The following is a 64,691-nucleotide window of genomic DNA, read 5'->3' on the forward strand; positions in this document are numbered from 1 at the left end:
TTACAAACTAGGAGTAATTAGTACATTAACACATTGTGCCTTTATTGACACTTTTCATCTCCATTTAAAAAATGTTTATGGAATATCCATTCTACCCAGAGCAATCTATAGATTCAATGCAATCCCTGTCAAAATCCCAACGGCACTTTTTCAGAATTAGAACCATCCTAAAATTAATAAGGAATCTCAAGAAACCCTGAATAGCCAAAACAATCCTGAAAAAGAAGGATGAACTTGGAGGCCTCACACTTCCTGATTTCAAAACCTACTACAAAGTGACAGTAATTAAGACAGTGTGGTACTGGCATAAAGACAGATACATAGACCAATAGAATAGAACAGAGAGCCCAGAAATAAACCCCTGCATATATAGCAAATGATTTTCAACAAGGGTGCCAAGACTACACAATGGGAAAAAGACAGCTCGTTCAACAAATTGTGCTGAGAAAACTGGATATCCCCATGCAAATGAATGAAGTTGGACCCTTACCTTATACCATATACAAAAATTAATTCCAAATGAATTACATATTTAAATGTAAGACCTAAAACTATAAAACAGGAAGAAAACATTGGAGGGGGAGCTTTGGGACATTGGATTTGGTGATGGTTTCTTGGATATGACACCAAAAGCACAGGCAACAAAAGCTAAAAGAGACAAATAGTATTACATCAAACCTGGAAACTACTGCACATCAAAGGAAACAATCAACAGAGTGAAAAGGCAGCCTAAGGAACGGAAGAAAATATTTGCAAATCATATACCTGATGGAGTTAATATGCAGAGGCTATAAGGAATTTCTACAACTCAACAACAAGAAAATAAATAACCCAATTTAATGGTCAAAGGATTTGAGTAGACAATTCTCCAAAGAAGATATATGAATAACCATATAAAACTGTTCAACATCACTAACCGCAAGAGAAATACAAATCAAAACCACAACGAGATATCACCTCACACCCATTAGGATGGTCACTATCAAAAGAACAGAAAATAACGAGCGTTGGCAAAGATGTGAAAAACTTGGAAATCTTGTTGGTGAGAATATAAAATGGTTCAACCATTATGGAAAACAGTATGAGGTCTCTCAAAAAATTAAAAATAAAATTACCACATGATCTAGCAATCCCACTTTTGGGGATTGCTAGATCATGTGGTAATTTTATTTTTTAAAGAATTTTTTAAAGAATTTAAAGAATTCAGAGCAGGATCTTGAAGAGACATCTACACACCCAAGTTCTTCTCAGTATCTACATTCACAATAGCCAAGAGGTGGAAGCGACCCAAATGTTGATCAACAGATGAATGGATAAAGAAAGTGTGGTATATACATACAATGGAATGTTACGCAGCCTTAAAAAAGAAGAAAAATCCTGTCACATGCATTAACGTGAATGAACTTCAAGGCCATTATGCCAAGCAAAATAAACCAGTCACAAAAGGACAAATCCTGTACAATTGCTTGCATATGAAGCATCTAAAGTCATCAAAGTCATAGAAGCAGAAAAGGCTGGGGTCGGGGGGTAACAAATTAGGGTTTAGTGGGTTTAGGCTTTCAGTGTTTCAAGACGAAAAGGTTGTACATATCTGTTGCACTACAATGTGAATACACTTAACAGAACTGAATATCCATTTAAAAATGGTTAAAACGGTAAATTGTGTTGTGTTTTTTATCACATACATACACAAAAACGTTTGCATACCATTAAAGCTCCTTATCAAGGGCTTTGGCATTTCAAATGGATTTTCTTTAAGAGTTCATGGTTAGAAACATTAAAAGAAGAGAAGCAAACATGCTACTTTGCTTCCTGGTCCAACAAATATGATTTTAATGTGTTAAGAGCCTCAAATGAAATTTTAATTAACTACAAACTATCTACTACGTAATGACAAAAGATGATGTTTAGTTTGTCCCTCTTGGACAAGTTTCTTTTTTTTTTCATTTTTAATTATGATAAAAACATAACACAAAATTTACCATCTTAACAATTTTTGAGTGTACAGTTCAGTAGTGTTAAGTATATTCACACTGATGCGTTGACAGATCTCCAGTAATTTTTTCATCTCTCAAAAGTAAAATCCTATATCTATTAAAGAAGTCCTCATTTCTCCTTTTCCCCAGGGCCTGGTAACCACCATTCTACTTCCTATTTCCGTGAATTTCACTACTCTAGGGACCTCCTATAAGTGGAATCACACAGCATTTCCATACATGGAAAAATACAATTTATAAAATATATGAAACGTTGTTTTGCATCAACTTTTAAGGAACTCACAAGTTTAGCATTCTGAGGGATACCAAACCAAAAAACCATTCAGAAACCAGAAAATAACCAAGATTATCATATCCCGGAAATTCTCTAGTGACTCTAGTGCCATCTCTCTGTGCCTCCTCTCCTCACCTATAAAACAGAGATAATATTAGTATCTTCCTTAGAGACTTGTGATGAGAATTAAATGTATTAATACATGTAAAGCATTTGGAACAGTGACTGGCACAGAGTAGTGCGGCGAGCCGCCTCCGACCAGCAGAATGACGAGTCGCCACACGCAAGATTCTTCTCGTATCACACTTTATTGGAGCACAGCTTGGTTGAAGAAAAGATGGAAGGAAGACCCCGCAATCCTATAGCAGTCTGCTTATATAGGGATTAAGAACCTGTGTCGCTCTGTGATTGGCTTTTGCCGATGGTGCGACTTGTGAGCCAGCATCGGATAGGTCGCTACTTTAAAACCTCATTAGTATACTTAGCGCAAGCGCAGTGGCCACAGGAAGGATGACTCAGCTTATTTCAGCTTCCTGCCGCGTAGCAGTTAGCTGACCGCGCCCTACATCTCCCCCTTTTTTATTTACTAGAATCACCAAGCAGAATGTAGCCCGTACAAGTGTTCACCTCATGATGTGCTCACTGTTCGAGGGCAGCCTTCCGTTGGCATGTCTGAGACACCTTCCTGCGTGCAATGCCAACAAGGGCTGCAGGGTGCAAAGGCTGCCTCAGAATAAGTTTTGATTCCCTATAGAGGTGCAATGGCAACAGGGCCTCTCCGTGCAAGGGCAATCCATTCGAATTGTTTAGGACGGAGATCCAGGCTGCGGGAGAATCACCTTCACTAACAGCCAAAAGCGCTTGAGTGAGTAGGACCTTATCTCGATGTGCCCTGACGCGCACACGACAGACCAACCAGAGACACAGCATAATCCCAAATACACAGCAGACTCCAAAGATTCCTACCCCCACCCACTCCCCAAAGAAGGAAAAGCAGAAGAGAGCCAAGAGGCAAAATCTCCAAAGGCAACGGGCTCCAGCCCGGCAGCACTCAGTTGACAAAGACTTCGATTAAGAATTCCCTCGGGAGCAAGAAACAATCCCCCATTCCCTAAATATTTAATCAAAACGCCTAAGGCCTGTTCAAGCAACTCCATACAAGGGGCTTTATCTCGACTATTCAAAGGAATAGAAAAGAAACAATCTTTACGCCATTTCCCTAATTTTTTCTTAATTATTCCAGGGTGACTGGGAGGGTTCTAAATGCCCTAATTGTAACTGCTCATCCACTGGTTTGGATGCCGCCTCCAGCTTTTCCTTTGACAAAGGCCACTGAGGTACCCACACAGGTGTTGTGGTCCTCCATGTAATCATAAACTCAGTGACCCTTGAGAAAAACCCAAGCCTCGGCGGTTTAAATTTCCGCGGGCTTCTATAGGGGCGGTCATGCCTTGTAAAATATGGTGGGCTAGCGAGTGGCGGCATGTACCAATGCCCATACCGCTCTTGTTCATATGCCGCGGCCGCTCCTTCTAAATCTTCCTCCTCTCTAGGATTTAATTCATCTTGAAACAAATATAATTCCTTAAACTCATCTAGGATTGGATATAATCCCGGCACCGTTTCTTGCTTTTCTTTTTGTTTTCTTTTCTCTCTTTTCATAATTTCAGGCCTATCTACCGTAGTCCCTGTTTGTTCATTCTCTGATGCGCTATCTTGAAAACATACCTGACTGGACTACTCACCGACGGTTTACTCCGTGTGTCGAGTTCTGAATCGGTCCTCCATGCAGGGCGCGAAGTTCCCGGGTTTCGGCACCACTTGCGGCGAGCCGCCTCCGACCAGCAGAATGACGAGTCGCCACACGCAAGATTCTTCTCGTATCACACTTTATTGGAGCACAGCTTGGTTGAAGAAAAGATGGAAGGAAGACCCCGCAATCCTATAGCAGTCTGCTTATATAGGGATTAAGAACCTGTGTCGCTCTGTGATTGGCTTTTGCCGATGGTGCGACTTGTGAGCCAGCATCGGATAGGTCGCTACTTTAAAACCTCATTAGTATACTTAGCGCAAGCGCAGTGGCCACAGGAAGGATGACTCAGCTTATTTCAGCTTCCTGCCGCGTAGCAGTTAGCTGACCGCGCCCTACAGAGTAGGCCCTCAATAAATATTAAATATCATTATTTTTACATGTATTCTATCAGTATTTATAATTAATACACCACAGGGACTTCCCAGGTGGTCCAGTGGTTAAGACTCCGCAATTCCACTGCAGGGGGGCACAGGTTCGATCCCTGGTCGGGGAACTAAGATCCTGCATGCCACATCGTGGTGCAGCCCAAAAAGAAAAAGAAAAAAAAAGTGTTGATAATACACCATAATTAAGACACAATGGCTACTCTCGAGGAGCTCATAATCTAAGAATTTAAATGTTCTGAACAAAACTCAGCAAATGGTAGAAATTTGCCAGTTATTATTGTTAAAGAAGGCATTCTTCAAAATATGAACAGAATCAAGAAAATAAAATACGTAAAAGAATAACTTCTCCAGCTGAAAACTAATAGTCTGGCTTTAGCAACACAATGATTATTTTCAGACTGTAACCTCACCAAGATGTATATAATAATAATATTATTTTGTAAATATAATTAAAAGCAGATCTATTTTCACTGAGGGCAAGAATTTAACAAAATCTTATCTCTGATTTTGAAATAGCCACCCAGGAGCTTGTAACACAGCTACCTTATTTGCCTGCTCTAAGGACATATTGAAAATGTTAAATGATTGTAAAGCAATAAGTGTGGTCTTTCTCTTCCTAATGAAATTCTAAGATGCTACAGTCTCTTGTAATGCAAACAAGCATTTCTGCCTTGTCGGATTCATCAAAGTCAGCCAACCATGGCTGAGCAGGGATTGTGTCCCACAATGCTGCCACCTGCTGTATGGAAGTGAAATCGCTTTCCTCGGATGGAAAGAATGAAAAGATCATTGATGCCATGGCAAATGTGTGCTCCTTGTCTTAGGTAAATATTCTGTTATCCCAGTAGCTCAGCACATTATTGAAGTAGGTTACCCTTCCACTTACCTACACTCATCTGGCTGTTTTGATAACTTACCCTTTTACCTACATCGTTTTACAAACTTCGCCCCTTATGCAGCAACTAGGCTTTCTGTTTTCTTTCATTTCGTTTACTCAAGATGGATTACTTAATGTTGAAACACTGTTTGTAGTGTCAGAATTTATGAACCCCGTCATTATAAGACGATTATGAGACCATCTCTCCTCGTGTCTCAGAAATAGCCTGTGTACCACTACTATATATAAAATAGATAAACAACAAGGACCTACTACACAGCGCAGGGAACTCTACTCAGTATTTCGTAATAACCTATAAGGGAAAAGAATCTGAAAAAGAATAGATACACAATCACCTATGTATAACTGAGTCGTTTTGCTGTACCGCTGAAACGAACACAACATTGTAAATCAACTATCCTCCAATTTAAAAAAAAAATAGCCTGAGTATAAGGGAGACAGATAATAAGTGCACACCCATCACATTTCTCCTCTTAAGTTTTATATATGTATATACCCAGGTATACTGAGTAGGAAACTTTGTTTAATATGTAGGCATTAAAAGAATATTTAGTTAAAGGTAGAATGTTCAGACCCTCTATTGTACCTGAAATGTACACACTGACCTCAGTACAATTAAGCAAAACAGAGATGGAGCCAGATTTCAGAAAACTTATGACATAAGCCAAGTTAATGATCAGCATTCTACTCACCTTTTGGAGATGTATTTTCCCGTTTCTCTTGCTTTCCAGGCCCACAACTTTTGGTGAGCTTTAGTTGTCCAATATCTTTCTGAGATACTCAATGAAGCGTATTGTAAAATCCAGGACCTCCCAGACTCGGACCTTTCCTGATTCGCCCTCAAGCACCACTGACCACACACACACACCCCATGGAAACTTACTACCCCAGTTTCCACTCCTGAATGATCTGGTTAATTGTTTCTGGCAAATCACATAAACTGAAAGCCAAGTTACTGTAAGGCCAACTGGCCCGAGGCAGGGGAACACAATCAGATTCACAGGTTGCATCAGACCGAAATTCTCCGGACCACCCAGTTCCAGAAACTGCCCGGGAGACTTTCCGGACCACCCAGTTCCAGGAACTGACCTGGGGACTTTGCACCTGGCCCTGCCTTCCCGCCTTTCGAGGGACGGGACTAACGGTCCCCCAGGATACCCAAAAAGACCACCAAATAAGGAATACCCTGCGCCCTCCCAGATTCACCACACCCCTTTCCCTTCTTCCCCTATAAAATCTTGCCCAACCCTCGCCCGGTGCGACTTCTCTGGCCCCTTTCTCGCGGACCAGTGAACCTCGCCCGGGAGCGCTCCCTAATAAAGCTCACTTGAAGATTTCCTGTGTTTTCGCGGTGCCGTTTGTTAAGATCCGACCTTGCAGGTACTATGCCTAATTACTTAATATATTAACTACCCTCAAATATTTGTATGTTGGGACTTCCTGGGGGTCCAGTGGTTAAGACTCCGTGCTTCCACTGCAGGGGGCGCGGGTTTGATCCCTGGTCAGGGAACTAAGATCCCACATGCTGTGCGGTGTGGCAAAAAAAAAACCCAAATAAACAAAAAAGAGAAATCTAAACTTTAATAGGAAAACTACGTAGAAGGACCCTTTGCCAGATGAATTTTCCTTACAGCTCTAGCAAAGGCTAAATTAAATGGCATCTTTTTTTTTTAACATCTTTATTGGAGTATAATTGCTTTACAATGGTGTGTTAGTTTCTGCTTTATAACAAAGTGAATCAGCTATACATTTACATATATCCCCATATCTCCTCCCTCTTGAGTCTCCCTCCCACCCTCCCTATCCCATCCCTCTAGGTGGTCACAAAGCACCGAGCTGATCTCCCTGTGCTATGTGGCTGCTTCCCACTAGCTATCTATTTTACATTTGGTAGAGTATATATGTCCCTGCCACTCTCTCACTTCGTCCCAGCTTACCTTTCCCCCTCCCCATGTCTTCAAGTCCATTCTCTATGTCTGCAACTTTATTCCTGTCCTGCCCCTAGGTTCTTCAGAACCTTTTCTTTTAGATTCCATATATATGTGTTAGCATACGGTATTTGCTTTTCTCTTTCTGACTTACTTCACTCTGTATGACACACTCTAGGTCCATCCACCTCACTACAAATAACTCAATCTCGTTTCTTTCTGTGGCTGAGCAATATTCCATTTATATATGTGCCACATCTTCTTTATCCATTCATCTGTTGATGGACGCTTAGGTTGCTTCCATGTCCTGGCTATTGTAAATAGAGCTTCAGTAAACATTTTGGTACATGACTCTTTCTGAATTACGGTTTTCTCAGGGTATATGCCCAGTAGTGGGATTGCTGGGTCGTATGTTAGTTCTATTTTTAATTTTTTAAGGAACCTCCATACTGTTCTCCATAGTGGCTGTATCAATTTACATTCCCACCAACAGTGCAAGAGGGTTCCCTTTTCTCCACACCGTCTCCAGCATTTATTGTTTGTAGATTTTTTGATGATGACCATTCTGACCCGTGGGAGGTGATAGTTCATTGTGGTTTTGATTTGCATTTCTCTAATGATTAGTGATGTTGAGCATCCTTTCATGTGTTTGTTGGCCATCTGTATATCTTCTTTGGAGAAATGTCTATTTAGGTCTTCTCCCCATTTTTGGATTGGGTTGTTTGTTTTTTTGATATTGAGCTGAATGAGCTGCTTGTAAATTTTGGAAATTAATCTTTTTTCAGTTGCTTCATTTGCAAATACTTTCTCCCATTCTGAGGGTTGTCTTTTCGTTTTGTTTATAGTTTCCTTTGCTGTGCAAAAGCTTTGAAGCTTCATTAGGTCCCATTTGTTTATTTTTGTTTTTATTTCCATTTCTCTAGGAGGTGGGTCAAAAAGGATCTTGCTGTGATTTATGTCATAGAGTGCTCTGTAAATGGCATCTCTTATCAAATTCATACTGCAGTGAGTAATTTCAGAATTTTCTTTCCTAAGCTGGGAGATGGATATTATTGGCATATTACCACTCATTATTTGGCCCTGGTGGATAACCATTTGCTCACCAACTTGGAATTGATGACATAGGATTCCTGTAAGATCGGTTATGCAGTTAAAATAAAATCATGTGCTCTGAGCTTTAGCCAAGGAGTCTCTAGGGCCCCAGAGGAAAACATCACTCTGCATACAGAAATATTTCAGACAACAGCAGCATGAACCCGAAGAACATAAAGTCCAAGGTGTGGATCTGGGCCATAATCTAACATTATTTACTTGCTACTTATATTCTCTTTGGTTTTGCTGCTGAATTCAAAAGAGCAGGAGAACCCATTTCAATACGTACATGGCATTTACTATATACATCTGCATTTCATGCGGGGAACACAAAGAAACAGGAACAGAATGCTTGACTTCAAAACACTTGGCCTTGGTGTGGTAACCTATTTCTCCAGTGCCCATCAGGCTAAAATGTATAATTCCAGAATCATACCTCACAGTCATGGTAAGTGATGGGCTCCTAGCGCCCACCAGAGAAATCACAGCCCGCTGATAACATTTCTCCTTCAGAGTTGCCCCAGATTTTAAAATTCAAACTTGACTAGAAAATGTAACTGAAGCCAAAGGCTACAAAACCTAATTAGCAGGATAATGAGAAGCTTGCAAAGAATTGGAAGACTGTGGAATGGGAACTTTGAAAAGACAAAGTGTTCTACTAGATATTCCATCTGGTTAGACTCGAGGAAAAGCTTAGGGAACGTTCACAGGCAACAAATCATAAAATTCACGTTAAATGTAGACTTGTTCTGTGTCCTGTCAGCATAAAGTTGAGTTTCTGTTTGAGACTGTTTACTGAGAATAGCAAAGAACTTTCCTGTAATATTGAAAGGTTTGTTTTAATAGTCCCAAGCGCTGTTGACTGACAATTTTGATACTATAAATATTTGTTATAGGAAACTACATTTGTTAAAGTACTTGCTACAGTAAACTGTTAGAACACTAGATTGTAAACTATTTTGGTCACAGAAGGCTTATTTTAACCAGCTACCTTGTGACAGTTTACTGAGTTTCCATGATCTCACTGTTTCGTTACTTCAGTTATATATAGGTGAATCAGCATGCCTTGTGACTCAAAGAAAATCATCTTTCTTTAGGCTTTTCCCCCTTTTAAACAAATCTTTTGTATTCTAAAAGTTCTATATCTACAACAGTTTTTTAATTATTTATATTTTTTAATTTCTTTTTTTTTTGTGTGTTTTCATCATAGCCTATACCACTGCTTTGGTAATATTTCCTTTAGTCCTCAAACTAATGAAAAGATGTCCCTCACCCCAAAAGACTAGGTAACTCAAGTATTTGTTGAACACTAAGAATATATTGTCTGAACATTTGTCATGGTAAAAAAAAAAAAAAATGTGTTTTTTTAAAAATTTTAGACTCATGGGGAAAGAGTTAATTTCATCATACCCTTCAGTTCTTGGTACACTGTCATAATTATCTGTAAAAGCTTTCCTTTTTGAGTTTATATTTACTTTTATTTCCATCCTCCACATAGCAAACAAGTTAGTTCCTCTCCATCTCTCGGCTTTATAGGGTGGCTTTTAATCTTCTCCCCCCGTGATTCCTGACCTGTGCCTGTTATCAGTGTATTGCCCGCCCTGCAGATATGAATACGGCCCCTTTTAATGTTTTTCTTTCGTCAGCTGACACAATGGTAAGCTTCCTCAGTAGATGCAGGAAGATGGAGAAACATTTCAGGAGGACTTCCCTGGTGGCGCAGTGGTTAAGAATCCACCTGCCAAGGCAGGGGACACGGGTTCCAGCCCTGGTCCGGGAAGATCCCACATGCCGCAGAACAACTAAGCCTGTGCGCCACAACTACTGAGCCCACGTGCCACAACTACTGAAGCCCGCACGCCTAGAGCACGTGCTCCGCAATAAGAGAAGCCACGGCAGTGAGAAGCCCGTGCACCGCAAGGAAGAGTAGCCCCCACTCGCCGCAACTAGAGAAAGCCTGTGCGCAGAAACAAAGACCCAACGCAGCCAAAATAAAGAAAGAAAGAAAGAAAAGAAAGAAAAAAAAAAAGAAACATTTCAGGAGCAAGGGGTTTCTTTCCTGGCTCTGCCCTCTCATCAGGGGTCTGAGTACAAGCTGGTCTCAAGTGTGGGGCACCTGCCGTGCAGTCCACAGCACCCTGAGGCCACCAGTTTTCCCCAGGACTGTCCCCCCTGCTGCAATCAGGCAGTTCTGCAGCAGCGTGCCTCCGGCCCCCAGCAGGTCCCACTAGCACCCCGCTCCATGCAGTTCTGCATCAGAGCATTGGCAGTGACCCCCTCCCCACCAACAGCTTTGCCCAGCACCCCAGAGGGTGAATTTCTGGCAAACACTAGAGGATGGATTTCCAGCCAGTTATACTGTCGAGGCACCCCAGTGACTTCTCTGCCATGCAATGAGCCACAGACAAGCCCTCTCCAACAAGGTCTAGACCGTAACCCTGGAAGAGGACAAGACCATTCGTTGGGCACCCGATTTCAGGGCAGGGGGCATGGCTACTCCTTATACCTGCGACTCCTGTATTCTTTAGCGTTCTATTTACTTCTCACTAACCAATACCATATTACTCCAATACCCTATCAAAACCAATCATTCTTTATATTCAATTTTCCTGCTCAAATTATTGTGTGATTTCTCTCTCCTGATTGGACCCGGACTGACACATCACCTCCCCAAACATTAGTACAAAAAACATCCTCATACATGACCCCCCAATGGACTTGAAATTTTATTGGGGCACATTTACCCCCCAAAAGACTTGCTAGATCATAGGTAGACATTTAATTTAACTAAGTGCTTCCTGACTGCTCATTTAAAAGTTGCACCTGTCTATACCTTCACTAGCAGGTACACTGGTACTTAGCCCCACCCGACCACCAATATTCGATAATTCAGCTCTCAAGTTTTTCTTTGTCTAATGATAGTATATTAGTACATTATTTTTCTAAATTATATGTCTCTGATTATTAATGTCTCTTCATACACTTGTTGGCCTTTCAGAGTTTCCTCTTCTGCAAATTGCCTTTTCATATCTTTTGCCCATTTCTTTTATTGGGGTTTATGATGTTTTCTGGTTGAATTGTAGACGTGCTTTGTATATCCTAGAAAACACGCCCTTGTCAGTTTTAGATATTGTAAATATCTTCTTCGAATCTTTCCTCTCTCTGCAACCTTTGCCCATGACGTACTTTATTGAAAATAAATCCTCTTTTTGATGTAATAGAAAAAGTTTTATTTAAAAGTCCTTCTCACCCCCGAATATTCTGCCACATTTCTTCCTCTGACATATAGTTTTATTGTCATAGTTAGGTTTTAAATACTCCAAAATACACTTTTGATTATGGTGTGAGAAGGGATCTGGATTTTTTTTTCTCCTAATTAGTGAGCCCCAAAAATAAATATTTTAAAGGAAAGAATATGATCGTCAGCCTTTGTGGGAGACCGAAGAGTAGTGTACAACAAAGTTTAAAGTAAAAAGGAATTGTCAAGACTAATATACATAGAATGAGACAATGTATCATAAGATTATCTATTCCACATCATTATGGTAATTACTAAAATGCTGATTATGACTATGATAATTATTGGAATAGGAGAATAAAGCACTAAGCCAGAGTCTTCATCATGATTGCCTAACTGTGGCTATGAATGGCATTATTCTACTTAAGAGAAATTTCATCTCTCTACCCACCACCCAGTTTTTTGTTTTTTGTTTTTAAATGAAAGCTTATTTATTTTTGGCTGTGTTGGGTCTTCGTTTCTGCACGAGGGCTTTCTCTAGTTGCGGCGAGCGGGGGCCACTCTTCATCGCGGTGCACGGGCCTCTCACTGTCTCGGCCTCTCTTGTTGCAGAGCACAAGCTCCAGACGCGCAGGCTCAGTAGTTGTGGCTCATTGGCCTAGTTGCTCCGCGGCATGTGGGATCTTCCCAGACCAGGGCTTGAACCCGTGTCGCCTGCATTGGCAGGCGGACTCTCAACCACTGAGCCACCAGGGAAGCCCCCCACCACCCAGTTTTTATGGGTAATTGTTTGGTTTGGTTTGGTTGCCTTGAAGTCATTCCTTTCTTTGTTGCTTTTTTTAATGACAATAGTATGTCACATTTCCTTTTCTAATTGCAGGAACACAAACCTTCTCTCTTCTCAGGCCATATGGTCTGGGTGGGATCCACCCCAGATCAAGAGTAGAGTATGTAACGAAGGCTTGACAGTCATGGTTCCCAAATTCCCTAGTCCAGTGATTGGTCAGTGAGAATATATGACCTAGGTCTGGCCTATTGGCAAACTTCATTCCTTTGCCACAGTGATTAGTCCAGTCATCTCAAATTGGTCCAATCACAGTTAACCCCAGGATTTATGCAGGAACTACAGGAAAGAGATTCACTCTCTCTCTCTCTCTCTTTCTCTCTTTTTCTCTGTTTTCTTCTGTTGAACTTAACCTTGGGTAGATATTATCCTGCAGTTTCCAGAAACTACCGCATGAAGGCTGCCAATAAATCTGACTATCAAACCAAGAGATGGAGAGGAACTAATTTCTGATGACATGACCTAAAGCCAACTTCACCTGGGAGTTTTCAGCTAGATGAGCTAAAAGTCTCTCTTTGGATTAAGTCAGTTTGAGATGGATTTCGTGTGATCTACAACCTAACTTACCACTTAGAAGTAAGTTAGGGCATAACTTGCCAATCCTGCCAGCTGAGAAACAGCACATTGAGAAGTGGTTCAGCTGAGAGGAAGGGATTCAGCCCTCCCTTGGTGTGAATTCTAACCCACAACATAATGGGACCCCTCCTTTCCCTCACCACTCATCGGTCTAAGGCGAAGTGTTCCCAGACTTGGTTTGCGGAGGATCCAAGTGCCTCACGTTGGAGAAAGGGTAAACACTCACTTCAAAGTCTTCCTTGGTTTTTAAACTTCTCTCCCCCTTCTCCATCTCCCCCTCTGTTGTTTGAAAATAAAAAGTGAAAGAGCCACCGCCAAGAAGGACATTAAATCAAGTGAAACAGAAAAAGGCAAAGAGAGGAAAATCCAAGGGGGAAATTCCATGCACCAGCAAAGGCTTCATTAGGCTCACAACAAAGACTAGCTCGATTTCTTTCTTATTGACATTAACAAGTTTGATGTGAGTCCAATAGAAAACAAAGCTGCATGATCTTACTGGGCGGAGTAGGGCGTGGGTTCCCAGGATCTCTGCAGCTACTTGCAAATTGCTTAATTCCACGAAAGGTCATCTTCCGTGATTGGTTTTCATTCCTTTCTATGTCCCATCAATCAAGTGCTGACCAAGCTAGTCGTGATGGGCCAGGTCAGCAGCTGCTGCTTCATCCCGGAACTGGTCCACCCTCCCCTGCCAAGAAAATCCTTGCCCCAGGAGCAGCTCTTTAACTAGAAACCATAGGGGCCGGGTGGATATTTCCTAATGAATAAATATGACTGAATAAACTCTGTACATAGCACTATGGTAGGGGCTGGGCGTGAAACAAAGAAATGTAACTCAAGGAATAAAATAAAAACAGCTTACGTAGTGTAGAAACATAACAAATACAGTCCGTGGCAGGGCTGAGATTCAAACTCCCATCTTTGTACCCAGAGTTCTTTATTCCATCGACATGATATCTGTCTGGGAAAAAAAGGGGAGCAAGAAAAGAGGAATCAAGCAAAGAGATAGAAAGAGAAGTTGGGGAGAAAGAATTAAGCATAGTATTATTCCTTGGTTTTCTTCCACGTGGCAAGCGTTAAACCAGACCGCTCACGTTATATTTTATGTTGCTCCTTACAAGAATCTGAAAGGTCGCCGTTATTGACTCTATTTTTACTGAAAATGATTCCAAAATTCAAAGAGGTGAAACAATTTCCCCGAGGTTGTAAGACTTATAAGTGTCAGAGCCAAAATGAAAACACACTTCTATCCAAAGTCCGTACCCCTCCAATGCCAAGTAAGACCGCTTCTTTCCACTCACGTGTACCAGAAACCTAAGTGTTACATTTGTTTTATGACAAAGCCCTAACATCGGGCCCATTTTCTACTACCTTTTTTAAATTTTAGAACTGTTGATGTAAATACGATTTAATCGTAGAGAAATAGATATGTATTTAGAATCTGCTTTATTCTGGACACACGTTCAGTAATTCAACATTTACTGAGAGCCAAGCACTCTGTTAGGTCCTAGAGATGCAAAGATAATTAAGACATGGTCCATTCCTTCAAGGAGTTTGGACACTACGGGAGAAAATGGACAGAGAAATAGACAAATACAAGACAGTGTGCATACTGCCCTTTAGTTTACAAGTCTATACAGGCTGTCAGGGCAGCTCAGAGGGACAGAAATTAGCCTAAACTGGGTGAAAGAGAAGGTCAGGAAGTATTTCTTGCAGGAAGTGATGTATGAATGGAGAACTTTATTTAAGGTGGCAACATGTTCCATAGTCATTCTCCCCTACAGTCTTAGATGACCTTCCTCATTTCCTCCTTTCTGCTGTCTAGAATCCCAATGGCAGGATCTCTGCAGCTGTCTTGGACCATGTGGTGACCTGGGCTACAGAAATCGTGTTCTATAATATTGAGGCAGAAAGACAGACATAGTCCAGGTGTGTAGAAGCCACCATACCAGCCTGGATTGGCCTGGTTGTGAATTTCTTTTGTGGGAGAGCCCAACATCTATTTTAATGCACTGTTATTTGGGGTTTTCTGTTATTCAATCCTAATCCTAGCTAATTCAGGGTAGATGCTGAGGCTATTCACAAATGGACCCTCTAAGAGCAGAGTTCGGTCCAGTAAAAGTGAGAGAAAAGGTGACTGCAATTTAAGACAAGTTCTTCTTAAGGTGTCTGTGGGACCAGGTAGAGGATAAATGTTCATTAAATAATAATAGTCATAGAGCTATAGATAAAGATTTTGAAGGGGATCAGGATATGTCACCCCAAGATATGCCATTTGGGCATAAGGATTACTTTGAGCTGAAGGCAACTGAGAATCAACAGATGTAAGAGAAATTCTCTGGCCTCCTTTTGTCTGCCTAAAAGCAGGGCATAAATTTTCCTTGTGAAGGTGCCCGTTCTCCCATACGAGGGAGAAGAAAGTGACTCATATCACTGAAGTTGGCAATGAAGATGAGTCTGCATCAACAAACCTCTAAAATCATCCTTATCTTCCATTGGTTTGCCCCCCTAGATTTCCTAGCCACTTCCCATTGATTTATCATCCCCCAAAGCCCAAAGCCCCTTCCCTTTGTTAAAAATGATATGTAAGCCTCCAGGTCTAAACACTTCTTTGAGTTTCACTTCTTTGCTGTGAACTGCCATGCAAAAAATAAACATTTTATTAAACTTTATATAATAAAATGTTCATTTTTTATTTATTTTATCTGTGTGGCATGTTTATATCTAGTAATAGCACACAGAAATACATAACATCATCATTAACACGATTAAGGATGAGCTTAGCCCAGCAGTTCCAGTTAATAATATTGTTCTAAGGCTAATTAATGAATATATATTTAGTTGGCCATAAGACACGAGACAGTCAGCCTTTTTCTGACCAACTCTAACTACATCAAGTTAATTAAACTTGTAGTTAGCTAAAGTTCAGATTTAAGTCCAGAGCCAAGAAGATGATATTTTCACTGTTACAGTATTCAAAGGTTTGTTAAAGGATCTACTGGTGTTACTGAGGTTTCATTTTTTTTCATTAAAATAAATCTGTTCAAGATTTTTTAATTTCTAATTCCTACTTTAATTTCTGGTCCTGAGCACTTGAAGACTGTAGACACACAGTCTAGTCAAATAATGCTAATGGTATCATACAAACATTTGGTTAAATTTGGAGAAGCAAATTTATTGTATATGAACAACCACTCCCATTGTAGATATTACTAACTCATCTTGGCTCTATTTCTCACTAATCCAGGAAACAGTGTATATAAGACTTTGCTCCAGTTACTCTCCATAGAATAGAGTTCATTTATGAGATGAAGCTTACTGATTATTGAGGCCCTAGAGGAACCACAAGATGAAAAGGAAAATACATATTGTGGAAGTGAGAGGAAAAAGATCAGGAAAAGTAATATCATTTTCTGGGAAAGGTAGAAAGATAGTTGCGTTATTGATACAATTTAAGTTGGTAAACAGGGCTGGTAGTTTCGGATTATCATCATTTAAATTCCATTAGATAGTCATTCCTTTGAAAGTAATTCTTCTTATTCAACAGGAAATACCATCAGAAGGCCAAAAATATAATACTATAACAGTCATTAACAATTTTATCAAATTTCTTTTATTTTATTGAGGTATAATTGACATTATATTAGTTTCTGATATACAACATAACGATTTGATATTTGTACATATTGTGAAATGATCACCACAGTAAGTCTAGTTAACATCCGTCATCATACATAGTTACAGAATTATTTTTTCTCATGTTGAGAACGTTTAAGGTCTACTCTCTTAGTAACTTTGAAACATGCAATGCAGTATTCTTAGTAACTATAGTTGCCATGCTGTACATTACATCCCCATGACTTACTTATTTTATAACTATAAGTTTGAACCTTTTGACCCGCTTCACTCATTTTGCCAACTCCCACCTCTGGCAACCACCAATACGTTCTCTGTATCTTTGAGCTTGTTTGTTTCATTTTGATTTGTTTTGCTTTTTAGATTCCACATATAAATGAGATCACAGGGTATTTGTGTTTCTCTGTCTGACTTATTTCACTTAGCCTAATACTTTCACGGTCCATCCATGTTGTCACAAATGGCAAGATTTCATTCTTTTTTATGGCTAATATTCATATATATATATATATATATCACATTTTCTTTAACACTCATCTGTTGATGGACATTTAGGTTGTTTCTATATCTTGGTTATCGTAAATAATGCTCTGATGAACACAAGGGTGCCTATATCTTTCTGAGTTAGTGTTTTTGTTTTATTTGGATAAATACCCAGGGATGGAATTGCTAGATCATGTGGTAGTTCTATTTTTAACTTTTTGAGGAACCTCCATACTGTTCTCCATGGCAGCTGCACCAATTTACATTTTCGCCAACAGTGCACAAGGGTCCTCTTTTCTCCACATCCTCTCCAATACTTGTTATTTCTTATCTTTTTGATAAAGCCATTCTAACAGGTGTGAGGTGATAGCTCATTGTGGTTAGATAATATCTCACTATTTTTTATGTTTTTACTGTTATCCCTTGATAGTTCCCTATCGATGGCCCAACCTCCCATTAATAAAAATCATGTGACTTTTCTCCTGTTGATCTCTCTTCTATGTTTAATTCACAGGCCCCTAGACCATGAACCCAACAGTGTAGAAGGGAAGTTTTTCCTCCCTGACAGCTTTGTCCATCATTCTGTGGTAGAAGTCATAAAAAAAAAAAAAAAGAGGAATCAGGGGAAGGTAATAAAATGAGAATTAAAAATAGAACTCTGGGGAATTTAAATATTTCAGTGACAGCAGAGGAAAAGAAGCTATTGAAGAAAAATGAGAAGTGACAGAGAGAGGACAGGAAAATGTAGAGAGCAGTATTATGGAATTCGCAGGAGGTGAGAGTTGCAGAAGCAGCATCAAATCCTGCAGAGGCATCAAGTTAGATAGGCCTGAGAAGCATCCATGGGATTTAGCAACAAAATATAACTGAAAACTTAATCATAAATGTTTCAGTAGAGTGAAGAGGAGAAAGTTGAAAACACTGTGCAGAAGAGCGAATGGGAGATGAGGAAGTGGTGTATTGGCTTCCTACTTGTGTCATAACAAATTACCACAAATGTAGTGACTTAACCCAACATAAGCTTATTATGCCATAGCTGGTAGGTCAGAAGCCAAGAGGGCTGCTTCAGGTCTCACTCACCAGGCTAATCCAAGTGTGGGCTGGTGGAGACTCTGGGGAAAAATCTACTCTTCCCAGTTGTTGGCAGAATTCTGCTCCACGTGGTTGTTGGACTGAGGTCCCCATTGTCTTGCTCTCTGCCAGCTTGTTCTCAGCATGTAGGGGCGGCCTACATTCCCCAGCTCCATCTTCAAAGTCATATATAGCTGACTTTGGTCCAATCTTGATCACACTTCAAATCTCCCTGACCTCTCCACCTGGATCATCTCTCCTGCCTTACTTTTCTGCTTTTAAAGGCTCATGTGATTACATTGGGTCCACCTAGATAATCCCAGATAATCTCTCTATGTTAAATTTAGCTGATTAATTACCTAATTCTACCTGCAAAATCCCTTCACAGAAGTATCTAGATTAGTGTTTGATCGAGAAACCTAGGGACAGGAATTTTGGGGGAGGCATCTTTAGGATTCTTCCTACCACAAGTGGCAACAGTGAGCATATCAACTCTTTCAAGAAGATGGGTTATAAATGTTCTGGAAGCAGACAGAAGGCAGCATCGTGTCAAGGAGAAGTTGTTTTTTGCTTTTGTCTTTTTTTTATATATATAAAATGAGAGAGATTCAGATACATGCCTATTCAGAAGGGAAAGCCAGTAGAGAGAAAACTTTGGAAAATAGAGGAGAAAAAAATGAAAAGTTGATTGAACCACCTCTGAGGAGGTAGACAGAACTGAGACCCAGATCCTAGGCGGAAACATCTAGTCTTCTGCTTAATGTTATAGGTAGAAAGGAGGAAAGTGTAGGGAACTTACACAGGTCAAGAAGTGGCAGTAATGTTTTTTTAATCACTGTTGTTTTCTCTAAAGCAGTAGTACTCGGGAGTTCCCTGGCAGTCCAGTGGTTAGGACTCAGCACTTTCACTGTGGGAGCCCGGGTTCTATCCCTGGTCGGGGAACTAAGATCCCGCAAGCTATGCCGTGTGGCCAAATTTAAGAAAATAAATAAATAAAGCAGTAGTTCTTAAAGTGTCCTCCCTGGACGAGTAGCATCAACATCACCAAAGAGCTTACTAGAAAAGTAAACTCTAACCTGCTACCCCAGACCAACTTCATTGGAAATTCTGGGGGGAGGGCCCAGAAATCTATGTCTAATAATCCCCCCAGGTGATTGTGATTCATGCTCGAGTTTGAGAGTAACTCTTAAAGTAAGATGCAAGCTCATTTGCTAAGACTGAGAAGGAAGTGGTGATGTAAAAGACTTCAAGAGAATGGGAAGCTTTGAAAGAAGTTTTGGGAAGAAAAATAGAGATTGTTTGGGAACTTACGAAAGGAGAGCCGCAGATACATCCTGTCAAACTCCAGTAATCGAATTCCAGTCCTGGGTGTAAAGATGGAGTGGGAGGTCCAATAGCCTTTTGACCAAAAAAAAAAAAAAAAAATAGTATAGGGACTTTCCTGGCTGTCCAGTGGTTAGGACTCTACACTTCCAATGCAGGGGACGCGGGTTCGATCCCTGGTCGGGGAACTGAGATCCAGCATGCTGCATGTCATGGCCAAAATAAATCAATATCAACAAATAAATAAAGTTAAAAAAAAAAAGCTTCTGTTTGGCAGGGAGTGGGGCTATTACATCCACCCATGCTCCACCAGCCAACTCAAGTGATAAGGCCGGAACCAAAGCCAGTCAAATGGGCATGTGAGTTCTGCCCAGGGAGATATGGCAAGGCTGGAGCGAGAATAAGTAATGTGAACAAATAGCACATGCTATTACCTATTAGAATGACTGAGTAATTTCAAAAGGGATATGCTAGGCTCTAGTTGAAAGCAAAAGCCAGAGAACCCCCAGAAGGCAACGTGGACCCCACCAAAATGGGAAAGGTTTTCTACGATTCTGGAAACTTAATTCCTTTTGCAGTGTGTGCACATTGGTTATTTCTGATTGGTGACCACCAATGGTCAGTGGACTCATTTGCTAGAGCTATTATAGCAAAGTCCCACGGACTGGGTGGCTTAAACAGAAAGGTAGTGTCCCGTTCTGGAGGCAGGAAGTCCAAGATCAAGGTGTCGGCGGGGTTGGTTCCTTCCGAGGACTGAGGAAAGTGTCTGTTCTAGGCCTCTCTCCTTGGCTTGTAGATGGCCACCTTCATGTTCACATGGCATTCTCCCTGTGTGCGTGTCTGTATCCAAATTTCCTTTTTATTAAGGACTTAATAAAAGGTGTCCTTCGATTAAAGGACCACCGTACTCCAGCAGGACTGCATCTTAACTAATTATATCTGCAAGGACCCCATTTCCATAAAAGGTCCTATTCACAAATATCGCATGATATCACTTATATGTATCTTAAAAAATGCTACAAATGAACTTATTTACAAAACAGAAATAGAGTTAAAGGTGTAGAAAACAATCTTAGGGTTACCAGGAGGAAGGGGGAATAGAGTAAATGAGAGATTGGGATGGACATATACACACTACTATATATAAAATAGATAACTAATAAGGACCTACTGCAAAGCACAGGGAACTCTACTCAATACACTGTAATGGCCTATATGGGAAAAGAGTCTAAAAAAGAGTGAATGTATGTATCTGTATAAATGAGTCACTGTGCTGTACAGCAGAAAGTAACACAACATTGTAAATCAACAACACTCCAATAAAATTTTTTTTCAAAAGGTCTTATTCTAAGCTACCGGGGGTTAGACTTCAATGTATGAGTTTGGGAGAATATAATTCAACCCATAAGAGGCAACAATAAAATCCTTGCAAGACCTGGCTTGTTTTTCAGAAGCAGCAAGAAATTGGAGAGCTGTCCTTTCACTCTAGTCTTTCTGGCCGAGAAAGGCACTGCAAGTAGTGATTTTAGCAGCTTACAAAGGAGAACTGTGAACTGAGTCTCCTTAGCACCCTAAACTGGAAACTGACCTCCCTGGTCCACTGGTGCAAACAGTGCACAGAACACTGTTCGAATGAACAGGTTGTGTAGAGACACAGTATCTATGAGGATTCTTGGTCAGGTGGAATTCACTGTCTGAGCTGAATACGTGTAATTACCTAAAGCTCCTTCTCCCAGAGACCAGATAGAATTTGGGCGGCATATTTCTGACCAAACATGTGCTCAGCTGCTTACCCATCACAAAGAGGCTGGGTGGGAAGGGCAGCTGGGTTACCTGCTGTCCCCATAAGTGGTGGTGGCCGCAGAAGCCAGCAGCCAATAGCTAATACCTCCGCTTTGGGGCGCGGTGAGCAACTCAGCTACAATTCTGCCTGCTCTCAGCACCTGTCTTCCGCCGCCCTTTCTTTCTTTTTATTTATTTATTTTTTTTGACATCTTTATTGGAGTATAATTGCTTTACATTGTTGTGTTAGTTTCTGCTGTATAACAAAGTGAATCAGCTATACTGTATACATATATCCCCATATATCCTCCCTCTTGTGTCTCCCTCCCACCCTCCCTATCCCACCCCTCTAGGTGGACACAAAGCACTGAGCTGATCTCCCTGTGCTATGCGGCTGCTTCCCACTAGCTATCAGTTTTACATTTGGTAGTGTACATATGTCCGGGCCACTCTCTCACTTTGTCCCAGCTTACCCTTCCCCCTCCCCCATGTCCTCAAGTCCATTCTCTTAGTAGGTCTGCGTCTTTATTCCCATCTTGCCCCTAGGTTCTTCATGACCTTTTTTTTTTTTTTTAAGATTCCATATATATGTGTGAGCATATGGTATTTGTTTTTCTCTTTCTGACTTACTTAACTCTGCATGACAGACTCTAGGTCCATCCACCTCACTACAAACCGCCGACCTTTCTTATTTTAATAAAAGCCGCCAGTCTCCCTGGCACCGCCAAGAACAGTGCCTCTCCTTCCGCTTCCCCGCATGATTCCCTCGCTCTCCAGAAAGGCTACTCATCTCACTATGCCTCCTGCCCTTTCCTAGCGTAAATTATCATTGTTCACGTAGGTAGGAGTCACTGTTTCCCCAGCTCTTTCTCTCTCTCCGATCCTTGTGATTCTTTTCATTTCCTTTATGAACTTGTGCCCTTCCCCTGTGCCCACTCCCCCATCCTACCCACCTACATGCACGCGCACGCGTGCACACACACACATACATACACACACACACACACACACACACACACACACACACACCGACCTATAAAGGCTCACCAGGGCAGCTCAGGAAGGAGAAGCCGTAGCTGCGAACAGCCTTTGTGTTCCCACTGAAAGTCAGAAACTGACGGTACTATAATAGACCCGTGGTAACATTCCAAGCCCCGCTTTGAGTCCAAGCTGCAGCACACACACCTTCTCCCGTCACACCTTTTCTCAGCATCACAGGCCCCCCGCCTCAGCCACAGGCACAGGCAGAGAGGCTCAGGCCGGGTCTGCAGGGAAAGGGCGGGCTGGGGTCCGATCACAGGTTCAACTCAGGCTCGTGGCAGCACAGTGAAGCTCCGGGCCCAGCGATGTTTGTCCCTCGGTGTCCATGACCTAGAGCAATACTGGGTTGTACAGGCAGTAAAGTCTGGACGGTGCCTGCAGCACCCAGGGCTGAGGGCCTGACCTAACCGCCCCCATAGTAAAGATAACACAGTAACATAGGGCCTGACCTAACCCCCCCATAGTAAAGATAACACAGTAACATAGGGCCTGACCTAACCGCCCCCATAGTAAAGATAACACAGTAACATAGGGCCTGACCTAACCCCCCATAGTAAAGATAACACAGTAACATAGGGCCTGACATAACAGCCCCCCCATAGTAAAGATAACACAGTAACATAGGGCCTGACCTAACCCCCCCCACAGTAAAGATAACACAGTAACATAGGGCCTGACCTAACCCCCCCAAAGTAAAGATAACACAGTAACATAGGGCCTGACCTAACCCCCCCATAGTAAAGATAACACAGTAACATAGGGCCTGACCTAACCCCCCCATAGTAAAGATAACACAGTAACATAGGGCCTGACATAACAGCCCCCCCATAGTAAAGATAACACAGTAACATAGGGCCTGACCTAACCCCCCCCACAGTAAAGATAACACAGTAACATAGGGCCTGACCTAACCCCCCCCACAGTAAAGATAACACAGTAACATAGGGCCTGACCTAACCCCCCCCATAGTAAAGATAACACAGTAACATAGGGCCTGACCTAACCGCCCCCATAGTAAAGATAACACAGTAACATAGGGCCTGACCTAACCCCCCCCACAGTAAAGATAACACAGTAACATAGGGCCTGACATAACAGCCCCCCCATAGTAAAGATAACACAGTAACATAGGGCCTGACCTAACCCCCCCCACAGTAAAGATAACACAGTAACATAGGGCCTGACCTAACCCCCCCCATAGTAAAGATAACACAGTAACATAGGGCCTGACCTAACCCCCCCCCATAGTAAAGATAACACAGTAATATAGGGCCTGACCTAACCCCCCCAAAGTAAAGATAACACAGTAACATAGGGCCTGACCTAACCCCCCCATAGTAAAGATAACACAGTAACATAGGGCCTGACCTAACCCCCCCATAGTAAAGATAACACAGTAACATAGGGCCTGACCTAACCCCCCCCATAGTAAAGATAACACAGTAACATAGGGCCTGACCTAACCGCCCCCCCCCCATAGTAAAGATAACACAGTAACATAGTAAAGTAATTCTCATTAGAGAATGAACTTATGGTTACCAGGAGGGAAGAGTGGAGGGGGATGAAAAAGCATAGAAAAAAATAAATTTATAAAAATAAAATAAAGATACCACGGGGGCTGGGGAGGGAGGTGAGACTGTGAAGGGCCCGCCTGCACTCCCAGGGCCCCAGCTGCATCTGCTTGCAGGTAAACCCTGAGTCAAGGTTCCTGACCAGCGCCATCCCGACAAAATCTAGAAGGAAGTCAACATTATCTTTGGTAGTTTCCTCTATAGCTTTTGCCAAAAGAGTCTTGGGGCGCAGACAACACTCCGAAGCTCCAGGCAAACATGGACAACTACGCACCTGGCCCGTGCGTGTCGGTGTCCCAAGCGACTCACAAACACCATGTCCCAAACCGAAGCCCAGCCCCCAACAATTCCCACCTGCTTCCGCCCACCCAGCGGCAAGCTCCGCCCCGGACCACCTCCTAAATGCTCCGGACTGTTCGTCCCTTTCTCTGACCCGCCACCTTTTCAGGTCTTCCTCTTTTCAGGTCTTCCTCGTTGCCCTTTAAGATCTTGGTAATAACCCCTCAAAGCAGGATCTGAGGCAGACAGACAGGCATTCTGACCAGGGAGACCTGTGCTTAGATCCGAACCCTTCCACTAACCTGCCACGTGGCCTGGAACAAGACAATAAGCTTGTTAGGCTTAGTTTCCCTACGTCTGAAATAGGATATAACTCCATCTTTGCAAGATGGTGGGAGGATGTGATGAAACCTATGTAGAGAGATATTTGTCATTCTCCTTGATTTCTTTTTTTTGGGGGGGGTGGGGGGGCCTGCGGTATCTTAATTACCCTACCAGGGATCAAACCCGTGTCCCCTGAATTGAGACCACAAAGTCTTAACCACTGAACCACCAGGGAAGTTCCCAATCTCCTTGATTTCTGAATTCACTTCTAGTGCCTTACACATTATGGTCCGTGTGAATAGCGCCCCCTAGAGACAGCCACTTCGTGGTCCTGCCCCTTAAACAGTAATATAGAACCTCAAACTTTCTTTAGATTTTCTAAAATTATTTCACCCTTTTACTTAATCTACGATACGGAAGCAATTTTATGTAGAAAAATATTTTAGATCTATATGTCTTGAAAGATTGTATTATGAAATTTATTTTAATATAATCTTAACAATATATATTCATTTATTCAATAAATATGGCTTGAGGCCCTGATGTGTGCCAGGTACTGTGCTAATTCACGTAGACACATGTTAACTGATCTTCATTTAGTAAATGATATGTCATTTAATTTCCCTTAAATTTTTTATATAGAAAAAATATTTTGGCAATGAACATACACACATTACTGTATGTAAGAAATATAACCAACAAGGACCTACTGTATAGCACAGGGAACTATAGTCAATATTCTGTGGTAACCTATATGAGCAAAGAATCTAAAAAAGAATGAATATATGTATATGTCTATGTATAACTGAATCACTTCACTGTACACCTGAAACTAACACAAATTGTAAATCAATATACTCTAATAAAATTAAAATAAAAAAATAAAAAGTATGTCCTGGATAAACAACAAGGTCCTACTGTAGAGCACAGGGAACTATATTCAATATCCTGTGATAAACCATAATGGAAAAGAATATAAAAAGAATGTGTGTATATATATATATGTATAACTGAATCACCTTGTTGTACAACAGAAATTAACACAGCATGGTAAATCACCTATACTTCAATAAAATAAATAAATTTTTTAAGTTAAAGAAAATATTTTTGTTGTCAAAAATTCTAAACTGGCATCAAATTACATTGAAGACTGAATTTATATCAAAATATGTATTCAAATCAACCCTATGTTAAGCCATCAACTCCAGGCAGAAACTGCCTGCACTCCCTAAATGTCTGCATTCGTTTATTTTGCATTAAAATATGAAGGGGTTTAATATTTGTATGTTTTATTCCTAATTGACAAGATGAGAGAACATGATATTTACAAGTACTGTTGGTCTTTGAACAGCTTGTGGGTTAGGAGCCCTGACCCTACTCATGGTCAAAAATCCGTGTATAATTTATAGTCAGCCCTCTGCATCTGTGGTTCCTTTATATTCGTAGTTCCTTCATATCCGACTTTCTGTACCCTTGTATTTAACCAACCGAGGATCGAGTAGTACTGTAGTATTTTCTATTTAAAAAAGCCCGCGTATACGTTGCTCCACACAGTTCAAATGCATGCTGCTCAAGGGTCAACTGTACTTCTCTGCAAATAACATATTTTTGGTACGAACAGCATTTACTCCCATTTAATGAAAAGGAGAACTGCTATATACCCAGCACTCCGTTTTCTCTTTTTAACCTATGTTTTAGGCCAGAGACATTTAATGTGTCTCTAAAACATTTGATCGATGGGAGATAACTCAAACTGATGATAAAGATCTACTTGAAGGGAATTTACAGAAATATTTTCAATCTCTGCTCCTAACTTGTAATGTTTTAAAATCTGTGTTCCTTACACTTCCTTTCTTCAACCAATGGCACATTCTAGGAACGGAGTAAACAATGATTGAGAGTGAAATAGCCAGGGGCATTCAGCTGAGGAGTAGCCCATCTGCCAAGTGGGAGAAACACAAGGCACTCACTTAACACACACTCACAAGATCTCAGGTTGTTCCCTTTTTAAAGGGCCAAGAATGTTCCAATACTATTATGTGTATTTGCTCGTAGAAGTTGAAACCCGCTACTGCTGCCTTTAGTGAGGTGGTCGCTGGAGAACACCTTTACAAACCAACACCTGGAACACTTAGGATGTTAGAGCTCACTGGTTCTTTTCAGCCCTTCAATACTTGTTTTGAGCACAACCCGTTACCTAAGAGATCATCCATTCCATCTGTTATAAAACCTAAATGTGATACTATTGTTCCTGCTTGGAATCTTTTGTTATCTCTCCAGAGATTTGGAAATGAAGTTCAAATCCCTTTGCAAGAAATTCACAACACCCCCCCACACACACACAACCAAAGCGCAGCCGTCCCACCCAGGCTTTTTTTTTTTTTTTTTTTTTTTTTATGGCTGCGTTGGGTCTTCGTTTCTGCGCGCGGGTTTTCTCTAGTTGCAGAGAGTGGGGGCTACTCTTCATTGCGGTGCACGGGCTTCTCATTGCGGTGGCTTCTCCTGTTGCAGAGCACGGGCTCCAGGCACGCGGGCTTCAGTAGTTGTGGCACACAAGCTCGGTAGTTATGGCGCACGGGCTTAGTTGCTCTGCGGCATGTGGGATCTTCCCGGACCAGGGCTCGAACCCGTGTCCCCTGCACTGGCAGGTGGATTCTTAACCACTGCGCCGCCAGGGAAGTCCCCACCCAGGCTTTCTGCAGGCACCATTCTCTCATGCAGTTCTCTACTTTTCCTGGGATGTGTCCCCCACTCTCTGTTGGAGTGTTTTCCCTATTTTTCCACTTAGCTAACACCTTCATATCCTTCTACAAGTTCAAAGTTCACTCTTACCAGGAACCTCCCTGGTCAAAAGGACTCTTTCCTCCACCCACTCATGCTTCCTTTTCTGAAAATGCATTCACAACACCACTATAGTTCTTGCCTTCACACTTAAGGTAACGGAGATGTGGTAAGGGGTGCCTCCTTTCTCATAGCCCCCCAACCTCCACTTAATTATGGGTTTATGTGAGAAAACCAACCCCAGAATCTCAAAGGCTGAAAACCACAGAGACTGTTCTTACTACCTGTCCGTGGAGGGTCAACCGTGGCTTCCCTCTTTGTCTTTGGGGGTCTGGGTCAAAGGGACAGTCCCCACCTGGGACTTACTTATCCCTTGGGAGAAGGAGAGAAGCAGGAAAACAGGAAATACATTCTGATGGTTCCTAAAGCTTCTCCAGGGAACTGGCACACTGCTCTCTCCAATCATATTAGCCAACTCAAAGCATATGCTCAGCCTGATACAGGTGAGGTGGAAAAGCATCCTCTTCCCAAAGTCACACACAGTAAATCCCATGACAACAGGCAGAGATGTAGGCTCCTCTTACATGGATGGGAAGAGAAAATAATCGGGAACAATAATGCAATCTGCTACAGACCAATAGCTTTCTTCTTGCATCTTCACTAGTAGGAATTAAGTCTGTGTGTGGTTGTGCAGTGCTGATGGGACAGACCCATGGACGCCCAACTCTGGGTAAGCAGTAGCTTCAGATTTCCCATTTTCTTTCTTTTTCTTTTTTTTAATTTTATTGAAGTAGAGTTGGTTTACAATGTTGTGTTAATTTCTTCTGTACGGCAAAATGACTCAGTTATACATGGATGTATTCCTTTTCATATTCTTTTCAATTATGGTTTGTCACAGGATATTGAATATAGTTCCCTGTGCTGTACAGTAGGACCTTGTTGTTTGTCCACCCTTTATATGATAGTTTGCCTCTGCTAATCCATACTGCCGATCCCAGATTTCCCATTTTCTTGTGTTGAGCCTGACATATTCTTTTCCAGTCCCTCTTCAAAACTGCCACCTTGATTTTACTTCATAGGATTCTATTCCTAGTTCTCCCAAGACTTCCTATGTAAAAGAATTCATGGGCTTCCCTGGTGGCGCAGTGGTTGAGAGTCCGCCTGCCGATGCAGGGGACGCGGGTTCGTGCCCCGGTCCAGGAAGATCCCACATGCCGCGGAGCGGCTGGGCCCGTGAGCCATGGCCGCTGAGCCTGCGCTTCCGGAGCCTGCGCGTCCGGAGCCTGTGCTCCGCAACGGGAGAGGCCACAACAGTGAGAGGCCCGCGTACCGCAAAAAAAAAAAAAAAAAAAAAGAATTCATTGTTCCCACCCAGCGCCCCCGTTACAGTCTCTACCAAAACAGCACAGCCCTTCTATTCTTGCTAAACATGAAAGTAAGCAGAGCAGTGACAGAAAGGGCCAACACCAGGGAACTGAGAAATCTCAAAGAGCCCCCAGAGTCCCACAGCGATAACCTGACTGCCCTTCTCAGCAGATACATGGAATCTGCAAAACACCTTTCTGAAGATGGATTCTCCCCCCGACCCTGGCTTCAATCCTTTGTCCCAAAGCCTAAAACATCAAAACAGCTGGGTTTGGTGTGAAGCTAATCAAACTTAAGCCTCAGGGTTGTATTACTTTCCTGTGCTGCTGGGACAAATTACCACAAACTTGGAAACTTAAAGCAGCACATATTTATTCTCTCACCATTCTGGAGGCCACAAGTCTGAAACCAGTAACCCTGGCCCCAGTTACGGTGTCGGCAGGACCGTGCTCCCCAAAGAAGCTCTAGGGGACATCTGTTCTTGCCCCTCCCAGTTTCTGGTGGCTCCCAGCCCTCCCTGACTTGTGGCCACATCCCTCCAATCTCTGCCCCCATGGTCACATTGCCTCATCCTGGGTCCAATTTCCCTTTGCCTCTCTCTTATGAAGATACATGTGGGGACTTCCCTGGTGGTCCAGCAATTAAGACTCCGTGCTCCCAAAGCAGGGGGCCCAGGTTCGATCCCTGATCAGGGAACTAGATCCTGCATGCCGCAACTAAGGGTTTGCATGCTGCAACTGAAGATCCCGCACACGGCAACGAAGATCCCACATGCTGCAACTAAGACCCAGTGCAACCAAGTAAATAAATAAATATTAAAAGAAGAAAAAGAAGAAGATACATGTGATTGCTTTTAGGGCCCACTCAGATAATCTAGAATAATCTCCCCTTCTCAAAATCCTTTTTCCATACAAGGTAACAGGTTCCATGGAATAGATATGACTATCTTTGGAGGGACCATTTTCAGCCTACCCAAGGGCCCTCACATACATAAGTTCTTCTCCATAACTGGGAGAGAGGGCTGCCAGAGGATCCCCTGGCAGGTGGCACCTGCTGGACCAGAAACTGTGGGGAAACCCAAAAAGGGGACCAGCCAGGGTGGGCTTGAGAAGCTGAAAGGAGCTTTTCTAAATGATCAGCCATAGAAAACTCACTGGGATCTATCATGAAGTACCTAGGGGTAAGACAGGAATAAAGAACCAGAACTACAAGAGAATGGACTTGAGGATATTGGGAGGGGGAAGGGTAAGCTGTGACAAAGCGAGAGAGAGGCATAGGCATATATACACTACCAAACGTAAGGTAGATAGCTAGTGGGAAGCAGATGCATAGCACAGGGAGATCAGCTCGGTGCTTTGCGACCGCCTGGCGGAGTGGGATAGGGAGGGTGGGAGGGAGGGAGACGCAAGAGGGAAGAGATATGGGAACATATGTATATGCATAACTGATTCACTTTGTTATAAAGCAGAAAAACAGAAACTAACACACCATTGTAAAGCAATTATACTCCAATAAAGATGTAAAAGAAAAAAAAGAAAACTCACTGGGATCACCTGTGCTGGAGGAAAGGCTGAATTACTTTTCTATCCATGCTATAGAAAATATGGCATCATTCTTGCCATAAAAAGGGGCAATTAAACTAGCAAGAGCAAAGCCTGTGAAAACATTTCCAGTCTGTCGTTTAGGTAAATTCATAAACATATTATTTATACTCTGGATTTGTGAATTGTTTCAATTACAGCTCTGTGATTATCTGGGCTGGCTTATAATTATGATTCCCTTGGATGGTCCATAGATCCTGTCTCCCAGTTAGCCAGCCAAACCTTAGTTGAGATGCAGCTCTGAAGGGATTGGCAGATGTAAACAAAGTCCCAGATCCGTGGGTTAGTCATGACTAAATCAAGTGAGAGCACTTTAAACAGCCCACGGACGTTCACAGAGGCTCAGGACTGCAGGCAGCAGTGGGGAAAGGACGGGGAAAACGAGTTTTACGTGTCCCGACACTCAGATCAATTCAAGCAGCCTACACGTGGGAAGTGAAAAGAAGCAGAATAGTGCCCTGATGGCTGGAAGCTGATGGAGCCAACACCGGTGAGTTGGATCCGAAAATGAAGGAAGCCGAGAGAGAACCTCACAAAGGAAAGAGGCAATCAGAATCTCTCGGGCCCATCTTCAGCATCAGAAACCCTGCTACAGCCTCAAACTGTTTCATAAGGGCAAAGCCATCCGCCGAAAACTGAATGAAAACTGCCTGAAAGAAGGCCATGCAGATCCAAGCCTGATTGCCAGGTGGAAAACACAGTCCTGAGAATGTGTGTTGCCTGCGATGTATTCGGATGCTAGGATGCCGACTTTGGAAGAAGTGGCATCTCCCGGGTTCTCCAAAGCCAGCGGGAAACCTGCAGGATCACGGAGTGTGTGCCCAGTGGCTGCAGTTTGATCAGGACCCGGGCTGCACTCTGACTCTGCCCCTCTGAAAGCGATCTACTCTGAGGACCGCAGGATCTGCCACGGGTGCTCTGAACACTGAGCCCGCCGTGGTCATCTCCACGCCCATTTCCAACACACACCTCCGCCCCCAGCAGTAGTGGTGGACTTCTGATGCCTCAGAACCAGATCCAGAACTTCAGGACAATTGGAACCTTGATCTCAATTCCATTTGAAAGACAAAAGGATATCCCGATTCCATATACTCACGACTTCTTCCTTTCCCCAAATTCAATGTCGTGAACATAAAATTGAAAAAGATTAACAAAGGAATAAACAGTCACCAGAAAGAAAACACTGACTCTTGCCACCTTCTGGTACTTCACATGCAGGAAGACAGTAACCAAGGGACTTGGAGCAGACGTCATCCTAAAGGGAGGAAAAACGCAGTCTTGTATTTTCAGAATCTTTCCACCAGGTGGCGCTTGCTGAGACTGTGAAAAAACAAAATATCAAAGATTTTGCGTAAGCGACTTGTATTTCCTTCCAAGTACAAATAGGAACTTTCTAGGAATGTGAGACTAAGCCGAGAAAAAAAAGAATCTGAATTCATGTCCAAGATTATGGAAGCGTTTTCTGTTTTGGGGTTTTTTTTTGGCCAGACTTCTGCCTTCTGTTTTCTCCCTGGAACTGTCAATACTGAATGGGAAGCAGAGATTCTCCCTGATCCTTCCTAATCAATAAATGGTTACATTTTTCACCGATAAGTCACCTGTGTTCTCCATGACCTTAAGTGTGGGTAGCAGGAACTACTGTCCACTCTTAAGAGATAAAAGGGTACTGCTTTTCATGTGTCCAAAATATTCATGCTTGAAACAGAAAGCCTTGCCCAGAACCTTGACTTATACCTTGCCATGTAAAAAGAGTGTTAAGATTGCCTTGCACTGTAAGATGTTTAAGAATTTACAAAACAAGAAGGCACGTTGGAGTCAGAAGTCCTGAATATCTCTCCTGGTTTGGACTCGTAAAACTGCGAAACTTCGTCAAGTCACAAGGTATAAAAGACTCAGTTTCAATATCTACAAAATGATGATACTAATCATGGTTTGGGGAACCAAGTGAGAAAATGTCTGTGAAACCCACAAAACTTGAGATGTTCAACTTCACTAGCCATTAGGGAAATACCAACGAAAATCACAGTAACATACTGCTCGACACCCATTAGGATGGCTATTATCCAAAACACAAGAAATAACAAAAGTCAGTGAGGATGGAGAGAACTTTGAATCTGTGTGCCTTACTGGTGGCAGCATAGCATTGTGTGACTTTTGTGGAAAACACTCTAGCAGTTCCTCAAAAAGCTAGACGTAGAATTATCATATGATCCAGCAATTCCATTCCTCAAAGGAATTGAAAGCAGGAATTCAAACAGACAGTTGCACACCAATGTTCATACCAGCATTATTCACAATAGCCAAAAGGCGGAGGCAACACAAGTGTCCATCAGCAGGTGAATGGATAAACAAAATGGGGTAAATTCATACAATGGAATTTTTTTTAATAAATAAATTTATTTTTTTAAAAAAAGAGATGACTCAGTTCAGGACAGTTATTAAGTAATTGTTCAGAATTATCACCTCACCCCAATACCTGGAAGATTTAACACACCAAGCACCCAAATGGTCATCCCCGCCCCCTCCCCTTGAGGCCTTCCCTGCCACCCTCCCTAGCTGCCACTTCTGTTAGGGAGAATTTCTCAAGAGAGAAGTACTCCCTCCTGTGGAAGTATCATTCTTCTGAGTCTTAAGGACTGGCATGGTCCCTAAGAAAGCTAGCCAGGGAACCTGGGGAGCTCTAAAGTGAGAAGGCAGGTCTTTTGTTTTTAACTGAAGTATAAGATACATATAGTAAGGTGCATTAATCTTATGTGCACAGCAGAACAGAACACAAATGTTTAAGATACAGAACATTTCCTTATATGTCAATTATATCTCAAAAAAAAACTGGAAAAAATGAGAAAAAAAAACAAAAAAGATACAGAACATTTCCAAAATCCCAGAAGACCTCCTCATGGCCCTTCCCAATCAATACCCTCCCACGCAGAGATAAGCATTATTCTGATGATTCATTTTGCCCATACAATGGAATATTATTCAGCCATTAAAAAGGAATAAAGTTTGGACACATGTTACAACAGAAGTGAACTTTGAAAACATTATGCCACAGACTTCCCTGGTTGTCCAGTGGTTGGGACTCTGCACTTCCACTTCAAGGGGCACGGGTTCAATCCGTGGTCAGGGAACTAAGATCTCATATGCCACAGGGAAAAAAAAAGAAAATATTATGCCAAGTGAAACAAGCCAGGCAGACACAAAAGGACAAATATTGTACGGTTCTATTATATGAGATGCCTAGAATTAGCAAATTCATAGACACAGAAGGTGTAATAGATTAGAGGTTACCAGAGGATGAGGAAGGAGAAATGTGAAATTATCACTTGATGTTATAGAGTTTCTGTTTGGGGGAATGGAAAAGTTTTGGAAATAGATACTGGTGATGGTGTACAACATGGTGCATGTAATTAACGCCACTGAATTTTACATTTAAAAATGGTTAAAATGGTAAATATATATTTACAACAATAAAGAAATTTTTAAAATAATAATTGGGTGAACTTAGACCAATTTAACATTCCAAATCAAGAACAGATTTGGGGACGGCAACTGGTTTCCCAAAAACAAGTTATCTGAGAAAGAGAAGGCAGAAAACCTGCAGTTCTTTTTATGACCTGGTCTCAGCAGTCATACACCATCACTTTCATCACATTCTTTTCTTAAAAATCAGTAAGTATAGACCACATTCAAGGAGAGGAGATTAGGCTCCACTTTTTTTTTTTTTTTTGCGGTACGCTGGCCTCTTACTGTTGTGGCCTCTCCCGTTGCGGAGCACAGGCTCCGGACGCGCAGGCTCAGCGGCCGTGGCTCATGGGCCCAGCCGCTCCGCAGCACGTGGGATCTTCCCGGACCGGGGCACGAACCCGTGTCCCCTGCATCGGCAGCTGGACTGTCAACCACCGAGCCACCAGGGGAGCCCCTAGGCTCCACTTTTTAAAGGAAAAACTATCAAAAAAAATGTATGGATAGCTAAAAAAAAACATGGATATATTTTAATACCATCATACCTATCAACTTAAGAAAGAATTAATTTAAAAACACAAACCTCTTCCTTCCCCTTGGTGAGGATCTTACCTTTCTCAGTGAAGTGCCCCAAGTGGTCCCAGGTCCTGAGAAGTTCCCACACATCAGTTATGCTTGACTTTAACATTTAAGATTGGTGTGAGCCCTTTCTCAGCTAGAGGGAAATGCAGAGATAAAAGACTGTGTCCCGGGCTCAGATGGCCCCAAGTTGAGTGTAAGTGAGAAATAAGTAACCAGTATGACAATGCAGTGTGATAAGCACTATGATAGAATTGTGCTTCTGGGGGCTACAAAAGCACATAAAAGAGAAAACTGTTCCAGATTGGATAGTAAGAAGAGAGAGAGAAGTACTTACTGGGTGAGATCACCTTGGAGTTGAGTTTTAAATGATGGGCAGAGAGAAAGGACTTCCCTGGTGGCGTAGTGGTTAAGAATCCGCCTGCCAATGCAGGGGACAGGTTCAAGCCCTGGTCCGAGAAGATCCCATATGCCTCGGAGCAAATAAGCCCATGCGCTGCAACTACTGAGCCTGCGCTCTACAGCCTGCAAGCCACAACTACTGAGCCCACGTGCCACAACTCCTGAAGCCTGCGCACCTAGAGCCCGTGCTCCACAACAAGAGAAGTCACCACAATGAGAAGCCCGCGCACCAACGAAGAGTAGCACCCACTGGCTGCAACTAGAGAAAGTCCGCGTGCAGCAACAAAGACCCAACACAGCCAAAAATAAATAAATAAATAAATAATATAAATAAATTAAAAAAAAAATGATGGGTAGATAGAGCCAAGTAAAAAAGGAGGGAAAACAGGCTAAGAGATTCCAGGCTCCTACAAAGGTATGAAGATGAAAAAGAACATGGACTATTTTGGAACTTGCACATGGTTCCCTGGAACTGGTGTGCAATAGAGTGGGAAATAGGAAATGAGGTTAGACAGGGGCTGCCCTGCTGAAGAGTTTGGATTTTTCTCTAAAGCCGGTGGGGACCGATGAACCACTTTAAGCAACCGGGACAACATGAAATGTGCACTTCAAAAAGTTACTACGGGGACTTCTTTGGAGGTCCAGTAGTTAAGACTCCATGCTCCCACTGCTGGGGGCACAGGTTTGATCCCTGGTCAGGAAACTAAGATTCCGCATGGCTCGCGGTGCAGCCGAAAAACAAAAAACAAAAATCGCTACTCAGTTAGCAATGTAGAAATATATCTGAGGTTGAAGGGGATCAAAGTTTGCCACCCTAACAGGTCTCTTTGGCATGCAGATTATTTCGAGCCAAAAACAAGCAAGGCCCTGTTGACAAAAAAAGTTAATCAATCGTCGATCTAAGAAAGAAATGGGAAATTTTATTCAAGCCAACCTGAGGATTATAACCAGGGAGACAGTCTTTCAGAAAGTTCTGAGGACTGTTCCATCCATTATATATGTTCTGAGGCAAAGGGTTATACATCAAAGGATACAATGACAGTTTACACCATCCATATTTGCATGTACAAAGGAAGAGTGGGACATTATGACCCCTTACAAGATTATGGAGGAATGTTATCTCCTAAGGAGGTCTGGTTAATGCAGGGAGGAGGCTCCAACAGGCAGAGAAAATTTTTATGTTTACATTTTCCTTGTCTTGCCACAAAATACGAATTTTATTTCTGCAGCCCAAAAGACTCAGGAATAAACTTTGACCTCTCCCCTTAGCTGCTTAAAGAATTTAAATAGAGGGACTGTTCCTGGAATAAAGCTGTCACCAGAGACATCTGCAAAGAATATGGGGAAGAGATATGGGAACATATGTATATGTATAACAGATTCACTTTGTTATAAAGCAGAAACTAACACACCATTGTAAAGCAAGTATACTCCAATAAAGATATTAAAAAAAAAAAAAAGAATATGGACCAGGTGTGATGGGGGAAACTCCTAGAGATCAGAGTCCACTCTGGGTCCCACGGTCTCTGCAGGCTCAGCAAACATTTATTTACCAAACATTTGCTTTCCATCTCCATATGAATTGCCTTCCTCCCTTCTGAAGTCCCAAACCACTACTTCCCAACATCCTCTTTTGTCTTTAGCTGAAGATGGTATTTAAGTGGAGGGCTTGGGCCATTTTGATGAGTTACTCAGTTTTCCTGGATCTCTTCCATGGATACGTGTTATTCAACTTTTGTTTGACTTTCTCCTGTTTAACTGTCTCATGTCCATTTAATTCTTAGACCAGCCAGAACACCTAGAAGGGTAGAAGGAAATGTCTTCCTCCCCAACAGGGTAAAGTAGAGAGCGTTAGAGCCGTCTGGAGGCTCTTAGTGTGGTCCAGCTAAGAACTGAGGAGGACCCAGCCACGGAGCGACGGTGATGGCAGAGAGGAGGGGTGCTTTGAAAGATTAACACTGCGGAAGTGGCATAATTTGGTGACCTGTTGAGTCAGGTGCGGGTGGGGAAGGAACCAAGGGAGCCTGAGGAGTTTAGGTTTGAGGATTAGGGACCAAAAAGGAGCGGCACCCTAATAAGACAAGAAATAGAGCAGAAGGAGAGGGGCAAAGGAAGAAACCAGTTTGGTTTGGAGTATATCAGGTTTGAGTGCTTCTAAGATAAACACTAATTGAAGAAGCCCCTCATTAGTTTGGGCTCACTGGGCAGAGACTAATTTGAGTTAATAGAAAACTAAATTATAGACTTTATGTGAAAAGTTATGATTGTGTTTTTGTTTTGCTTTATTTTCTTATGATGATTTTTTTATTTTGTTTTTATTTTGACTCTCTCCTGTTTCACCTGTCTTACTGAATCTTCTTTTGTAAACATGTAAGAATTTTCGAATTGATTGGATTGAAATGGTTATTTCCAAAATGTTTAAAGGTACGAGAAAACTTCTTTTCCTGCATATTTCTTAAAATGTCTCTTTCTAATTGGTTACACAGTGACGGCATTCACACAGTAAAATACGGTGTAACCGTTTAAAATGGTTTATATTAAAAAATATTTAATGAATGGGGAAATAATTATGAAAATAACCCCAAGTGGAAAGCCATTTACAAAACAGTATGTACAATATGATTCTGATTTTCATAAAAATATCTGGGTATCTATACAGAGGGTAAACAATGGAAGGCAAAAGACCCAAATATTATTCAGTCTATCTCTGAGTGTTGGGATTTTGGAATGACTTTTTTATTTTCTTATTGTGACTTCAGACATTTGCCAAATTCAAAATGATGACTATTTAATATACTAGAGCTTAAAAGTTAATATTGTTTCCCACATGTTTGGTCTTATACATTTATTCTATACCTACAGTGGCAAATCTTAAAACTGAAAACAAAATTTAGTTCATCAGCAGAAGTTATCTTTGGATTGTGGGAAAAAGAGTAATATATTTTCCTTCTAGTTTTTTGCATTTTTTTTTCCCATGATGGAAAAGTTTATAATTAGAAACAGGTTTTAAGAGGAAACAGTTCTATTTCCTTCCTGTGTCTCACAAAAGCTTGCTGTCAGGAAAGAATTTGATGTTGGTCAGTGTGAATTTGACACTTCTCCCTCAGAGGTATTTACGTTCCCATTATGTTCTCTAATTAGGAGGAAATCTTGAGTTGTATGAAGTTCAGATGTCATGGGGCTTAGCTGACCTACCTCCCCACCAGACTTTCATAAATAATGCTGTTTTGTCCTCAAAGGAGACCCGCTTTTCACGACTTGTCCCTCTCCTGCCAGGGATGAATAGTTCTGTGTCCATGGTGTTCCCTCCCATCTTGACTCTTCCCTGTTCAGTGTGAGATTCCTCGGCTGGTAAAGTCTGTTGGCTGCATGGAGCTACTGATAAGAAGCAGAGCAGCCTCCAGTGGCTGGAGAGGTGGATTCCTCCCAGGTCTCTTTTCCTTCTCCCAACCCCAAGCCCCTGCTTTTTGGTATTTTTAGTCCCAGTTCATTTACCCCCTCCAACAAATTCCAGATTTTTCGAGGCAACCCAATCACAGGTATCCTGTCCCATGATGTCCTAATGTTACTCAGACTTTGCCTGATCACGCATTCTGATTCTTGGTTCCAAAAATGTGGTCCCCGTGGATGACCTCCTTAAATGATCCCTAAACCTGCTCTTGCTTCTTTGTGCCCACTTAAATGAGAGAAGCTACAGACACACACACACATATGTGAAATATATATAAAGGAATGAATGAACCAATACATTCTCTATGGGCGAGTAGTTAGTACCTGATTTACGCAGGAATAATAACAATAGCTATTTGCTGAGGAGTAAGTGAAGCGCTTTATGTGCTTTATCTCATTCAATCCCCACAACCAAATAAGTCACACTATAGATGAGCAAATTGAGATTTAGAAACTTTTTTTTTTGATAGGAGTTTATTAGTTTATTTATTTTTGCTGTATTGGGTCTTCGTTTCTGTGAGAGGGCTTTCTCTAGTTGTGGCAAGCGGGGGCCACTCTTCATCGCGGTGTGCGGGCCTCTCACTATCGCGGCCTCTCTTGTTGCGGAGCGCAGGCTCAGTAGTTGTGGCTCACGGGCCTAGTTGCTCCGTGGCATGTGGGATCCTCCCAGACCAGGGCCCGAACCCGTGTCCCCTGCATTGGCAGGCAGATTCTCAACCACTGCGCCACCAGGGAAGCCCTAGAAGCTTTTAAGTAACTTGTCCACATCACTCAGGCAGAAAGCCAGGATTCGCACCCAGTATCTGAGGTCAAAGCCCGTGGTCTTCCTTAGTAAATATGCTCTCAGCCCTGGTGGGGTGATCGTGGAGAGGTCTGGGAAAGGCTTCCTGAGCCCCACCGTTCAACTTGAAAATAACCCCTTCAATTTGCATCGCACTCTATGTGTATGTGTGCGTGGGGGGGGGGGGGCGGTGTGTGGCGTCTATGAGCCCCACAATAGCCCTACGAGGTCAACAGGGCCCCGTGGAGCTATTTACCCCAAACTACAGGCGAGGAACTAAAGCTCAATGGGATTAATGATTTGCCACAGGCAAAAAGGCCTAGAACCAACATTCAAACACTGCATCCCTTTATTTACTCCTGCTCTCCTATGCTCTGAAAGTCCCTTCCTAGACACAAAACCTTTCATTCCATCATTAAAAAGAAGCCCTTGATGCCAGCGGAACTTGAAGGAAATGACTCATTGTGAACAGCTGAGCTTTCTAGAGAGCCAAGAACTTGCTGGCGGCCCTATCACCAATTTTCACACCTTCCTCTTTCCTTTATCCCCCTTCCTCTCCTCTGTCCCCCTCAATTCTTTTAAACCGTTTGGGATAGTCTATATACAGCTGCCTTCCAACGTCCACAATGCTGCGATAGCCACTGGGGCAAGTTCCCAAGAAGAACATACTATGTACATGAGTTATACCAACCTGGGTGCAGGGAGGAGGGAAAACTGGGTTAACATTTCTCAACAGCACAAGGGAAGACTTCCCTGGCAGTCCGGTGGTTAAGACTCTGCGCTCCCAATGCAGGGGGCGCGGGTTTGATTCCAGGGCGGGGAACTAAAATCCCACATGCTACGTTGAGCAGCCAAAAAAAACAGCACAAGGGCGGCACTGAGGTTTCATCATTTCCTTCACGCATTCATCCAACACAATCTATTGCAAAGTGTCTTGCCTTCCTAGAAATAATAGAGCTGAATTTACCCTTTGTGTGACAACACAAGAATATCGTGATCAATCTAACAAGAGCTAATATTTATTCAAAGCTTGCCATGTGCCCAGAACTGTCCTAATTGCTTTACATACATGAATTCATACATCAATGTCAACTCATTCCCTCAATTGTTTTGCAATGTGGCAAAACAGCAATGCCCAAGGGGCTATTGAAGTATGAGGGCCTATTTGCCTCTATGTTTTTTAGTTCTTGGATTTTTCCCTTTTCCTGTACCTCCATTGCTTTTAAGTTATTAAATATCACCACTCTGGATTTCTGATTTGCTTCCTTTAATTTCCTACCAATTTAGAAGTATACACCAATCGTGTTGGAATTATATCCAGAGAAAGGTAAATATGCTTGATAAGGGCATAAAAGTAAAATATATTAACAATAACGCATGTGTGATACCCAGATAAAAATATACTCAATATATCTATTTCTTTCATCTTAGGCACCAGAGTCCTTATTTTTAACATTTTTTTGTGGAAATAATTTCAAATTTATAGAAAACTTGCAAGAATACTGCAAGGAATTTTTATATACACGTCACCAAGATTTCACTAAATCTAGCTGGAATTCCCAGTGAATTCACTGGCTATAATTGCTCAAGATCACTGGTAAAGATTGTGGCCATTATAGGTGTTTAGTCAGTCATACATTTAAGCTCCCAACTTTCCGCCCCCATGGATAATTAAGATTCAGCTAAATTAATTTTTGTTACTTATTCTGAACCTGCAATCGGAAGTACAGAAAAGCCCTAAAAATATCACTGAGAGCCTCAACCTGATGGACTATAGAAGTTAACTTAAACCATTTCAGGTTGAAGAAATTAATCCTGGCTTAAAGCTACACTATTTATTTATTCATTACAAGTATGTATTGCTGGCAACATTTTGTAACAGACACACATGGCTAGAAGTCCTTTTAACCTACTTTTATGCTCTAATATGGAAGCACATCAGACCTCATAAAGGATGGAGGATACGTCGATAAAAAGGAAAAAAAAAATCTCTGAATTTCTCTTCAATCTTCCCTTCTGCAGCCAAATTACAGATCATTTAAGCTGTTTTCTTCAGTGATTATATTTCCTCATCTCTGGAATCTGTGTTGCTAAAATGAATAAAGAAGATTGACAGGTAAGCATTGTGCCCTGCACACAGTAGACTTCCAGTGTTTAAGCTAATGCTGAATTAAACACCGGAGGTGGGGGGGGTTGTTGACCGTTATGACAAAAATGTCAAGATGATCTTCCTCATGGTGTCTCTCAACCACGCTCCCCTTCATGCAAACCAGCATTGGGCATAACTTTTAAATTTGTATTTATTCATTCATTCATTCAATATTTGGACTGCCAGGCTATTTTAGGAGTATGGGATTAACAGATACAAACTACTATACCTAAAACAGATAAGCAACAAGGATTTACTATATAGCACAGGAAATTATATCCAATATCTTGTAATAACCTATAATGGAATATAATCTGCAAAAAAGTTTTAAAAATTAAAATGAAAGAAAAAAACACTATTGTTGTGCTTTGTCCCAGCTGAAAACACATAAAAATGTTTAATAAAATAGGAATATAAAATTATACTTGAAAAGTACAGTGCCATTTCTAATGTGAAGTACACACCGCCATGTATGAGGGTTCTTGTCAAAATGTGTAAAGACCCACAGCTTTTGACAGAACTCTAAGATTACAGAAAATACAGGAATAAAGGAAAAATTCAAATGACACTATGATAAAACAAGTCCAGTATGCGGGACATCCTTTAAGACAACTGGCCAGGGATGTCTCATAAGCCAATGTAATGGTGGGGAAACATGGTGTTCAAAAGGCAAAGCAACCAGATGTAATCTGTGAACCTTGATTGGGTCACTGGTTAAAAGAATAAGCTATATTGGGACTTCCTTGGCGGTCCAGTGGTTAAGACTCTGCACTTCCACTGCAGGGGCATGGGTTTGATCCCTGATTGGGGAAGTTTCACATGCCGCGCGGTGCGACCAAAATAAATAAATATAAATAAAAATAAAATGTAGGGGCCAAGGGGCTTCCCTGGTGGTGCAGTGGTTGAGAGTCCGCCTGCCGATGCAGGGGACATGGGTTCGTGCCCCGGTCCAGGAAGATCCCACATGCCGCAGAGCGGCTGGGCCCGTGAGCCATGGCCGCTGAGCCTGCGCGTCCGGAGCTTGTGCTCCGCAACGGGAGAGGCCACAACAGTGAGAGGCCCAAGTACAGCAAAAAAAAAAAAAAAAAAAAAAAAAATGTAGGGGCCAAGATTTAAAAAATTTTAAAAAACAGAAGTATCCACACAAAACCAGAACCCTGAGTTTTTATAACACATTTGGTCCTGGATTCAGATATGAACTGTCTTCTGAGAACAAAATCCTGAGACAGGGTTTTGGCTAAACTAAACTAAGCTACCATTCCACAGTTCAATGGGCTGAAACCCACTATCCAGAATTTTTAATAATATCCAAAGAATATTCCTTGCAACCCTATTTATGGTAAAAAGAGATTGAAACCAAAGCATATGTCCATCAGTGGAGTATTGGTTGAATATCCTATGGTATCACTACACAGGAGAATGAAGAGTATTTTTTATACTGCAAACAAATGATCTTCAAAAAACATTGTTAAGTTTAGGAAAAAATATTTTGGAGAAAAGTATAAACAGTAAGCTATCAAAGAAAAAGATGGGCAAGATCATTTTTTCTTATACTAAACAATGAAAAATAAAGCATAATTTTTAACATCATTACACACAATGGGAAGAAGGCAAAATGGAGGAGGGAATGAGGATAGAAGCCAGACTACTTCCCTGAATGTGGTGGTTTTGAAAATAGGTCCACAAATTCTTTGATGCTCCTCCCTCCATGGGGTGGAAATTAATTCCCTCCCATTCGGTGTAGACTGGACTTAAGTGACGCTCTTCAAAATAAATAGAATACCCCAGAGTAAGGGGATATCTCTTCCAATATTAGGTTATGAAAAGACTATGGCTTCCATTTGGGGGTCTCTCTCTCTCTCTCTTTCTCTCTCTCTCTCACCAGTTCCTCTATAGGAAACCACATCTTGAGGACACCCAAGCCTGTGTCAAATCACATTTCAATACTTTTCATAAAACTACAGAACACTAAGAGTGAGAAATAAAGTAATCTACTTCCATATAACTTGGCCACTGAGAAGCTAAACCATCTCTTCCACACAAATTAATTCTATAACAACAAGGTGACTTTCCTTTTCATTTTCTTCATTGGCATAACTTTGCTCTCCCAGGTGACTCTTGTCAAAAACATAAAAGTTGCAAATGAACCAACCATTCCCAGAAATTTGATACATGATTGTGATACCTCCAATAGCAGAGACGATCTAGACTGATTACATGCCCGGATACTAATGGCTTCAGCTCAGGCTGAAAAATGGCTACAAGGTAGTACAATGAAAACAAAAGCAATGGACCCCACACACAGTTTGTTGTCTGCACTGACATGACTTTACTATTTTGCTATCTTAATTAGCATCATTTTGCTATTCCAGGTGACTCTTGTCCAAGAAGATGAAAGTTGCAAATAACTTAATAGTTCATCATAGAAATTTGTCAAAAGGCCCAGCAACTCCAGAAAGGATCAACACACAGTTTACATTCCAAGACTCTAAATGCCTCATCTCAAAATCTTCATCTTGGAGCATGAGTTGCCCATTCTCCTTGCTTGACACTTGCAATACATGTTGTACTTTCCTTTACAAAAATAACAACAACAAAAATTTTCACTTTGCTGTTTCCACAAATCCTAAACTCCTCTGTTATGATAATCCAATCAAGTCCCTGCAATGAAAGACCCACCTTAAACCAGACTTGAAAGTCTCAATAGATCAGGTCTTATAGTTCCTTCTAGGAGATGCTACCTGGCAAGTTAGAATTCTCCCTTACTCTAATAAGCAATAAACTCAGTTTTGTGTTACCAAGAGGCTTTTTGGGTACTAACTGGGAAGCCAGCATTCTACAAGGATAAAGAGAAAAACTTAAAGCCAACGAAGAGAAAAGGCAGATTACAATAAACTAATGATGAGAACACTGGAAAAAAAAAAAGAAAAAAGACTTCTCATCAGCAAAAATAACTGCTGGAAGACAATGAAGTGATATCTTTGATGTGCTGAGGAAACATAATTGGGAACCTAAATTTCTAAAGTCAGGCAAAATATCATTTACAAGTTGAGGCAAATTAGAAATTTTTTGACATTCAAGCACTTAGAAATTTACTATTAACAGTCCCTAACAAAAAGAACTACAAAATAAGGAAAAAAAGGACCTAGAAGAGATGAACAGGATGAAGAAGCAAGAGTAGGCAAAAGAATTGTTAAAACATGCTGGTAAAGCTAGATAAATATGGCATGTGAAAAAAATTAGAATATCAATCATTTTTTGTGTGTGTTTTCAAAAGCCAGCTGTCATTCCTGGTGAAAGATAGCATATTAAAAAAAAATTAATTCTGCTTCTTCCTGAAACCCCACAAAAATGACAGTTGAAAGACTCTTTTAAAAAACATAAAACCCACCAGAATGAAAAGAACAGGAACTATTTCAGTTACAACAAAATATTGGATGCTGAAGAGAAGGCAAGTCGGTTGGGGAACATTGGTGATCAATCTGATTTACACATCAGAGCAACCAAAAGGCCAAGGAACTGGCAACTCTAGGTATCTCTGGAAGATGAATTAAAAACATAGACTGCACATATGGTCACTTTATTTTTGATAAAGGAGGCAAGAATATACAACGGAGAAAAGACAGCCTCTTCAATAAGTGGTACTTGGAAAATGGGACAGCTACATGTAAAAGAATGATGTTAGAACACTCCCTAACACCATACACAAAAATAAACTCAAAATGGATTAGAGACCTAAATGTAAGGCCAGACACTATAAAACTCTTAGAGGAAAACATAGGCAGGACACTCTATGACATAAATCACAACAAGATCCTTTTTGATACACCTCCTAGAGAGATTGAAATAAAAACAAAAATAAACAAATGGGACCTAATGAAATTTAAAAGCTTTTGTGCAACAAAGGAAACCATAAACAAGACAAAAAGACAACCCTCAGAATGGGAGAAAATATTTGCAAATGAAGCAACTGACAAAGGAATAATCTCCAAAATTTATAAGCAGCTCATGCTGCTCAATAACAAAAAACAAACAGCCTAATCCAAAATGGGCAGAAGACCAAAATAGACATTTCTCCAGAGAAGATATACAGATTGCCAACAAACACATGAAAGGATGCTCAACATCACTAATCGTTAGAGAAATGCAAATCAAAGCTACAATGAGGTATCACCTCACACCAGTCAGAATGCCCATCATCAAAAAATCTACAAGCAATAAATGCTGGAGAGGGTGTGGAGAAAATGGAACACTCCTGCACTGTTGGTGGGAATGTAAATTGATACAGCCACTATGCAGAACAGTATGGAGGTTCCTTGAAAAACTAAAAACAGAACTACCATATGACCCAGCAATCCCACTCCTGGGCATATACCCAGAGAAAACCATAACACAAAAAAGAGTCATGTACCACAATGTTCATTGCAGCTCTATTTACAATAGCCAGGACATGGAAGCAACCTAAGTGTCCATCGACAGATGAATGGATAAAGAAGATGTGGCACATATATACAATGGAATATTACTCAGCCATAAAAAGAAACAAAATTGAGTTATTTGTAGTGAGGTGGATGGACCTCGAGTCTGTCATATAGAGTGAAGTAAGTCAGAGAAAAACAAATACCATATGCTAACAGATATATATGGAATCTAAAAAAAAAAAAAAAAAAAAACTAGTTCTGAAGAACCTAGGGGCAGGACAGGAATAAAGACTCAGACGTAGAGAATGGACTTGAGGACACGGGGTGGGGGAAGGGTAAGCTGGGACAAAGTGAGAGAGTGGCATGGACATATATACACTGCCAAATGTAAAATAGATAGCTAGTGGGAAGCAGCTGCACAGCACAGGGAGATCAGCTCAATGCTTTGTGTCCACCTAGAGGGGTGGGATAGGGAGGGTGGGAGGGAGATGCAAGAGGGAGGAGATATGGGGATATATGTATATGTATAGCTGATTCACTTTGTTATAAAGCAGAAACTAACACATCATTATAAAGCAATTATACTCCAATAAAGATGTTTAAAAAAATAAAAATAAATAAAAACATAGACTGCATTGGAAGTCTGTTTAAATTAAATTTAATTAATTTAATTAAAATAAATTAAACTCCACAGACCTCCAATCACTGCAATCAGGCTCCTTCCCTGTAAAAATAAACCTTATTCTCTAAAGAAGTAAAACAGAGCCTTTCTTGACTGGGGCAATATCAGGGATATTTGAGTATGGTGGTATCATACGAAGAACAGAGGATGCCCAGGAAACAGGGCTTCCAGAAGCAAAGGGAATTCCCAGCATGAGAGTAAAAGGAGATCGATCCCAGGGTAACAGCTCTTCACTAGTGTTGAGAGCAACCTATCCAGATGGGGATAAGTCAGAAGGCTCCAGAAAAGACTTATGGAAAAAAACGATACTGAGAAAATAACTGATATGTTTACTGACAGGAAATTTAGGCAATTGGGGAAAAGTGTGGGGCTGAATTAGTAAGACATCCATTGAAAATTGAGCAATGAAACACAAAAAAATAATTATTAACTGAAGGGAAAACAAAGTCACGTAAGAAAAAAAAAGTAATCATAACAAACAACACGATTCAACGTGTGAATAAGGATTATATAGTTGTAATATCTTAAATACTGAATACTTATATAACAAAATTATGATATAGCTGTACATATAAAAAATGCATAGAGGGAATGTTTATATATATCTTGGAGGTATGAAATAGAAGAGAAGTAAACCCTCAGCATTCATAGTGAGAAATTAACAGATAATTCCTAAAACTGAAAAATTAAGAAATAGCAACATAAACATATTGAGAGGTACAAAAATTTTAATACCTGAAATTGTTCAATATGTTTCCTTGCGATATGGATGGAAGACAATAAGTAGAAGGTCGCTATTTGTGTATAAGTATTGCAGAATGCATTGTTTCTTTAACTTACGTGCCTTATGTGATTGATGACTAAAACAAAGAAATTTTTTTAAAGCTGGTTTCAAAGTAGTGGATAATAATAATAAAGAAAATGGGAAAGAAAGTGTTTCTGAGGGAAATTAAAATAAAAATCCTCGTCTTATTCAGGGAGAGCATAAAAGTGCCAATTAAATGTAGACGTTAACTTTCAAATCAACAGAGCTCAGTAACATGGATAAAGAACACTAGATAAATTCACCCAAAGAAAGAAAAGGACAAAAGAAGAAAGAGAAAGCACAACAGATAGAAAACACAAAAGAAGATGTGGAAATCATTTTTTTAAATACTAGTAAACACAATAAATATAAAAAGAGTCACTGATTAAAATATAGATTAATTTTTAATCTGGCTATAAACAGTTTATGAGTTACACTTAAAATAGGATTATATGTAAAGATATATTACTCCAACAAAGATAGATTGTTTAAGTCTTAGAGAAACTGCCTATTGACTAAAAAAATTTTTTTTTAATGACAAGAATACATTTTTTAAAACCCTATGAACTGGGGCTTCCGTGGTTACATTTCAAATTTCCCAGGAGGGTTTTCGTTTGGTTGTTTGTTTATTAATTTATTTTATTTCATTTATTTTTGGCTGCATTGGGTCTTTGTTACTGTGCATGGGCTTTCTCTAGTTGTGGCGAGCAGGGGCTACTCTTCGTTGCGGTGTGCAGGCTTCTCATCGCAGAGGCTTCTCTTGTTGCGGAGCACGGGCTCTAGGCACGCGGGCTTCAGTAGTTGTGGCACACGGGCTCAGTAGTTGTGGCTGGCGGGCTCTAGGGCTCAGCTCAGTTGCGGCGCACAGGCTTAGTTGCTCAGCAGCATGTGAGATCTTCCTGGACCAGGGCTCGAACCCGTGTCCCCCGCCTTGGCAGGCGGATTCTTAGCCACTGCGCCACCAGGGAACCCCTGAAGGGTTTTTTGTTTTAAATGATGAGGATTTCATGTCTTCAGGTAAATTGCCATACCAAGAAGGCACAGGGAAAATAGAGAGGAATTGTGTTTGCTTCTCTAAGGAGGAAAAGGTTGGGTGGAGGGGGGAATTACTCTTCGAGGACACCCTGTGATGGAACTGAACTGGGGATTATGTCACTTTCTCTGACTCAGATTTCAAAGCCTGATCTACCATCCCTCTGGGAATGTAGTCCATCCTGATTTCAGCTACGGTAGATACCGCCTACCCATCCTAAGCCAGGTCCAGCATGACCTCATCTTCTTCCTGGCTTCCTCCTGTCAGGCAGCTCTCCTGGAGTCCGAGTCTTCTTGGTTCTCAAAGCATCACCTGATAACATTCATTACTGCCCCCAACTCCCCATCACACAGTGAGCTGGGCACCGGGAACCACTACACTGTCCTTGCCTTCCAAGTGTTTACAATACTGGAGCCTACAAGGTGCTTACGGTAGAAAGGCAAGTGAGGCTATGTATCCCAAAAATCAGCACATGAATTTCTTGAGGAGTGGAGGAAAGGGAAATTCACTAGGAGCTGAGCTGCCCGAAATGGCTTTCCGGATAGAAATCCACTGTGCCTTCTCCATTGTGCGGGGGACACTTGTTCAGAAAGCCCTTAAGGACTTGAACTTCCCAGCCAGGCAGCCAGGGTGTGAAGCTCAGCTCTGGCGATGCCTAGCGTGCCCTGGGCAGATCACTTAGCCTCTCTGTGCCTCGTCGTCTCCTCCTCCCTAAAATGGGTACAATAACAATATCACCTCCGTCACAGACTTGTGGTGAGGATAAGATGAGCTAAGATATGTGAAGCACGTGGTATATAGTAAATACTGATCAGGGTTACGAACAATAGTTCTCTGTACCACGGTGTTCTCGGAGAAGGAGAAATGTACAAGTAAGTGGGAATCATCCTCGTGTCTGTGTAATTAATTAACGCTGCCTGGGGAGGAGCGTGTGTGCTCAAGACACAGTCTGGGACGACTTACATAATGTCAGCTTTAGGCAAAGTGCCTGTCATTGGCGCAGCTCCGAAAATACACATACACACTAGCATGCCTGCGAGGCGGGGCCGCAGGGGGTGCGGGCTGCGTGGCCCACGCCGCGTGTCCACTCGGGCCACCGGGTGTGAGGCTGTGTCCCTGCGTGTCGCTGACACACACGCACACTGATACCAGCCCTGCTTCGACGTGCGTGTCATGGCTTAAAAATAGATGCTAATTCATCAACCGGTCTGGCGCTGGCAGCCGAGGCGGCGGTGGCGGCAGAGTCATGGCCGTGGGGCTGTCTGAGCCGGCGATCTGCCTCCGGGACTGAGACCCGCGCCGCCTCCCGAGGTAGCGGGGCCGGGGCGGGTGGGCGAGGCGCGGGGACCGGGGCTGGGGGCCGAGGCGGGGGGAAGGGGCCTGGGAGCGAACCTGCGGGGCCCGCCTGGGCTCCCTCCCTCCGCCCTCCGCGCCAGGCTGTCTGGGCTGGCGAGGGCTGGGCGACAGCCATGAACCTGTTACAACCGCGACAGCAGAGGGAGGGAGGGGGGAGGCGGACCAGGGCCCCCAGAAGCCTGCGGATGGGGTTGGAGGGTGCCCAGGGGGCACCCCGTGACGGAATGGGGAGAAATAGAGTCACACGGAGCTCCTGCTACACCTGGTCTGCTTCCCGCTCTCTTTGCACCGTTCAGCTTCCCACAGGCGGCAGAATCTGTTTCCAGGAAAGGTGGTTTGGGAACCAGATGGTGGGGTCTTCAGGCCTGCGGAGGAAAAGTAGATGACGGTGGTGATGATGTTGAAGCTGATAGCTGTGGTGGTGGTGACGGCTCTCGTGCTCTGTTTCTGTGCTCCTTCTGACCCGCCAGGGAAAACCACCTCTCTCCCTAAACACCCCAAGATCCCATCTCCCCTCACCAGTCCTGATCCTAAGACCTCTGCTCCTTTTGCCCTGTGAGCGCTAGATCTCTTCTGGCCCTGGGGGATGGGGGGATGGGGAGAGCTGGGCCCTGGCTGAGAGCGTGGGTGGGGAAGCGGGCTGGGGGCAGGACAAAGATGGCCTCTCACTGTGGACTTTCCCTTGAGTCCCTGGGGCAGAAGAGGACAGGGAGTGGGAGGGGGATCCTTCAGACCAGCCCACCTTTTCAGAGGGTCAGGATCACAGTGTGAGAGGAGAAGGGTGGAGGGGGAGGGGGAAAGGAGGAGGAGGAGGAGGGGTAGGAAGAGGAGGAGGAAGAGGGATAGGAGGAGGAGGAAGAGGAGGAGGAAGTGGAAGAGAAGGAGGAAGTGGAAGAGAAGGAGGAAGTGGAAGAGGAGGAGGAAGAGGAGGAGAAGGGGAAGGGGAGGAGGAAATGGATGAGGAGGAGGAGGAAGAGGAGGAGAAGGGGAAGGGGAGGAGGAAATGGATGAGGAGGAGGAGGAAGAGGAGGAGAAGGAAGAAGGGGAGGAGGAGGGGGGAAGTGGAAGAGGAGGAGGAAGTGGAGGAGGAGGAGGAGGAAGAAGGGGAGGAGGAGGAGGGGGAGGAAGGAGGGAGTGGGCGTGGCTCTTGCCCTGAAGTTCCCGGGGCAAGTCTCAAAGGCTGGTCCTTCCCAGCTCTGCAGCTCAACACATGGTCCCACTTTCAGGAGGCTCAGCTGTCCACAGAGAGTCAGAGGCACCTCCGCTAAGGCTCCTCATTGAGGACCCCATGTGCTAAGTAGGGTCACTTGAACTCCACCAGCAACACAGATGCTAATTCCAGACTCTGAGCCCCTGGGCCTGGAAGGATCCCTAATTTCTTCCCTTTCCTCCCTCCTCCTCTCCCCACCCACTCATACACACAGACACACAGACACACACACACACACACAGAGACACACACACACAGACACACACACACACACACACACACACACACGGTGCTCCAGCCCTGCCTGGACCCAGAGAGATGACGTTTAATCAATGATATCTGTCTGCTGATCAAAGGAGGATGCTTTGCCTGTTGCGCACATAGGTTGGCGCTTCCCTCCATCAGCAAGTAGTTTTCAAACACCGACACTTCGCCTTCATCACTATTCCCTACTCCTCCCGTCCCCACCATAGACTTCCCAGAGCAGGCTCATCGCTGAGGCAGAGGGACGGCAGGAACGGGTTACAGCAGCCCATCCCTCTGGCACTGAGGAGGCAGGCGTGCTGTGTCACAGCCCCTGCTGCACTGTCTTCATGCTAATTCCCTCTGAATGGGTCCAAAGCCACTCCCAAGCCCCCTGCCAGCCCCCCAGCCTCTCCGCCTGCAGCCTCAGGCAGACGAGACCCAGATCCCCGCTGGCAAGGGCTCCGGCAGCGGGCCCTGCCACCCAAATACCAAATGTTTGCGTGCGTGTTTACGTCTGCGCTGGCAGCTGGGGTGGAGTGGCGGGGCAGACACCCAGCAGCCGGCAGCTCCCTCTCCCGTAAACAGGAACATGTGACTCTCCCACCTCCTTGCCCGGCAGAGCCAAAGAGCAGGGAAAAGGAGCTGCCGCAGCTCAAAGAAGACCATCCAGAGCACTTCCCGCACCAGGGGGCCAGGCTCCACCTTCGTCCCTGGAGAATCTTCTCCCCAGGGGCCAGCCCAGCTGGCAGGAAGGGAAGCTGCTGCTCCAGACTCACTCCGGTGTGTCTCACATCCCTGCCTCTCCCAGCAGCAGCTACCTGGAGACTGACCCCTCATCAGCCACCCCCGTGGCTGCCACGGTTCCTGCTGCCTCTAAGATGTGCCCCGGCAACTGGCTCTGGGCCTCGGTGACATTTATGGCCCGCTTCTCCCGGAGTGGCTCGAGGTCTCCTGTTCGCACGAGAGGGGCCCTGGAAGAGATACCAGCTGTCCAGCATCCCTTCCTCAACGTCTTTGAGCTGGAGAGGCTTCTGTACACGGGCAAGACGGCCTGTAACCACGCCGACGAGGTCTGGCCGGGCCTCTACCTCGGAGACCAGTATGTACCCAGCAGACTGGGACCACAGCTGAGTGTGTGTGTGTGTGTGTGTGTGTGTGTGTGCGCAAAAAGAAAGCAGAAGAGTGGCAGAGAGGCGCTGAGTTGTGCTGTTGGTTCCACGTGGAGGATGGAGGGGACGGGGTGCATGGGCAGAGTGGAGGAGGGTTTGGGGGAGTTTGGACAGGATTATTGATAGACTCAACTCTGGACAGACTCTGTTCAAGGAATCATATCGTTCATTTAGTAAAATGTATGATTGCGTCAGTGCTAAGGGCTGGACATGTAGATGACTCCTCTGACCTTCCACCTATTGTGCCCTGAGACAAGGCCATCACTGGGGCCGGGAACAGTGGTTAGTGAGGTGAAAGGTTGACCAAGCCAAGCCGCAGCGTGTGCAGAGGCTCACTCAGGCGCGTGGGGTCGATGGAGAGAAGGGCGTCAAAGGAAGAGGAGGCCCCACTTGTCTCTCCCAAGGGCTTTAGAGACTACGAGGAGTTTTTCACATGCCTTTTCTCTCTTAATCTTCACGACAGCCTTGTGAGGTAGGTACCACTATCCCCAGGTTACAGAGGAGGCATCGGAAGCTCAGAGAAGTTGGGACTGGCCCAAGGTCACACGGGTTGTAAGTAGCAGAGCCAGGACTTGGAGGTTCAAGTTCAGGGCTCTTTCTGCTTGAGGAGTTGGCGCTGGACAGGACGTTTGATATGATCACGTTGGCTGAGCTGAGGGGTACGGGCCACAGGAACATCTGAAGGTGACCTCCACCACAGGGTAACCATGAGCGTGGAGTAACTGGCAAAACACAAGAAGATTCTGGTCATCAGAGAGAGTCTAAAGTAATGGGGGGGCGGGACTTCCCTGGGGGTCCAGTAGTTAAGACTCCGCGCTTCCACTGTAAGGGGCTCGTGTTCAACCCCTGGTGAGGGAGCTAAGATCCCATAGGCAGCCCAGCGTGGCCAAAAAATTAAGATTAAAATTAAATTAAAAAAAATGGTTAACAGGACACTAAATGTGAGCTGGTCCAACAACCCATCCAATGTTCAGATTCGCTCTGCCACTTCCAGCCCCTACCCATTGGCTTCCTCTCTCTACTTGAATACCCTGGTGTGAAGAAAGTCCCTCTCTCCCAAGGCGCCCCAGTCTTTCTCCGGCTAGATTCCACCGTTGGTAGGTACTTCCTTACATGAAGCACAAACCCTGTCAGTCCTTTTCTCGGATCAAGTAAAGTCCTTCTGTCTCGGAGCATTCTTTCAATATGTTATCACGGCTGTTGTTTGCCCATCTCTCAGTCTCCTCTCCTCAAGGCGAAATCTCCCCAGGACTCCCCACCTTTGCTCCAGGTTGAGACAGTGGCTCATTGCCTATCTCGGGTCCTCAGGAAGTGAGGTGGAGTCCTGGAGACAACAACGTTGGCCGGGCAGAGGTCGGGGCCCCAGTGCCCAGCTCCGCGCCCCCCTAACCTCCACTCCTCAATGCAGGGAAATAGCCAACAACCACCGGGAGCTCCGTCGCCTGGGCATCAGCCACGTCCTCAACGCCTCTCACAGCAGGTGGCGAGGGACACCCGAGGCCTACGTGGGGCTGGGCATCCGCTACCTGGGTGTCGAGGCCCACGACTCGCCAGCCTTCGATATGAGCGTCCACTTCCAGGCGGCCGCCGACTTCATCCACCGGGCACTGAGCCAGCCGGGAGGTAGGAGGGGAGCAAGGAGGAGGGAAGGACCAACAGACAATGGGTTAGAGAACAGCCCAGGGGCCTGGGTGTGGAGAGAGAGACTTGAATGATGTGATAAAATGCTCAGGAAAGGAAACTGTTCTCTCAACCATCTTTTCAAAGCAGTCCATAAAAAGAAGGAAATAATCCCAAATGTTGAGAGAGTGGAGAGTTGCACCTGGGTGGTGAGATTATGGGCGATATATTTTTCAATTGTTGGCTTCTTTTTTTTTTTTTGCCATACGCGGGCCTCTCACTGTTGTGGACTCTCCCGTTGCAGAGCACAGGCTCTGGATGCGCAGGCTCAGTGGCCATGGCTCACAGGCCCAGCCGCTCCGCGGCATGTGGGATCTTCCCAGACCGGGGCACGAACCCGTGTCCCCTGCATCGGCAGGCGGACTCTCAACCACTGCGCCACCAGGGAAGTCCTGTTGGCTTCTTTATATGTTTCTATACTTTCTAATGATTTCTACCTTGAACCTGTCTTGCTTTAGTGATCAGGGAAAAAAAAAAAATATATATATATATATATATATGTATAAAATATATTGGGACTTCCCTGGCAGTCCAGTTGTTAAGACTCCACACTTCCAATGCAGGGGGTGTGGGTTTGATCCCTCGTCAGGGAACTAAGATCCCACATGCCAAAGAACGTGGCCAAAAAAAAATTTTTTTTAATTTTTAATAGGAAAAAACTATATTAATCATCCACCCCAAAGTGACTGGGAGATTGAGGAGGGTTTTCCATGGACGCACTCAGCACACAGGAGGAAGCCCAACTCAGTGCAAAGCTCAGTGCTGCGTTAGCGATGAGCCTCTCCCTCGGAGCCCCTTTTGGGCTTATGGACGCTGCGCTGCTGCAGGCTCTCCGTCTCACCCCGTCCAGGCTCCCCCCTTGGCCAGGACCTGGGCTCTTACCGTCAGCAGTCTGTGCGTCCATGCACCTCTGCTTACCTGTCTACCTCCCCACCTGTCCGCGGGGCCCTCTCCCCGGCCTCCTCCAGCCCGCAGCGAGGTCCCCAGCCATGTCTCGCGTCTGTGTTCACAGGGAGGATCCTGGTGCACTGTGCCGTGGGCGTGAGCCGCTCGGCCACTCTGGTGCTGGCCTACCTCATGCTGTACCACAGCCTCAGCCTTGTGGAGGCCATCAAAAAAGTCAAGGACCACCGAGGCATCATCCCCAACAGGGGCTTCTTGAGGCAGCTCCTGGCCCTGGACCGCAGGCTGCGGAAGCGACTGGAGGCGTGAGGGGGCAGAGGGAGGGAGGGAGGTCAGGCCAGGCCTGTGGGTCCCTGGATCCCAGCTGGAGAGTGGAGGCCCAGGGGGCAGGTTGGAGGCGGCCCAGCGAACCCATTCTCTCCTGAGAGGGCTGGGACGTGGCCCCAGGCCACAGCTGCTGTCTATGGAGGGGGGATGGGGTGAGGCTGGGCAGTGTGACAGTCACCCAGGAGGGAGCTGGCCGGGGAAGGAGGCAGGTAGGCTGCAGGTAGAAGACAGTCCTGGATCCCAGCCAGGGGGGTCCCGGCGATTCACAGCCCCTCTTTGTGCTCAAGTGCTCCCCTTGTCCGCGTATCAGAACAAAAGGACCAGCTCTGCCCTGTACCTCTGCCAGGAATCAGGGATGCGGCGAACACAAACGTGATGGTGTCGAGTTGTGTGGAGGTGGTAGCTCAGGGACAGACGGTGAAGAGAGGGTGTGAAAAGCTAAGGGAGAAACCCACAGACTTGTTACTCCAAACCCGGGAAGAAGAGGCGTGGGAGGCTTGGCACGGCACCCATGGGTGCTGGTCGTGGCCCAGAACTGCAGAGGTGCATGACTGGGAGCCTACAGATAATCCCTCGCTTACTGGATCCAAGTGTCTCCAGGAAAAATAAAAATGGTGAATACGAAGCAAGCCTCTTGAATTACTGACAGCTTGTACGAGGTCGGAACCTGTCCCCTGAGAACAGTTCCTGACTCCCTCCTAGGGTCGGTCATAAGCCCTCACTGGTCTTCACATCTCCACCAGTTCCTAAGGGAGGTTTCTCCCCAGTCCAATTTCACACTCCTGGGGCAATGGGTATCTTGAATTTATTTCCATTTATGTCCACACGGGGGAAGCAGAGGACCAAAAAATTCAGATTTGCAAACTGTGTTAGGACTCAGCGCACACCCTGCATCTCCCAAGCTTAAAATAGGTCTCTTTACAAGCTCAGGTGTGTAAGAAATATAACTTATTTTCAAAAAGTCAACCTGATTTCTATATCAAGTCCCCCATGCTAGGAGGAGAGCAGAATATTCATCTTAAATCAATCCCAGCCCTAAATCCCACATTCATGGGTTTGGGTTTTGCCTGGTACCAAGAAACTGGAGGGGAGGGGAGGAGAGGTGATGTGGTCGCATCCTCTTCTAATCTTTCCAAGTTTTCCTCTGAGGAGTGTAACATAATCTCCTTAGTAAATTTAGTAAAAAGATAAACTCAACCACCAGAGAGAATAGTATGATCTTACATCCCAACTGTCAAACAGCCAGCCACCACATCCCTCTTTTTGAAAAGGGTGTGTTGGACTTCCCTGGCGGTCCAGTAGTTAAGACTCCCCACTTCCACTGCAGGGGGCACGGGTTCTAACCCCGCCCGGGAACTAAGATCCTGCATGTTGTGCGGTGCAGCCGAATAAATAAAATAAAATAAATAAAACAAAAGAGGTATGTTCCCAGAACAGAATATCCGCATGAGTGGGAGAAGGGGAGGGGATGTAAGAGGAAGTGAAAAATACAGGGGGAAAAAAATCACTTAATATATGTAAAGTGTATATTCTACCCCAAAGTACAGAAATTCAGAATCTCAAAGCCAGAAGTCACCTTCACAGATTAACGATTTCCACTCTCCACCAGGACATAAATAAATCGTCTTTTCAATAAATCACTTGACGATAGTTATCAAGCATTAATTTGTTTGGCCATCTTTTTTTTTTAATATATTTACTTATTTATTTATTTTTGGCTGCATTGGGTCTTCGTTGCTGCGCACGGGCTTTCTCTAGTTGTGGTGAGCGGGGGCTACTCTTCATTGTGGTGTGTGGGCTTCTCATTGCGGTGGCTTCTCTTGTTGCAGAGCACGGGCTCCAGGTGTGTGGGCTTCAGTAGCTGTGGCGCATGGGCTCAGCTGCTCTGCAGCATGTGGGATCACCCCGGACCAGGGCTCGAACCCATGTCCCCTGCATTGGCAGGTGGATTCTTAACCACTACACCACCAGGGAAGTCCCTGCTTGGCCATCTTTGATGGTCGGGAATCACTGCATAACTCCCACACACAGTATTAGAAAGCTCTAATATTACACTTGCATCCTGTGATCACGTTACAGTGGTGGTGAGATGAGGCCGAAAGATCTGACGGCCTAGGATCCCTGGCCCTGGCACATATCCATCAGGGCACTGGCAATGGTCACTTTACCTCTCTCCCCCTGGTTACATGCAATAGTCTGTCTACTTCCGCAGGGTTGCTGTGGGCATTTAATTGGTTATGCGATGGAAAGTTCTGAGCACACTCAGTACTTAATGTGTTCTTTATCTTGCTACATCTCTCATGGCAGCCCTTCCCATGGTTTGAAGCCAGCTCTTGTGACTCTCCTGTGTTCCCTCACTTTAAGCCTAACAGCTATGCTTGTCTCTACGAGTCCGAATTTGTCATATTTCAAGTTTCCTCCCCAGCCTTGCCAGTATTGGTACCCCTTTCTAATTGTGGCAACCAAAATTAGAACTGGTCTCAATGTTTCAGGCAAGACTTGATCTGTTGGCTGGGACCTCACATTTTTATTATCATCGAGAGACAATTTTATATAAGGGAAAGAGTGAGGGCTTCGCTATGAATGTTGATTCTATTGGGTTGGCCAAAAGTGCCTTCGGTTTTTAACTAAAAATAAAAGACATATTTTTCGTTTTTACCAAGAACTTTATGGAACAACGTATTCACGCTTTAGTTTCACTACCTTCTGCAATTTTTCAGGCAACTTCATAATTCCATCTTCCCAAAACTTCTTATCTTTTTGAGCAAAGAAACGTTCCAAGTGCCTTTTATGGAAATTTTTTCCATTAAGAGATTTTTGTAAAGACCGAAGTAAATGGAAATGCGAAGGTGCAATGTGTGGTCAGTACAGCAGATGAATCAGAACTTCCCAGCCAAACTGTAACAGTTTTTGCCTGGTCATCAAAGAAACACACAGTCTTGCATTATCCTGATGGAAGATTATGTGTTTTCTGTTGACTAATTCTGGACGCTTTTCAAGTGCCTAATTCAAGTGCTGCTTCCAGTTGGTCTAATTGGGAGCAGTACTTGTTGGAATTAATCGCTTGGTTTTCCGGAAGGAGCTCATAATAGAGGACTCCCTTCCAATCCCACCATAGACACAACATCACCTTTTTTGGATGAAGACCAGCCTTTGGTGTGGTTGGTGGTGGTTCATTTCGCCTGCCCCGATGATCTCTTCCATTCCACATTATTGTACAGTATCCACTTTTCATCGCCCGTCACAATTTGTTTTAAAAACAGAACGTTTCATTACGTTTCAGTAGAGAATCGCACGAGGAAATAGGGTCAAGAAGGTTTTTTTCCCACTTAACTTACGTGGAACCCAAACATCAAAGCAATTCATATAACCAAGCTGGTGTAAATGATTTTCAATGCTCGATTTGGATATTATGAGTATGTTGGCTATCTCCTGCGTGGTATAACGTTGATCGTTCTCAATGAAGGTCTCGATTTGATCGCTGTCAACTTCAGCTGGTCTACCTGACCGTGGAGCATCAACCAGCGAGAAATGTCCAGCACGAAACTTCACCAACCACTTTCGATACATTCGATCAATCACAGCACCTTCTCCATACACCGCACAGATCTTTTTTTGCATTTCGGTTGCGTTTTTAGCTTTCTTGACATAATAAAGCATAATGTGCCCAAAATGTTGCCTTTTTTCTTCCATCTTCAATATTAAAATGGCTACACAAAAATTCACCAATTTTAATAAGTCTTTTATTGAATGTACACTGATACGACAACTGTCATGATACAATCTAACAAAATTGTTTTGGATGAAGTTAAAGACAACTAAGTGCTACTAGAGCCATCTTACGGAAAAAACCGAACGAACCTTTTGGCCAACCTGACAGTTAGATTGCATTGATTTCCTGTCAGAACCACAGGCAACTTATGTATAACTAAAAAGAACCCAGAAATAACTCAGGCTCTTAGAAGGACTGACTATAGCTATGATCTGACCAATGTAGGCTACAACAGAGCTGTCACCTCCTTTTTCCTAGTAAGTATATCACTACTAATATAACCCACAGCCGCAGACCTATTTTTGTAGTCTGAATATGCCTCGGCTAAATCTCTCAGACTTCTTGCAAACTGAATAACTTGAGAACTTAATTCTAACTTCTAGTACAGATGTATAGCTACCAAAGTCTATCTGACCAAAGAACAGCTTTCCAGATTATCCTCATAGAGCAGATCATTCATATATATATATATATATATATATATATACATTTATTATTATTTAACAAAGCCATATTATGGCTCTGCCCTGGCACTCTTCTGTTTTTACAGATATTAAGTCATTTAATCCTCATTTAAAACCCTGTGAAGTGGTGTCACTGTCATTGCTTAGAAACAGGGAAACTGAGGTTAAGAAATGTTCCCAAAGACACACAAATAGCAAGCGGAGGAGCTCAGGTTCAAACATGGGAGCTCTGGCTCCAGAATCTGTGTGTGTAGCCATCACGCTGCTGCGCATCCCTCCACCTCCACCATTTCAGGGTGTGTGTGTGTCTTGGGGGTCAAGGGAGAGAAGGAAAGAGCACAGCCTGGTGATCACACAGATGGAATCAGTCCTCCTACCCTCCAAGGGGAATGAGGGTGACACCTGTCACAGGTGGGTCTCGCTCCCACCTTCCAAAACCGGCATTAAAAGTCCAGACTCCTGGGACTTCCCTGGTGGCACAGTGGATAAGACTCCATGCTTCCAATGCAGGGGGCTCGGGTTCGATCCCTGGTCAGGGAACTAGATCCTACATGCATGCTGCAACTAAGAGTTCGCATGCCACAACTAAGGAGCCCACTGCCACAACTAAGACCCAGTGCAACCAAATAAATAATTTTTTTTTTTTTAAAAAAAGATGCTTAAAAAAAAAGCCTTCCTCCTGCATCTAGTTCTTGGGCAGTGGACCAGTTGGACCCAAGCCAAGGACTTGAAAATGAACAAGAATAAATATTCTCTTGTTAGCTGCAGCCTGTGCTTCCAGCCGGCTAAGCCTCATGCTCCTGGGGAGCTGCAACTCAAGTCCATCTCATCATCCTCTCTGCCTGCCTGCCCTGGTCTCCTGATGTTGACTCAAACCCTCCGGCAGGCCCCAGGGCCTTTGACAACTCCGGGGAGAGGGAGGAATGTTAGCCCAGTCCTTCACCCTGTAACTCATCCCAGCTGAGAAGTTCCACAGGGAGCGACAGCAAAGAGAAAACTGCTGCTCCTGGGCCCCAAGGTAGCAGATGGAGCCAGAAGCCAGACAGACAGCTACGAATATCACTGGCTGGAGGGGGCTCCACACGCACCCAAGGGCCATCGCTCCACACAGACCCCTTAGAAAAGGGAACCCTGGTGCACTGTGGGTGGGAATGTAAAGTGGTACCGCCACCATGGAAAACAGTGTGGAGGTTCCTCAAAAAACTAAAAGTAGAACTACACATGATCCAGCAATCCCAATCCTGGGTATTTATCCGAAAATACGAAAAAAGTAATTCAAAAAGACACGTGCACCCCAGTGTTCATAGCAGCATTATTTACAATAGCCAGGATATAGAAGCAACCTAAGTGTCCATCCACAGAGGAATGGACAAAGAAGATGTGGCACGTATATACAATGGAATATTACTCAGCCATGAAAAAGAATGAAATTTGCAACAGCATAGATGGACTTGGAGGGTATTCTGCTAAGTGAAATAAGTCAGACAGAGAAAGACTAATACTGTGTGATATCACTTATATGTGGAATCTAAAAAATGAAACATAAAAAATAAATAAATTAAATAAATACAAAATGAAACAAACTAGTGAACAGAACAAAACACAAACAGACTCACAGATATAGAGAACAAATTAGTGGTTACCAGTGGGGAGAGGGAACAGGGAGGGACAAGGTAAGGGTAGGGGATTAAGAGGTACAAACTGCTATATATAAAATAAATAAGCTACAAGGATATATTGTATAGCACAGGGAATATAGCCAATATTTTATTATAACTATAAATGGAATATAACCTTTAAAAATTATGAATGCCTGTGTTGTACACCTGAAACATATAATATGGTAAATCAATTTTAAAAAAGAAAACACAGGGAAAAAAGAAACATCCCTTAAGGAAAAGGAAGCCTGAACAGAGAAAGAGTGGACCAGGTTATGAGGAAAGATAAACCCTGTTTGTCGTAGGTTTCTGTCCTCAGAACTTTTGTGGCAGATAAAGGAAGGAGCAAAAGATCGAAAAGTTTAGGGAAGAGCCCTGTTCATTCCCTAAACCCCAGAACCTGTGAACATGTTACCTCACATGACAAAGGGGATTTTGCAGATGTGATGAAAACTGCAACCTCTCAGTGAGGAGATTTCACTGGATTATCCAATGGGCCCAGTCACATGAGTCCTTAAAAGCAGAGAACATATGCAAACTGGGGTGAGAGATTTGATGTGAGGACTGGTACCCACTGCTGCCTTTGAAGACAAGGATACGAGCCATCAGGTAGGGAATGTGGGCACTCTAGAAGCTGGAAAAGGCAAGCAAATGGATTCTCTCCTGGACCCTCCGGAGAGGAAGGCTGCCTCGCTGACCGAGCTTGACTTTAGCTCAGCCAAACTGATGTCAGACTTCTGATCTAACAAAACTGTAAGATAATACATTTCCATTGTTCAAGCCATTAAGTTCGTGGTGATTTGTTACAACAGCAATAGGAAACTGATCAAAGCCCCTTGACATGCCATGAACACTGGTTTAAAATGTCAGAACTAATCTTTACCTTCGTTTTAAAAATTGAGAACTAGGGCTTCCCTGGTGGCTCAGTGGTTGAGAGTCCGCCTGCCGATGCAGGGGACACGTGTTCGTGCCCCGGTCCGGGAAGATCCCACATGCCGCGGAGCGGCTGGGCCCATGAGCCTAGGCCGCTGAGCCTGCGCCTCTGGAGCCTGTGCTCCGCAACGGGAGAGGCCACAATAGTGAGAGGCCCGCGTACCGCAAAAAAAAAAAAGAAAAGGAACTCTCTTCCCCCTAGGTAACTTTCCCTATGGCAGTCTGTATTCTTGAGAATTCTGAGGATAACTGGGGTAGGGAAAAATCAGAGGGGGGAGGCGTGTCCCCTTTTGGTCCCTGGGGGTCACTCACAAACTTGGTCAGCGCTGAGCATGTCCACATTCTCGGTCTATAACCTTGACAGAGCCTGAGCTCCTAATCCAGGTGAGGCCAATGGCAGCCCAGAAGAGACAAGAGGGTTAGCAAAAGTATTAGCCTGGGGAGGGAGCCCGTGTGCTCTGAGAATTTCCACGTCCCCATCCAAGGGGTGGAGCACGAGGCCACCTACGGTGGTGTCCCGGCACCTCGGAACACGCCTTCTGAGCTCCACGGCGGGCACCTAGACCCCTTGTCCAGGGACGGACTTGCCTTAGGAGAAAGGAGAGATATGTCGCAAAATCAGAAAAGGGATGAAAGGAAATGAGGTGAGGCTGGAGACCCAGGGCAAGGGCTCATTCCATCTTCCTCCACCAATACATGCTGGGTATGAGCCCCCAGCTGCCAGCTGTGCACCAGCCCAGGGCAGGGAACACAGGTGAGTGCGCAGAGCCTCAAAAATACCAGAGCTGGAAGGAAGCCAGGAGAACGTCTCACTCGGTGAGCCTGATCTTGCCTCACAGAGCTCTAATGCTTGAAATAGCTTTCCATGGGCCACTGATGTGGTGAGGGGAGTGGAGAGCAGAGACAGAAACCCCACGTGATTCAAACAGATCAGCTCTGTTTTTATATCTCTAATCCATGCAGTGTCTGTTTTTAAAAATTATTTAATAAACAACATTCTGCCACACACACACAAAACTGAAAACCACCAAGCTTATCCAATCCTTCATTGTATTAAAAACATTTTTTTAAAGTAGGTTAGCTAATTGGAAAAAGAATTTGAAAACTAATAGATACCTGTCTATGGGTATCTGAATCACTTTGTTGTACACCTGAAACTAACACAACATTGTTAATCAACTATACTCCAACATAAAATGAAAAGTAAAATAATAATAAAGTAGGTTAGAAACATCATGTGCAGTAATCTTTTTTTTTTTTTAATTTATTTGTTTTGGCAGCACCATGCAGGATCTTAGTTCCCCAAACAGGGACTGAACCTGAGCCCTCCACAGTGGAAGCGTGGAGTCTTAACCACTGGACTGCCAGGGAAGTCCCCAATCCTTCATTGTATAAATGAGAAAACTGAGCCTTGGAAAAGTGTCACTGCAAGCCACAGAGAAGGTGCCAACACTGGGACTGGGGGTGGAGATGTTCCTAGGCCTCCATCCACCACATTCCATCCTCCACTTTCTCCTGTTATCACAGACCTGCCCGAGCTTCAGCCCGACTGTCCAGCGGGAGCCTCCATTCTTCAGGCTTCTTTGCAAATAGGTGTGACCCTGTGACTAAGCTCTCACCAATGGAATGGGAACAAAAGTTAAAACTTGAATTCCTGCAAGGAAAATGCTGTCTTTCCACTCTTTCATCCCCTCCCTTGGGGTTAAAACATCGGCTGTGTAACTGGTAAGTCAGCTTCCCCATATGAACAAGGAACATATCTTAGGACGTGGCCAAACAGCGAAAGGAACCCGGGTCTCTGATGGCCTCGTGAAGCGGAACCTACCTCCTTTCTTTGGAATATTCATGAGGCAGAAATAAACTAGATAGTTGGAGCCCCTGTCCTTTTTTAAATTTTTCCCACACTGCACAGCCTGTGAGATCTTAGTTCCCCCACCAGGGATCGAACTCACACCCCCTGCATTGGAAGCGTAGAGTCTTAACCACTGGACCGCCAGGGAAGTCCCGTCTCTGTACTTCTCTGTCTCTTTGTGACAGTGACTATAGTGTTTATCTATGGCTCAATAGCAAATTACCCGCCGACTCAGTGGCTTAGAACAGCAAACATTGGTTGTCTCCTAGCTCCTGTGGGTCAAGAATTCAAGCGCAGCTGAACTGTGTGGTTTTGCCTCAGGGTCTCTCAAGAGACTGCCGCCAGGACATTGGTAGAACCTGCCGTCATTCCAGGCTTGACTAAAGCCAGAATATCCACTTCCACTCACACAGCTGCTAGCAGAGACCTCAGTTCCCTGCCATGTGACTTCACAGGTGAGTGTCCTTGTGACATGGCTCCTGGCTTCCCAGAGCAAGTGACTGATGTGGCGGGGTGGGGGTGGGGGGGCAGGGAGGGAGAGAGAGAGAAGGAAACCACAATGCATTTTTATGACCCAGTCTCCAAAATCAACCACTGTTACCTCAACTTCACTCAGCTTCTTAGAAGGGTCCGCACGTCCAGCCCAACCTCTTCTCATGAAAGAGAATGGGAAGTAGGCTCCCCCTTTTGAAGGGAGGAGTATCTAAAAATGTGTGGACATATTTTCAAACCCACCACAATAGCTTAGTCTGCATCCTGATTAATACACTACAGGTGCTGGCTCCTTCTGAGCCACGATGCTTCATGATATAGTTCGATGATAATAATAATGAACATTTATTGGGGGCTTTTTTATGGACCAGGTACATGCGAAGCATTTTTCAAACATGTTGCTTCTCGTATGACCCTCTCATCAAACTTTTTTTTTCTCATATGACCCTCTGTGGTGGCGTTATGACAAGCCCTAATCTTCCAGGGGAGAAAATAAGTTAGTACCACGCCAGATTCCAGAACTTTCATTACAGTTAAGTGTTTAGGGAAAGAGCATGTTTCATGG

General features: G+C 43.6%; 1 protein-coding gene across 2 annotated transcripts; it reads left to right on the forward strand.

The window, feature by feature from the left end:
• Positions 1-48,969: 48,969 nt before the first annotated feature.
• DUSP26 (dual specificity phosphatase 26) lies at positions 48,970-55,591 on the forward strand. Of its 2 annotated transcripts, XM_079909381.1 has the most exons (4): positions 48,970-49,375; positions 51,685-51,975; positions 53,454-53,668; positions 54,738-55,591. In XM_079909381.1, the coding sequence occupies exons 2-4, from the start codon at positions 51,755-51,757 to the stop codon at positions 54,935-54,937; spliced, it is 636 nt and encodes a 211-aa protein (XP_079765507.1). In that variant the 5' UTR covers positions 48,970-49,375; positions 51,685-51,754; the 3' UTR covers positions 54,938-55,591. The 2 variants fall into 2 exon arrangements, with proteins under 2 accessions (XP_079765507.1, XP_079765508.1); XM_079909382.1 differs by lacking the exon at positions 48,970-49,375 and having other exon boundaries at positions 51,487-51,975.
• The last annotated feature ends 9,100 nt before the right edge of the window (positions 55,592-64,691 follow it).

Source organism: Stenella coeruleoalba (assembly GCF_951394435.1).
Source record: "Stenella coeruleoalba genome assembly, chromosome: 21".
Classification (NCBI taxonomy): domain Eukaryota; kingdom Metazoa; phylum Chordata; class Mammalia; order Artiodactyla; family Delphinidae; genus Stenella; species Stenella coeruleoalba.

What these genes read in the sequence shown, in the direction of transcription:
- DUSP26 (XM_079909381.1), top strand. Translation starts at nt 51,755, where the DNA reads ATGTGCCCCGGCAACTGGCTCTGGGCCTCGGTGACATTTATGGCCCGC. An exon ending in GGCCTCTACCTCGGAGACCA is followed by an intron (nt 51,976 to 53,453) that starts GTATGTACCCAG and finishes TCCTCAATGCAG; the next exon opens with GGAAATAGCCAACAACCACC. An exon ending in GGCACTGAGCCAGCCGGGAG is followed by an intron (nt 53,669 to 54,737) that starts GTAGGAGGGGAG and finishes CTGTGTTCACAG; the next exon opens with GGAGGATCCTGGTGCACTGT.